The 57,545-nt window shown below is 36.3% G+C and overlaps 1 protein-coding gene across 1 annotated transcript; it reads right to left on the reverse strand.

Annotated features, from left to right (window-relative positions):
• Positions 1-16,802: 16,802 nt before the first annotated feature.
• Positions 16,803-41,620, reverse strand: LOC149085161 (beta-1,3-galactosyltransferase 5-like). The gene is made up of 2 exons (XM_089233927.1): positions 41,348-41,620; positions 16,803-18,654 (listed from the first exon to the last, which is right to left on the reverse strand). Exons 1-2 carry the CDS (start codon positions 41,359-41,361, stop codon positions 17,457-17,459), a joined length of 1,212 nt encoding a protein of 403 aa, XP_089090053.1. The 5' UTR covers positions 41,362-41,620; the 3' UTR covers positions 16,803-17,456.
• Positions 41,621-57,545: the final 15,925 nt, after the last annotated feature.

Here is a 57,545-nt window from a genome sequence, read left to right on the forward strand (position 1 = left end):
TCGTCAAGCCATTTGAAATTTCTAAGTCCACTGTTTCCTTTTCATAATTTTGTTGAATTTCATTGTAGCAAAATTGGCCTACCCCACCTTTAGCACGCCTGAAGACTGACTTCATCAACAGCATGATGGTGAAACGATAACCTGAATAGTGGAAACCAAAACGCCAATGGTTCTCATCCTTTTTTAGCCTATGGCCTTTGAACCATATTTTTTTTCATGGCCCCCCTCATCTTACCTAGGGCCCTTACCCTCATGAAGGAACGAGTTCCTTTCTACTTACTGAATTGAATTTAGTCAAAACTAAATTTATAATGAACAAGAATTTTTTTATAAATAAGATCGATCTCTGTTACCCCGTGCCAGCACGGATTCAAAAGTGGGGGGAATGCCATCCCTCTCAAGAGACGAATTATATGAGAGTAATAGGTCTGTGTGAAATACTAGACGATCTAATGAACCTACACAATAAATCGTTCCACCCGACACATCACTATGGGTCCGCACCTGCTCTGGGCTAGAGTTCAGTGAGTTTCCTTCTTTTTGGGGTTCTAATGCATGGCCGTCTCACCATCATGGGGCCCCGTGCAAAGTGATGTTCTTGTCAGGGGCGTAGCCAGAAATTTCGTTCGGGGGGGACCACTTTCATTTCGGGGAGGGGACCAAAGTGACAGAACAATGGATTTGGCCATCTTTTTCCCTTTTTTCGGTCATTTTCTCACATTTCGGGGGGGGGCAGACCCCCAAGTCCCCCCCCCCCCTGGCTACGCCCTTGGTTCTTGTGGACCTCATACTTAGCTGGAAGTAACCGCAACAGCTTACATATTTACACTCAAAAATCATAGTACCAGATGTAATCATGAAGAGCCCACATGGATACGAGGATCCCAAGTCATGCCCAGATGGGTTTAGCTTTGCTGGATTCTGAAAGTAGGCACATTTTTTACCAACATATTTCACTTCAAACTGCATTTCTTGATTTCTCTGTGGCCCTCTTCACCACTTGTCGTGAGCCCCCTTTCATCTGATTTTCACCCCTTAGAATATCCCAGGACCACAAGAGCCTCAGGTTGAGAACCACTGCTGTACGCCATGTGTCCTTAAACATTTCTTCGTTTAAGATCAGCTTGCGAAATTTCAATTCATGCACCATCATACGGATCAAAATCATATTTAACATTAATTTGAAGATTTAAAAATTTCCCCTGTAGCACGTGAAAGTATTTTTCATGTTCCCAATCAACCAATTTAAATAATGAAAAAAGACATTCTCGCTCAATAGGAATAGAATTCCTTGAATTCATTTTCATTTTATGTTTCGTAAAGTGGCCAACTCTTGGAATTTTTACTAAATGCTAAATTAACTTGGAATTATTACTGAACTTTGCATGTTATCTATAAAAACATATACAAATAAAGTGATAGAAACAATGTGCATCTTTTCAAATAAGTAAAAAATAAAATAAAAGTAAATTGCCTAGTTTAATCCAATTCTTAGTATTTAGAATCTTTAACCTTACTTTTTATTCTGAAAAACAATTAAAAAAGTGCCCTTAAAATGCCAAAAAATGCCCCAAAACTTGGGAAACAAATGTCATCAACATTTGGGACCTGCTGATGATGACTGGCGCTAAAATTCAGCTCACGACGCGGCTGTTTTATGTTATCGCATGCATCCATATAAATGAAAATGTTCGTTAGCGGAGGCAGAAAATCACGAAAAAAAATTTTTTAGCCAAAAAATTCGTAAGCCGAGGTAATACTGTATATAGGCATTTTTTACTCTCATAAAAGAAACCCTCCTTCCTAATTTTATAAACAAAAACTCAGAGGAAAAAACTTATAGCCGGATAAATATGTATTGTAATTTTTTTAAATCTCACATTCGCGTTTCGGTATTTATTATCAAGAACAGTATTTCACTTTTTTACCCGATAAAAATTTTCTTATTTTTTTAAATCTTCCGTAAAAATTTTCTTAGTTTTTGTGTTTTTCACAGATCAGATATAAAGGATTTTCTATTTCTAGTTGATTTTATTGAACAAAATCACAAAACTATATAATTTTCCCATTACAATTATTTTGCATCGTTTCTTTGCCATGAGTATGTAAATGTAAGTATAAAATACAAATACCTACATGTGTCCCAACAATAAATTGGTTAACAAGTTGGCTAGAGGTGAAAGAAAAATGAAAAAATGACAATAATAAATATGAATGTCATTTGAACCTACGATAATCAAGAGTGAACCGTATTTTACGAGACAGAAATATTAATTTTTAGGTTTTGTGGTTATTTTGTCGTTTTAGTAAAAATTCTGCTTGTATTAATTTTTTTTTTTTTTACCGACTTAGTTAACTTTTTTAAATAGCATTTTTAAAACCGTGAATTCGTCTTTTTACGCAAACTATACATCGAACTATTAAGTAATTATTTGTACTTATTTAATTAATTGATAATTAATAATTATACTTATGTAATTAATTAATAATTATATTTATGTAATTAATTAATAATTATATTTATGTAATTAATTAATAATTATACTTATGTAAATAATTAGTAATTGTACTTATTTGATTAGTAAATCTAAATATATAAAACTGATCTTCTGATGATTGTGTGTGTGATTTCTGTGTGATTGAATTGATTCAAATTGATTTCTGTGTGTGTGTGTGTCTAAAATTTTAGATCTATCGTCCAAATTTTGCGTATATACCAAACTGAACCCGACTTGAACGATAGGCTACCCTAAAAGTTCGTCAGAGCTAGGGAAATTCCCGAAATGGGCGAAAAATTGTGGATCAACAATGGTTCCTGTTCCTCAACAATCACTTTCGGAATGTTTACTTTGGTTGCCGTGGTTCTCTAGCAATGCGTTTCAGACATGCATATGCCTTTACAATGGTTTGTCAGTTCTTTAATGCTGCAAAGTATTATGTATAATAATTTATTCCTTTTTATAATGATTTGTCACTTTTTCAATCCTCCCAGTAATTGAAGAAAACCCGGGCAGCGCTGGGTATTATAGCTAGTAATTATATATTTACACGGCAACCCCGAATTTGAGATACATGAAAAGAAGAACCTCTCCCGTATCCGAACCTCTCATATCCGGAACAACAAAAAAAAATTTTACATGTACATATACACGTGCTGAATGAGAGATTGAATACGCGAAGTCAATCGCTATAGAAATAATACAAATAATTTGCTACCTATACTTGTTAGATGTATGTAAACAAGTATAAGTAAAATAAGCAAATTATATCGTTCTCACAACGCCAGCTTTACAGAGGTAAGTATAGATAAGCGTTAGTCATTTTGTTTTCAATTTCTGATTTGATGGCATTCAACATACAAGAATATTGTATGCTGAACTACCCTTAAAAACTTTTGAGAGGGATGAAGTTATTCTTCAAAATTGTTTTTCCGAATACACTGGCTCTAATAACTACCATAAAACTAAACGTTTGCGAGTAGGTTGAAATAGCCAAATTTTAGGCCAGAAGAAAAAAAAAAAATTTCGTGTTCCCAAAGGAAATTTCAACGGTTTTAGGGTAAATTGGAGCTGCTGATAGAAAACTGGGGTTGGTTTTGTGCCGAATCGGTTCTAGTTTTTGAGATAATGCATAATATCAATATTTCAATATAGTCTGCAGCCGCTAATTTATGCGTGGGAATTTTTCTTTCAACTTTTTATTTCCTATTTTATTCAACTTTCCTATTTTAATCAATACATCATTACCGGACATCAGTGATCTTTATGTATTGATATTAAGTTTATTAATGATTTACATTTCGCACAGTTTCAATGTGATTTGTATGCTGCTTGTGGCATGAGCGGATACAGAGCTCGTTGGTGGGAGAGGTAATTTTACAAAATAACAATAATAAATAAATAAAATGAGTTATACAACTGTGAATAGGGTGACCATACATCCTTCATTTTATCCAGTATTTTCCGGAATAGTCCCGATTTTTTCCGTTTTTCCTTGGATTGATTGAAAAAATTCAATATTATCATATAAAAGTTCCGAAAATTTCATGAATCATCGCATTTTGCTTGGGGAGGGGGGTGATCACACCAATATATATATCCCTCAAAAAATTTCACTTCCCTCAAAAAATTTGACTTGATAGTGAAGGTAAACAAATCACCACATTTTGGCAAAAAAGTGTTGATTTGGCTAAAAAAATTTTCGAACAGATCTCATTTGGCTAACATGGTACAAATCTGGTGATACATTTGTCAACATATAGAGCAGTGTTTCTTAACCTTTTTTTGCCCGTGGCCCCCTTTGAACCATATTTTTTTCTCGTGGCTCCCCTGTCTTACCCAGAGTTTTCAACTCTCATCTAGAGGCAAGACACTTTATACATATTGAAATGATTTTTTTCAGTGAATTTATACTGAACGAAAATTTTGCAAAGAAAATTGGCCTCCAGAACACTAGCTTAGAATTTATTGATCTCCCCGCTAGTCCGAGTTCGATCAGGACCATCTCAATATCATGCCCCCCCCCCCCCTCCTTAGGCAAAGTGATGCTATGGTGGTCCCATACTTTAGCTGGAAATAAACAGCCTACATATTTCCTCCATTTATTTTCAAAATTAATTGTACTATACAAAATATCATAAGGTGGGGTCACTTATGGGCATGAAGTCCCTCACAAGAGTGGGACTGACAGAGCTACAGCCCGGGACCTAATATGGTTTTCATAATTTTTTCTTTGTTTTTCATACAATAAATTTCATATAGGGAAGGGGGTCTGAAAAATTTACGTAGCTGGGGACTTGAGAAAAACCCCATCCTAGGGAACTTGTTGCAAAATGTAGGCAGTGAGTCCTGGGTGGGTCCATGCCCTGAAGAAGGCCCTGGTTTTATGGGTGGTTTTGTTGGATTCTCTCTCTCTCACTGTAAGTGTTAGTAATATAAAATCTTTATTTCTTCTCAGCTCTCCAAACCACCTGTCATGGCCCCTTTCTCCATTTTCTTCCGTGGCCCCCCTTGAAGTATCCCAGTACCACAAGGGGGCCATATGGCCCCCCGGTTGAGAACCACTGATATAGAGGACTAAGCTAACACGTAAGCTGTACGTAATAGCAAGGTTATAGTATCCCACTACATGGAGAGAAAAAGTGCCAATCGTGAAGGAAGAAGGATGAACTTAGCTTCTAATGGGATTGAACAAAATATCAGGGAAAGTGGTCAAACTCGGTGATGGCTGACTACAGTTGGGCAATTTTAAGATATGCTCCTTATGTCCAGTGCAAGCATAAAGCAAAACGAAGTATGTGTTAGGCCGGGATTACACTATAAAAGTTTGATAAAATACCTTTTACTGAACTTGAAAAAAAAAACCAATAAGAGCATCGGTTACATTCGGGAAAAGGGAACCGATAGGATTATTGGCTACATTTTTCAAGTTTTGTAAAATATTTTTATAAAATTTTTATAGGGTAATCCCGGCTAAGACGCAATTATAAATGCCAGCAAATCTTTACTTTTTTCAAATTTTCGATTTTTTTTTTTTCCTTTTTTGTGAAGAAATAATTCCCTTCGTTCAAAATTTTTTTAGATTATGCACGGTATATTCATCTCTACATACAAAATTTTTTGCAGAATTTTATATAATAAATCACACTTTTCCTCTGGAGGCACTTTCTCCTGTGGAAGCCATCTTAAAAAACCCCTGAAAGTTCACCTTTAAGTGCTGCCCTCATGGCCCACACATTCTAGAGCAGGGCCCCCATTCTAGGACCTTTGACGGGCCCCCCCCCCCAAGCCAGCCTTTTAACGGGTCCCCCTCTATAGTTAATTTATAGCGTGAGAAAACAAAAAATGATGACAACCGTCCCGGGCCGCAACTAGATATTTTGTCACCCGGGGCAAGGCGGCATTTTGGCGCCCCTTGTAAGGTAGAAGAAGCAGTTAAAGGGTGAATTCGGCTCTCCTTTCTGGTTCAGAGCCCGGGGCACCGGACCTGCCTGCTCCCCCCCTAGTTGCGGCCCTGGGAGCCCTGTCAGCCCCAACCATGTGGGAGCCATGGCTGCCCTCTGATGAAAGTCCCAAAGTTCATATTCATCATATTTCAACTCAAAATTCACACAACCCTTTAAGTCATGCTTAACTCCTGAGGTTAAAAAAATTTCTACAGTAAGAAAAAGCTACCACCACATTTGTGCATGCAGGGTCCGAAAGGGATAGGCAATTCCAAATACGATTTCAAAAAATATCATTCTAGAGGTATTTACCATTGTATCGCTGTGTAGCGAGGTCAATCCCGTAACTAAATTGAGGCAAACGGAGTGATACCCCCGGGTCCCCGACCCGAATTGGGAGGCCCCACAAAACAAAAAGTACACTTATTTTGCTTTATTTCTTGAAATTTTTGAGTTTCTTCTTTGAAATAATTTGCAAGATAGACTCGCTTCCAAAAAGAATCATTGAAAAAATTAGAGTTGGTGGGGGGAACCTTTCCTTTTCTGAGCATAGCCCTTTCCGGGGGAGGGCCCCCAAGAGAAAGTCTGCCCCGGTTCTCCGAGAAGGCATGCTACGGCTGAGCGATGTTTCATTGTAATAGTACAACAAACACAGGAGAAACTCATGTTTATTTAATTTATGTCTCATATTTTTACATCCAAAAAAACTGCAATAAAAATTTTTACTATAAAATTTGTATTTTCATTTATACAAACGTATTAATAACCATCCTTGATTGTCGCGGCAACATTCCAAGCGAGCAGTGACATGAGCGGTACGCCCTCTATAAGTAGAAATAAACACTAAACATCGATGATCAACTACAGTCGAGAAAACGAATTATTGATTTCAACCAAAACAATGAATTTTTCAATCATTTTCATTAATTAAAGAAAGGCAACGTTAATAAGTCATTATATGAACGAAAATAAATCTTGGGGAATATGTTTCCCAATTTTCTCGTCATTAATCAAGTACAGTACATGCTAATGTCTGTAAGCGTGTATGTTGTATTAAGAAAATAACACTATAACAAAAAAAAATAGTTGAAAATACTAAATAAATTAGAAACAAAAACTCGGTAAATATGATTATATTAATAGATGCGTTGTTTTCGAATAAAGTATGAATACGTATGTCCCCTCGTGCTTTTTGTGAAGTTTTTCTAACACTAGGGTATACACGATATTTCTGGACATGCTTTTATTTTATCTTTTTTCGCATTAGTCACGAATAGCGTAATTATATGCATGGTTGACACTGATTTAGGGAGCGCCATGAATTAATTATTCGAAACATAATGAAATTGAGTCACATGTTGCCCACGTAAAACGCAAAAACTCATCTACGTTCACTCATCATGAGCACGCAAAAGTGGGAATACCGCCATCTCTTTTATGTGGGATAACACGGAAACGTGTTTATTTTTATTCATTATCTTTGCGAACCCACTACCTGGGAAATTCAATATGCTGAAAGAAAAAATGGAATGATATATAATTTATTCAATAAATATAGTTCGAAATAAATAAAGCAACATTAATGTAGCTACCGAATATATTACCTAAATTGAATGTTGCCTTAATTAGCCTTAATTGCATAAGATTCATGAGCAGAGATACGAGAGGGGACGTGGGGGGCATTGTCCCCCAGCGTCAAAGGTGGAGTCGACTGATTTAATGTATATATGTATATATGAGTTGACATCATCATCGTGCCAGACTTCCAAGTCTATCTCCGCCTATGATAAGATTTATGATTCACAAATTCATGCAGAAAAAAAAAAACAACGTGAAAACCTCGCGTGATAAAAGTGAAGCTTTCATATGAAATTCGGAACGCAAGTAGTTGATACAATGGTGACGGGTTTTAAATCAATGCACTCACACACGTGTGCAACTTAATCATTTAATTATACAGCATTCTTATTTCACATTGATTATGTGTAGAGTCGGATAATGACACAATATGACCCATAAAGACTTTTTTATTCTGAAATCATGCGCGGCTCCCCACCGAAGTCTAACATAGAATCACTTCAAAGCCCCTTTGTCAGGAGCATAGGCGTACGCAGAATTTTCTCGAGGGGGATTTCAGATTTTTTTTTCCTTCTGAGTGGGGGTTTACTTTTTATCCTGCAAAATAACACTATATATAATCTTGGCTCGGGGGGGGGGGGGGTTAGAACCCCAAACCCCCCTTTGCGTACGCCAATGGTCAGGAGTGCCGCTCCGTGGTGCCCCTGACAAAGATTGGTGACACACAGTTTGAGAACCACTGGTGTAGAAGCTACACCCTTCAGAGTGAAATGCTTCCCACGATATCGGGTTCTGAAGTACTGAACTTAGGCTGAGATAGACGATAGTGATGATGTGAAGGCTGAGGTAAAGGCACGATGATATAATGTCAGTTCATACACAGGGTGGTCATAAAATGACTGCCGATATACGAGCCCCTTTCAACCGCAAAAATGAACGAATGCGAATGAAATTCGAGATAATAGGTGTATCAAAACATGCGCTCGAGAATGAAAAGAAAAACAAAACCCTAGCTCTGTCACGGTTACGGTCACAGTAACAAAATTTTGAAAAATTGAAACGGCAACGCTCACTTTTATGTATCGCTGAGTAATCGGCGCAGTGAAAAATAATGATTGGCGTTGGAATGGTACAGTACCTGCAGCATGATAAATGCTGGCGCAGGACGCAGACAAAGAAAAAAAAATTTCATCGAGAGTTTGTATATATTCTAGAGGCTCTATAATATACCTATTAGTGTGGTTGTTTCCTTTTTTTCGCCGCATTTTTTCTCGTTTGGTCTCTCTCTTCTGACAGGACGTGTGACGTGATTGAGGATTTAACCTCAGGTCAGAGACGTTGTGAATTCTGATTCACAAAATTTCCGCAAATCATAATTCACAACGTTTCTGACGTAACGTGATCACGTCAGTGTAATGTGTTTCGGCATTACAGTGTAATGAGGTTATAGCCTCTAGAACAGTGTTTCTCAACCGCCGGGCCACGACCCAGCACCGGGCTCTAACATTAGTCACACCGTGCCCCGTGAGTGATTCACAGTTTCATTTTCCCATTAATCTCGTTAGTTGTGTGTATGATCGGGCCTTTCACTTACACAAAAGAAATTTACCGGGCCGCGGGCTTCCAAAGGTTGAGAACCACTGCTCTAGAATAAAGCCTTATACAGTCGCCTTAATTAAGGTCACTTTTAGTGAACGACGTCATCGCCCAGTCTTCTGATTTAATGTCGGCTGTTGTCGCCCGCGTTGCTTGCCGTGTGTTGCCGTTTCCAGTAGAAGACCAGCTTAATTAGATCGGGAACAACCTTAGAGGAGAAATAAGAAATAACTTATATTTCTTCTCAATGGAAACAACAGATTAGAGCCGATCCGGAACAGCTATCTGATGTCCTGTTCTTATCTTCATTAAATATGGTCATGAGAGTTAATGGTGATCATGGTTTGTCTTTCCATGACGATAATGATAAAGTACGACTAAGTTAGAGCCGTTCCGATTAAAACATTTGATTCCTTCCTTTCACTACGAAAGTCTATGATTTTTTTATAATGGTATTTTTTCTGTCAAAATTTTCTACCCCCTCAAGATTGCCGCCAGGGGCAACTGCCACTTTGCCCTCTCCCCCGCAGTTTCGATCCTATGATAGATATCTTTTTTTTTGTTAAATATCCTCAACGTATAGCCTATATGTATATGAGAACAAATGTATACAAATTTATAAATCCTGATGTAGTATGAAGATATATTATGAAGAAAATTATCTGAAGCACATGCAATGCTTTATTTTTATTTTCCCCATCCAGAGGTCTATGTAGAAAGGGTCATAACCCCCCTCTTCCCCCAGGGAAAGAAAAATGTAAAAACATTGTGAAAAATATAGCATAGGCGGAGATAGACTTGAAAGTCTGGGGGCATGATGTCAATTCACATATGCGCAAATACATTAGAAAAGTCTGCTTTACCTTTGACACCCATATCTCCACCCATGAAATATAGTATGTTTAAAAAATAATTATTCTCTTCAATGTGTAATTCAACCTTTTTTTTAGTGATCTTAAAAATTGTATCCTAAAAAAGATTTTAATTGCTATTAGTATATTCTGAATATAGACTATTCTCTCTCTCTCTGAATTGAGATTGACAGCTTTTTTTCAGACCAAATATCAAGGAAACTGATATTTTCTGTATTTTGTGTCGAGATGAACTCAGAAAGAAAAGTCATCTGGTCTCCACCAGGACTCGAATCCAGGCCCTCTTGCAAACTTTGTAGCATGCTTGCCCAGTTTGCAAAAGGGACTGGGTTCGATTCCTGGCAGAGATCAGATGACTTTTCTTCCCGAGTTCACCTCAGCATAAAATCCAAAACAATTGAAATATCTGTTTCCTTCATATTCTCTGAATTAATATAGACTTTGGGTCCCAAAAACTATTAGGATTTGTCATGATCTAATTTCTCATATTTCCATGTTCAAAAATTGTTAATTCTATGTACGTATAATGACAATACTTATTCTATGAAAAAGGTTGTTGAAGTTATTGTGATATTAAAGAATAATGACGTTTTGTATGTGGAAGTGTGCAACTAATAGAGTTCAAGAATTTTCCTGATTTCCTTAAATATCATTTTTATCTTTGTTAATACTAAGGTATGCCCCCAAAGATAAGGTTAACAAGGTTTCAGCCCAAAGGCCAGAACGATTTGTATCATGTTTTTTTTCCACATAATTAATTTAATATATATATAGAAAGACCCGTAAAATATGGCCTAGGGACCCACTGAAGATCCCAGCCTAAGAGTCCTGTTGCAGGATGTAGGTGTCATGTACTGGGTGAATTTTTTCATCTAGGGCAGTACTTCTTAACTGCCGGGCTCTGATATCAGTCAAACCAGGCCATGAGTGATTCACAGTTTCATTTTTACTATTTATCTTTTATTTGCCGATTGCATGACCGGGCCTTCCACTTACAAAAAAAATCAACTGTGCCGCAGCAGGGCTGTCTCAAGACCATCATCGCCCCCCCCCCCTGCTGGGTGGGCCCATGCCATGCGTTAAGATGGCACTGGACAGCAGGCTTCTTAAGGTTGAGAACCACTGTTCTAGGGTGCTTGTAAACCTTTTTCCTTTGTTCAGAAATCTAATGTGGCGAGGAAAGAAGAAAAAAATCTGGCAATGTGTGAAGAAAAACACTATTTGCAGAAGTCATGCACGTGTGACTAGGAATACCAGATTTGAAAACTGAGAAAGGAGAATGCCTGCGCTCTCACTCGTAGTGATGTCACTTTTCTAATTTCACAACAGATGACACCACTATTCTAACCAATAAAACGGCACAACAATTTTTTCCCACTAAAACAGAACTGCTAAAAAACAAAACAGAAGTAAGTGAAAAGAGACGGATCAGTATAAAAAACCATTTTTGTTCTTTTTTTTCTGTTTTTATTGGGAAAAATCATTGTCGTGGCTGGGTTTTTCGTCAGTATAGTGGCGCCATCTGTTGTAAAAATTGGGAAAGTGACATGACTAGGGATGCGGGCACAGGCGTCCTTTCTCAGTTTTCCAATCTGGTAACCCTGCACACAACACTTCCAGCACAGCTCTGAAAGGCGGATTTAATGTTGGGTGCACACCCTGGGCCTCGACTTCTAAGGGCCTCACAAAACACCTTCTTTCTAATTTAAGGAGCATAATGTTTTCATCTGCTCCCAGGGTCTCTACCGACCTTAATCTGTCTATAAGTAAAATGGTAGTAACTTGCTCAGTGGTGATAGACCAGAGCTGTGCTTGGTTTAAAGGAAAAAGTATATTTTCATAGTAAGTATACAAAAAAAATTACTTACATAAAGGTCAAACATCATATAAAATTGTTGCAATACCAAAAAAATGAATTTTTCTAATATATGAGTGAATAAATGCTTTATGTGGGAAATTTAGTTTCTCAATTCTCAGTTGCTTATCCTCATGCTACAGAATATTGGAGGGGGGTCTCAAGCACTCACTGCTCCATCACCACTGGTCTGTTGATATATAATGAAAAAAAGAACTCTCCCAGAACGTGCATCAGAGCTGGGGGTTCAGTGGGTGCACAGTATTTTGTACCACCAGTCTAAGCACCCCCAGAATTCATTCAGAAATCAAAATTTGCCATATAAAGTTCAAGCCAAGCACTCACAGATGCATGGCACTTCTGGCGCCTCTGATGTGCAGGAACTGCAGACTACTTTGTGGAACAAAAACACTATTAAGGTCCAAAATTAAGGAAAGGCGCAGGGACCAACTGTCTCAGGCAGTAATCTGGAGGGGGTGACAAATTTTGTGAGAAACAGGAAATCCAGTTATAAAATTATCAAATTTTACAGTGTAAAGGGGGCTACAAAATCATTTTCTCCCCCCCCCCCCCAAGCCAAAGAAAATCCTTATTGCAATATTGCCCAGGAACTTTTGAATGTTTTTTTTTTTGGTTTTTTTTTAAAAGCCACCAGTACAATGCAGTCGAATTGCTGCATTACATGTTCTGATATCTATGTCAGAATAGGTAGCAGGACACGTTTGGTAGTAAAGTAAAGGTGATACAACTAACTTCTGAACATGGAAATGAAGTAAGTCTATGAACCCTCATGAGCCCAAGATTGTGTCAATTTGATTTGTGCAATAAATAAAGCTCAATAAAGTTGAGTTGCTACATACTTTTTTAATTGGGTTGCTGTATTTTTGAAATATATGACATCCATATTTTCATGGACATCTTTTTCTCAGCCACCCACCTCGTTGGGCATTTTGCCTGTTGTGGCGTTTTATTTGTATTTGTATAGAGTTATTGAAGTTTTCAAGGATTGCGGAATGTTTTTCTTTTTTAAAAAAAAAATTAAGTACAGTAAAACGTCCCATAATGGTAACCTCTGAACAACGGCCTAATTTTCTAGAAACAGAATTCATCCCATTTGATTAACATTAGGGTTAACCTCCGAACAATGATTTCTGAATAATGGCCACTTTTGAAAATTAAAGTGAAAAAAAAATTATGCATTTTATCACATAAGAAAAATAACCCTCAAGATCTGTTTTGAAAGAGTCTTTCTTTCCTTGAGCCCCTTTGAACATGAAAATAACTATGGGTTCTTTCCTACATCAGTGTTTTCAAAAATATGATCCACGTACATGGGGGTTCCTTAAGTAGGTGTTGTGTGACAGATGTGCTAGATCTAGTTCTAATCTGCTTGTGGGTACACAAACTTTCTTTGTGTTCCTTTCTTTCCTTTGTGTTCGTTGAAAAAACCGATTCCAGATGGATCCAGTGAAAACGCTCAAGAATCGTTCACAGCACCATACAAATTACTGAACAACAAGTTGCGAATGCTTTCATTGCATTATCCGTGCGCTAGTGTATACGTGCCTTTAAGGAAAAAACATACATATACAGTAGAACCTTGCTACAATGATACTTGATATAACAATAAATCTCTACAACAGTATTTTCTCACATCTTGTTTAGATTCACCTATAGTCGAATGTTAAACACCTCTCAACCTTTATCTATATCTTTTCTTGGGTCTGTATCATTATGTATATCAAGGTTTAATTGTATTTTATGTGAAACTTGAAACTCCAGATCATCCGATCAATCCCTTTAATCTGTATTATCAGAAATCTGTTCTTTCCTTGAAGCAAGTACTATATATATATGTTCTTTCCTCACATTTTGTTTACTCCCTCAATATTTTTTTACTGAATCCCTGCATGATAATAATTGTAGAAAGTATCCACAAAGCCAGAACTTCCACATCCTTTATCTATTCAGTGAAGATCATAGATAATTTGTCTTGTTTACCCTGTCAGCCTGGGAAAAAAATGTTTAAACTGTCTTATCAACTAGGAAGAACCCTATAGCATTGGCTTTTGTCATCTTTAGAAATGTTTCCAACCTGATAGGGTCACTCATGAATGCAAAATCTGATTGATCCAAAAAGGTACTCTTATGTATAAAGATTGTAAAGTTATACAAATGCTTATACAACGAGAACTATCAGCTCTTAATTTACTTGAAAAATAACACAAAAACTTGTTTTTTTTTTGTTTTTTTTTTCATTTCTTATCTATAACGAAGTGGCCATGGACAGGTTAGCCACTGACCACATTCAGAGGTGGCAGCAGAATTGGATGGTTTTTGTATTATGTCTATGGAACCTATTTCCTTTCCGAGAAAAACTGGCAACAAAGGAAAGTTTGCTGTGGAATAGAGGTGGTCGCTTATGAAATTTCACTGCATTTTGAAAGCTGTTTATATGTTAATTCCCCCTATAAAATATATTATACCATACATGGTGGTTGTCTTTTATATGAGCATTACTGTTTCAGGGATGTGAAAAAAATTGACATGTTCTCAATTATTTTTATGGGAAAACTTGATTGAATTTATAATATTTTCATGCTACAAATAACTTTCAGAAAAAAAGTTATTGCATAAGTTGAGGTACTGCTGCATTTCTTTCCTCAAAAATATTTATATTTTACACATGCACTGTCACACAAGGGGGAAAAATAGTACAAAGGAAGAGTCTTCTTGTTTTGATGTAATTGAGAGATTAGAAATATGCATAGTAGAAATATATTTTAGGAATTGTGATTGGTATTAATTCTTTATGCTCCACTTCCAAAAATCTGTAACAGTAAATTTATATAGAGATGCTGTTCAAAAATAACCATGATAATTTTTTTTCAATTTTTATCACTTTGATTTGAAGTGGATGAAATGATCTTAATGAAAGTTCGATAAACCACAATATATTTATTTATTTAATCCTCATAAATTAAAAACATTTTATCCTTTGAGATTTTGTTCCTGATTAAATTGTTTTATTTCAGTGTATATATTATCGTTGAATAGCTATGACTAGTCAGAGCTGCCCTGAGGGGTGTGTGACAGGTGTAGTTGCACAGGGTCCCACGTTTTGGGAGGCTCACACTTACAGTAGTAATAATTCCTTTCATAATTCTGGAGTTCTGCATTTTCATCTAGAAAGAAATAATGATGCTGGAATTTTTTGAACTTTCATCATTTATAAAATTTTGAGTTTTCATCAATTTCTGAAATTATTTCTTTCATTTATTCTGAATATCCATCAATTTCTGGAATTATTTCTTGCATTTATTCTGAATATTCATTAGTGCTGGAATTGTTCGTTGCACATATTCTGAATTTTCATCTTTTTAATTTTCAGAATTTTTGATTCCCCTCTCCCACAGAATATATAAAATTCTGGTCTAAGAAGCCACGAAATTATCAAGACGCCTCTGTGGCCCTGCTGTTATTTTTGTACTGGGCCCTGTGTCTGGTAAGAACAGCCCTGTGATTAGCATTTATTAGTATTAAAACCTGCAATTACTAATTACATATTGCTAAGCTTATTTATTCAAAATATATAATGAGTTTGGATGCACATTCATTTTTTTTATAGTTTTTTAAAATTATAATTTAATCAGTCAGCTGTCCAATTAATTTCTCCGTTTTCCCTTTTTTAAAAGTTTGAAGCTAATAAAATTAATTTTCCTGATTGCAAAATTTAGTACATTTAAACTGACTTCCTCGTGTTCTTAACTGTTTTTTTAAATCATCAACAACGAAAATTATGGTGATTGAAATAACTACTAATTGATTTTCAAAAATTGAAATAATTTGATTAAAAATCAGCGTGACAGCACATTCCATCATAACCACCTTACTGGTTAATGTCATATTCACTTTCATTGTTTTCTATTGATGTCAAAATTTTCAGCTTATCTTAATTACATCATTTCTTTATACAGACTGTGACATCTCTTGACTGCATAACGCCTGTGGCATTTCAGAATAGAATGTAATGTATAGATTCACACAGTGACTGCATTCCTATTAAAAAAATTCATGTGAATGTAACTAATTTTCTTTTCAAAAATGCCTCCAGATTCTTAATGTAAATACTTTCATTAATAATTAAATAACTTTTTAATTCTATTTCATTTTACAATTTTTAACATTTCTCATTTTTTATGGTTTTTCATGTGTTATATCAGAGACTATATGCTGCATAATTAAAACTCTATAAACAGCAAAAAGTTAGTCAAAACTTGGCTTAATATCTTTCTATCTCTATGGGGAATCAAACCATTGTCCCCTTGCAATTTGGGTTAGTATACTAGACCACTATGCTGCAGAAGCAAAACATTTTTCTTTTCAAAATATTAAAATAATATAAAATATTTTGTTATTATGTGACAAATTATAGCTTTTACAATCCATGCCATTGTGTTATGCTTCACATAACATTTGTTTATTAACATACATACTTTTAGTTCCTTGACATGATAAGAATAAATTTTATCTTAGCTTTATATGATCATTTGTTTTGGCGCAGCTTGACCAAATTGGTCCTTGCACCACAAAAGCCAAAATCAAATCAAGTTATTTAGTAAAGAGCAATAAATGTTAGAAAAATTTTTATGAGCAATAAATGTTCATGGAATCTGTAGTGCCTGTATTACAATCAATATCAAATCCAATTGATTGTAAACAATAAAGAATGTATAATGGACTGATGAGGATCTTTTTATCCAGAGACCCTCTCTCATGTTACATAGTGGCCTAGTGCACTCACCTGGATTGTGAAAAAGGATGGTGGTTTGATTCCCTGCAGCAGCAGTCAAATTGTATTTCCTGAATTCCTTTTGGCATTAGCCAGTTGCTTAAACTACTTGTATGAATAGTGAAGAGTGGCATATCGCTTCACTGTTCTGTTAATTGTAATTTTTTCAGTTTAAAGAAATATAGAACATTCACACACACACAAGGATTAACAACTTTGATAAATATAAAGGGTGTCCTGTAAGTGCTAATGCAGCTTTATCTCATCAACCATCCATCGTAGAAGTCTAGTTTCGATTTTGCAAAAATGGGAGAAAAGTTGGGAAAAGACAGCATAAATGAGGGAAAGGAAGGTTGTCCATTAGTTTTTCCGTTCTTTCCCTCATTTTCTCGAGTTTGAATATCTTAGCGAATATTACACTTAAAAGTATGGAATTTTTTCGGTTGGTCTCTGGAGACAGGGCCGCAGCAAGGGGGGCAGGCGGATCTGGTGCCCCGCGCGCTGAACCAGAAGGGGGTACTGAATTCACTTTTTCTGCTTCTTCTACATTACAAGGGGCGCCAAAATGCCGGCTTTCCCCAGGTGACAAAATATCTAGTTGCGGCCCTGTCTGGAGATACAGAGAAGCAACTTCCTAATTGAAAGTTAGAGGACACGGAGACTGTACAAAAATTTAGATTTATTTTGTCACACTGTACTTTCATGCTCAAAACTGGTACAGGGTGACAATAGGTGAAATGAAAAAAAGTCAGATTTATGGTAATATAAATATAGTATTTATTGTTTATGTGTATTTTTGAAGACCACCAATGGATATATTTATCTGCGACAAGTGAAGTTGCGTCTTTTAAGCCACATCCAGTGTCTATATATATCAGGTGGTGTATGTCCATGACTGCTCAATGTATTTTGATAGCTGCATGGCTGTAAGTCCCTTGCTGTATTGAACATTCCAGCTTCATTCACTCTTTTCACTCCACTTATTTCTGCTATAAAACCTGTTAAATAAACATCTTCTAAATGAAACATCTTTGTTCTTTTGCTTGCATTAAATAGTACTTTGACAGCATCACCAGTCATCAAATATGATGGTCCAAAAACAAAATCAGGATAGGTATCAAAAGGATAATTTTCATATGATGTATACCATTTATTCTTTCTATTTCTCACTGGGGGCCATTTGTGAGCAAGTTCTCCCAGTATTGTCATGGTCATGTTTCTTTGAATTGAAATGTTAATGAATTTTTCACTGTTTATAAACATATCGTCATCCACTTTTAATACGTATTTTGCTAGAGGGCAATATTGGCTGACCCATTTAAGCATTGATATACTTTTTATACTTAAATTAGCATACACATCCATGAAATTCCCCTGGATAATATCATGGAACTGCATATCCTCAGCCGCTACTCGTGTGCGGTACTTATCTTTGACAGGAATTCCTATGAAAAATACCAATTTTGCACCTTTTTTTCTGGCATGATCCCCCCATGTCTCTCTGATGGCAGTTCGATAGGCAGTATGTGAAGCTGTGCTTATAACAGAGATTAGCAAAGAAAATGGTTTTTCTTGACTAAAACAGATGTCTGGATGATTCAAAATGAATGATATTTTTAAATATTTTGTGACATTTTGTGACAGTATCCATCTTTCAAAAGTGTCATGAAAATTTTTTGGGATTATTGAAAGACTGCTGTTCTCATCAGTTGTGCTTTCATGAAATGAAATATTTTCTCTGTTTCTGAATGTCTCATTTTCTTCTGAAACTGGTTCTTCTTTCATAAGATACCGTATTTTTATGCTTGATGTCCATTGTGATATTATTTTAATAACTGAAAAGTGTTTGTTTCTGCTGTTGTGTGATGACCAAGGCTCCAAAATTACCCCTTGTATCAATAAAGCTTTCAGATAGAATAGGCTCAAAAATACTAGAAGCACTATTACCACACTTGTAAAGAAAAATCTCTTCAGACTTAGATGACACAATCTTCTCATATAAAGGTGACGCCAAACCCTATATAATAAAAATCAGTCAATTAATCACATTGTAATAGACATATTTGAATCATTCAAAAATATTATTTCAACTGAGGGCACCATAAAAATTGATTCACAATAACATAAATTCAAAGTCTGTGGTTTTCCATGACTATGATAGCCAGAAACAGCCAGAAGAAAAAGAAAAGAAGATTCTAAAAGTTTAAAAAATAATAACAGTAACTCTTGTTTGGCACAATATACGTGGGGCATGGGCATCTGAAGTGTTTTAGACTGCTGGTTGCAGAACTTGAAGAAAATCCTGATTTGTGAATCAATTCTGGGTGTGCTCGATCCTGTTCTATAAAATAAGCACCCACAGTATCCTAGGCTCTGATGCCACTGTGCAGAAGTTAAGAAACAAATATTGATATTCAATAACAAATCTTTTCAAAAAGGTTTCAATACAAAATGTTTCTCTCTCTTCCTTGAAACAGCCACAGGCTATGATCTAGTTGTGACTGGGAGGAGGGATGACATGTACCGAATACAAAGTAAATGCTTAAGGCATTAAAAAAATATTGTTTGCATATACAGTCAGACCCTGATATAACAAACTCTGATTTAACAAATTCCTTGAATAACTAGTTTTTTTAGAAGTTTCTATGTATATATTTATGTTGATACATATCTCAAACCTGATGCTACAATTTTCCTTGATTTAATGAATAAAAATGTTAGTTTTATATATATAGTTTGCTACATAAGGGTTAGACTATACGTTGGATATAAATTCTTGCGATTTCAATATATTTTAGTCTTCCTACTTTAATTAATACAAAATTTACTTACATCACTAATTGTAATTTGATTTCGTGTGTGCTCCGGATTGTAAATAACATGGGTTTTTTTTTTACACGGGATTTTATAAATACAAGTTTTTATGGAAATCCGCATAAGCCCAAAAAATCACCTCTCCCATGCTTGAATGTTAAAGCATTTCTGACGAGATTGTTCATACTGATCCATTCTTTTTTTTCCTAATTAGAATAGAAAAGAATTCTAAGTTCTTCACCAAATTACTTGCATTTTTTTTCTAGTATATAATTATTACTTAAGGTTCTTAAAACTTTTTGAAGTTTTTGAAACAAACAATATAGATTGATTTCAATATAGTATTGGTTTACAAAAATATTGCATTAACGCTTTATATACTGAGGGTACATTAAAGTACCACACTGTTTTTATTATGTATAGTAACTAACTGTTTGAAAAACATTTTTTTTGTCTTAAATTAGAACTAAAATGACCAACTAAATTATTCACATGGTAATTATTTGTTATTATTAAAATGATAATTATTATCATCATCATTTTTATTTATTATAGTTTTCTTATTTTTCCTAATGTGGTAGACAAAAGCAGGGCTCCAACTTGTTCTACTTTTTAGCAAAATGTCCTCCTTTTGTTCAACTTTCTAGTTTTTCTCCTACTTTTTTACCAAATCTTAGCAACAAAATTTGTGTAATGGTTTTTAATTGAGGAGAGAATCATCGATATATTGCCAAATAATACAAATGTAGTAGATTGCAGCTAATGATTCTATCAAAACATAAATTGTATCATTTTTCAGGTTATTTGGGGTTGTATGTCAACCATTTTGTTTATTATTCTTTCTTTTGCTTAGTTTTAGGATTCAAAAAGTAGAGTAGTCATTGAAAACTTCTATCTGGATGGAAAAAAAATATTTTCATTTACTATTTCATGGTCTTTTTTTTTTTTTTTTTTTTGGACTACTCATTGTGCAGTGACTAACAGTCATCATTCAAAATTATGGTGCACATTTTGTTTATATGTGAACAACAGCTTGCCTAACGAAGCAGTTGGATATTAGGCATATTCTAGGTTTTGTGATTCCGATGCTACCCAATAGCATTCAATTGTCTTCAGTGTTTTTAGGACATGCAGAGCCATAAACAATGTTTACAAAGCTCTGCAAATAGCTATAAATGAAAATGCTTCATTTGTTAAAATTGATGACATTGGCATTGAACAGTAAATTGTAAACAAATCCCTTTAACAGGAGTAGTGTTGCTGAGGGTATCGTCCGAAGGGATTGGAAACTTGCTAATGTTGTTCCAATATTTGAAAAGGGTAGTAGAGAAGCTGTATCCAATTATCGTCCAGTGAGTTTGACGAGCTCCCTCTCAAAAATTTTGGAAATTATTATCAAAAGGCAGTTTGTGAAGTGGATAGATGAGAATAATGTATTGTCGGATAATCAGCATGGGTTCAGGAAGGGGAAGTCATGTGTAACTAATCTCCTTTGCTTCTATGATCACATGACAAAGGCTTTGGGTAAGAGCAAAAATGTATATGTTGTTTACCTTGCTTTCCAGAAGGCATTCGATCGGGTCCAACATGGTAAACTCTTGAAGTGTTTACACGAGATTGGAATTGGGGGCAACTTGCTAAATTGGATAGAATCGTGGTTAAGAGATAGGTCGCAACGAGTTATGGTGAACGGGGAATTCTCTGGTTGGACAAGCGTCACAAGTGGAGTTCCTCAAGGAAGTGTTCTTGGCCCCATACTTTTTTCACTTTTTATCGATAAACTCGATCAGGGTATCGATGGGATAACTAGCAAATTCGCAGATGATGTGAAGCTAATGGGGGTAATCGGGAATCAAAGCGATAGGGAGTCGCTCCAGACCAACTTAAACAGGATTGCAGCATGGGCAAATGAATGGAGCATGACGTTTAGCGTTGATAAGTGCATGGTAGCTCATTTTGGTTCAAGCAACCCACAGTTCTCTTACGAGTTGAATGGTGTCACTATCCCGGATGAAACTAGGGTCACCGATTTGGGAATTCTCATTGACGAGCGGCTTAGGTTTTCTAAACATTGTTCAGCGGTGATCAAAAAAGCGAATAGAATGCTTGGTCTCATTTTCAAGAAGGTCTCTTTGCGTTCTCCTAAAGTCATTCTTCCGCTTTTTCGTGGTTTAGTTCGTCCTGGACTGGAGTATGCTGTAAGGTTTTGGAGACCATACCTACAGAGGGACATAGACTTGGTTGAAGGGGTGCAGAGAAGAGCTACACGTGTCCTTATTGGAACACGGGGCTTGAGTTATGAAGAGAGACTTCATTTTTTGAATATGTTTACATTGGATGAACGCAGATGTCGAGATATGATCGAAGTGTTCAAAATTTTCAATGAGACCATGAACTTTTAGTACACCGCCAATCGACTGCTTTTACAAGGGGACACCAGTATCGATTGGTAAGGGACAATGCAAGGTTATGGTGTCGCGGGGGGGGGGGAATTTTTCTCTAATAGGGTTGTCAATAAATGGAATAGCTTACCCCCGGAGGTAGTAAATTGTAACACAATTGACACGTTTAAAAAGAAGTATGATAAACATGTTGGGGTAAATCGAGAAGCTATTCATACTTAGAATAAGACAACCATAAGTATTCTTTATGGGCATTGTATAATATTTTATCATGTGTATATATTGTTTATAATGTTTCTAATTACATTTTTAATTGGGTTACTTTATTTTTGAAATATATGACATCCATATTTGTTATGGGCATCTTTTTCTCAGCCACCTCGCTGGGCATTTTGCCTGTTGTGGTGTTGTATTTGTATTTAAAAAAAGGATAGACGTAGCATTGGACCGTGTAATTTACACATTTTGCACCATGCTTTTTTTGGGAGTAGTCTCGAAGGAGCATAATTCTTAAAAAACCCAATTCATAACAGACATGTATTTCATCTTACATGTCTTTCTCATCCAAACATATCTTCATAATTTACTGTGCATGCAGAAATAAAGTTGACTGACTGGACTTTGGAAGACTCCAAAAAAAAGTAATATATTAGGAGAGACAGGATAGGGTTATCTGTGGTTGCTAGTACACTGTGTTGGCCAAAAGTTTTTTTTAGTTACCAAGTCATTTATGTCTTTTTTGCTTTGACTAGAGTCAATCTTATAGAATACTGAAATATTGCTATGATTTTTTTTTAAATTTTTTAAAAATAAAAAATTTTTGAGGAATTTTTTTTATGCTATGTTTATTTTGTCTGGGGGGTAACCGTCTTATTTTTTCTAATTTTCTGAGTGGGAGAACTGCAAAAGGTTAAATATAATACTGTGTAGTTATATAAAAATGTATTATATGTTAGCTCTTGTTAATTCTGATTGTGAATAATTCTTCAATGACAATGAGGAATAGAAATAGAATATCTATCAATTTAATGCGTCGCATGTGAATTGCTATTTTACTGTCTTTCATACAATATCATTCAAATTAGTTGGTTAGTTTGCACAGCCATTATAATGGCATTGTAAAAAATATTTAATCAGGGCCTATTCTGGACATTTTTCAAGTGTAAGCGATTGATATTTTGGTGAGAAAAATCATCCCTCCCCTTCAGTTAGCACCCTAAAAAATTGTTCCGTTCAGTTGGCACCTTTTGCGACCTTATGGTTTGCAGGATTCAAGATCCCGCTCTCGGTCAATAGTTTTTTCAAATATTTTAATCTTTTTCCTAATAAAAAAGTTTGAAATATACAGGGTGGGCCACAAAAGTCCATGGCATTTATAAACAATTACTGTGATATGAAATCAACAAATCGAGACAACAGGGGTTGCTCTAGGGCTGTACAAACCATATGAGGAGTGACAAATCAAAAATTAGAAAAAAGAATAATTTCAGTAAAAACATTTTATAAAAAAAAAGTTGTAAAATTCAAACTGAATGCATTAGATGGAATAATGGAATAATTTGCAGAGAAAACTTGTACTTTTTGATGCATACTCATGAAGTATTCACAAGGTCGTTGGCAGAAATTTATTTCGGAAGGGGACGACTAGTACACTGGGAGGGGGGAACAAAAGTGATAGAACAACAAATTTAATCATTGTTTTTCAGTCATTTTCTAACATTTCGGGGGTCAGCAAGACCCCCCTGGTCCCTCCTCCTCTCACTGCAGCCTTGCATAAACAAATTTCTTGAATCATTTTACTGATGCAGCTTAAACACAGAAAAAGTGTTTTGCATGGGTGAAAATTTCATTTCCAGCTACCCTAACTGCATAATACAGTACGCAAACAGCTGCTGTGGTGGTTGAGTGGTCATAGTGACAGACTTGCATTGCAAGGTCCTGGGTTTGAACCCCACTGGCACTACAGTGGTGGTCGGTTGAAGTTGGTTTTCTGTGGTTCCCAACTTTGAAGCGTGAATGTGAGCCGATCTCCACTTTAAAAAATCTCTCCACAGAGAGCAACAGGCCTACAAACAGTACAAATGTTCAATATTTCACTTCACTTCTGACACATGGATGGCAGCACTGTAAAAATCAGACATGACACTAGATACGTACGTAGACTGTTAGGTACACACACACTTCCAGCACAACTCACTAAGTAGTAAATTTTCTATGATTTAGACCTTAATTGTGCTTGGTTTGGATGAAAAAAGCACTCAAACAGTAGGCGGCAGTGTCAGCAATGGTGAGCTTTGATCTGAGTTAGAGCCCCTTCATATACATTTATATTCGTCCATGTATGGTCCCATTCAGTGCACACAAGCTCTAAGGAAAGATTGAGATTGTTGCCTTTGTAGTCTAGTGGTCTAGGGCACTCATCCGGCAAGTGAGAGGGCAATTAGTGATGACAACCTGGATAACAATGTCGAGAGGTCAACATTATAATGAAAATTTTTTTGTAAATTTAACTTTTGTAATGCAAAAATTTAATTTATATCAAAAATGAATTTTAAAAATATGATACTCATCAGACCTGATTTTCAAAAATGTTTGTTACTTGCATGGGTGAATTTTAATTTTAAACAAAGTAATCAATGTCGGTTAAAAATGGATTAAATCCAAACAAAAATTTGCCAGACTTGGATTTTCAATCACTTTTTTTTCAGTGTCTTGCAACGTGACAAAATATTGTTGATAAAGCAGGACAGAGTTCAGCATTTTGTAGCCCGATGCAAAAAACTTCTGTGATTTTTTGAAAAAATCTGAATGTTCGTGTATTAATAAAGGGATATGTGTGTGTGTGAGTCACATTATCTAGTGACAATCTATTATTTTTTACATCAATGCCTAATGAAATAAGTTGGGAGTTGTTGTATGAGGTGCATTATGAAAATGTGTCAAAATGAGATCTCTAAGAATGGTAATATAATGTACCACATCACCCTGGAATGTATGAAACTTGTAGGAACAGAGCATAACAGACTTCCAAATATTTCTCTGGTTTCACCAATTCCTCAGACTTGAATCCGATCGAGCACAATTAGACTCTAATTGATCATCACGTTCTCTCTATGGATTTTTCAGTCTGCATGATTCATAGATTTGCATGACTATTAAATCACAAGTTTCCAGCATGTTATTATTTCCCTTTTGAATAATATCTTGTTGCTGCCCGGGCTGAATATAACCATTTTTCTGAATATCAGCTCATGCGCGAAGATAGACTTAAAGGTCTGGGAAGGGGGGAGGAAAAACATCTATGATGACGAAAGTATATATATTACTGTCAAAGCCAGAAGTGCGGCCAATTCGCTAAGTGGACGGCCCCATCGCGAATCGGCCAAGAGTTTTTTTGGCCAGAGCTTGAATTACAGAAATGATTTAGACTGGTCGCCAATTTGGCGAAGTGACCAGAGATCCCTGGCCAAAGCTTGATGTGCTGATGTAAGACTACCTAGTAAGAGCTAAATCCATTTTTTTAAATCACAATCGTGTGATGCACATGTCTGTATACAGGCTGTCCGAAATTGTTTGCACAGCAGATATCTCTCTAACCATTGACTTTCGAAACATATTTTCAATTACAAAAAGTTTTTAATTGATATGCAGTTACTTAAAAGCTCAAAATTTTTGTTGCCCCATCTCTCCTGATGCCAAGAAAAAAAAATTCTATGTTTCTAAATGCAATATTCTCTGAGATATTTGAATTCGAAAAACAAAAAAATTTGATAGTGGGGTACAGCATTAAATGCAGGTAAACTGTTTTCTCACATTTAGAGTTTTTCCCAAATTTCCTCCATGTTTCTTATTGCATTTAGAAACATGGAATATTTTTTGTTGGCCTCAGAAGAGACAGGGCAACAACTTTCTGATTTGGTTTTTGAGCACACAGGAACTGTATAAAAAGTTAGTTTCTTCATTTTTTCATGTATACAACCCCTCAAACAAATTTTGAGGTTTTAAGTAACTGCACATCATTTGAAAACTTTTTGTAAGTGAAAGTATGTTTCGAAAGTCAATGGTTAGAGATATCCGCTGTGCAAACAATTTGGGACAGCCTGTATAGCAGCTGTATTGGATTAACTCCATGTGATGATAGAAAAAAAAAAGTGAAATTTGAGAGGAAAAAAACTATAAAAATAATTATATACGAACATTTACACTGGTGAAATAAATTAAGAGAATTTGCATATTTTATCGAATTTCATGAACTGAACTGAATATAAAACCACTGCTTCTAGACAAAAATGCAAATCTTGTACGTCAAATACGTAAGCGTACACGTGTGTGTAGGCGGAGCCAGTACAGAAACAGGCTTTATAAGCGCGCGTAAGTTAAGACTCATTTCGTTCGCTAGCATACCTCGGCGAATTTCTTGGTGTTATTTTGCAGCAATCGGTTAATTTCAAATTGTAACAGTAAAAATGAGTAACCACCAACGTTTAGATGATGGAATGAGGTGGCGAATCTCAAATCCAGATTTGTAGAGAGTTCAATTTAACGCCCAGCGTCGTGTGTAACTTATGGAAACAGTTCCAGGATACCGGATCCATCGAGAGAAAGCCTGGGCAAGGTCGTCCAAGAGCCACGACGGCCAGAGAAGATCACCATTTGTCGATTATAGCGAGGCGTAACAAGTGTGCTACAGCTTCTCAGCTCTCTCGTGACTTGTATGCATGGGCGGAGATACGGGAGGGCTAGGAGGGGCATTGCCCCCCCCCCCAGCGTCAAAGGTGGAGTCGACTGATCTAATGTATATATGAGCTGACATAATCATCATCGTGCCCCCCCCCCAGACTTCCAAGTCAATTCCCGCCTATGCTTGTATGCAGCCACAGGAACCCGTGTATCAAGGGTGACTGTTTCCAAAAGACTTCATGAGAGAGGGTTGTTTGCAAGAAGACCTGCTGTTTGCGTCCCGCTCACTTCTACGGACAGGAGAATCCGTTTATCATGGTGCATAGAGACTGGAGTATGGATCAATGGGCGACCGTTCTCTTCACTGATGAGTCCCGGTTCAGCCTAAGCACCTATTCTCGCCGTACGTTCATATGGAGAGAACCAGGGACCGCTACCTAACCTCCAATGTCCGCGAAATCGACCATTATGGCGGAGGTGGTTTAATGGTCTGGGCAAGCATCGCGTTGGATGGCCGCACACCTCTCCATGTCTTTGAAAGAGGCACTGTGACTGGTGTGAGGTATAAGGATGAGGTCTTGTAGCCCTATGTTCGCCTTTTCAGGGGTGCAGTTAGCCCTGAGTTCATTTTAATGGACGATAACGCGAGGCCACATAGAGCTCTTCTGCTCGACGATTTTCTAGAGAGTGAGGATATTCGCTGGATTGGCCAGCCAGATCTCCAGACCTTAACCCTATAGAGCATGTCTGGGGAGGGCAATTGCAACTCGCAACCCCCCTCCGGAACCATCCAGGGAATGAAAACAACGTTGCTGAACGAGTGGGACCAATTGCCACAGGAAATGGCAATGGAAAACCTCTACATTGAACGGTTGATGAGATAAAGGCTGAATTGTTTTTTCATGACACCCTGTATATTAGGTCAACCGCACAAAGCATTGATGTTAGTTGGAGCGAATACTAGTTTGTACTAGGCAATGCCCTTCTCCTCCCGTATATCGGCCTATGTACAAGCTGGTGACATTAGTGTGAATCGACTATGGTTTAGGCATTTTAAATGTTAGCCAATAAATGTCATAATTATTAATATATTTATAGGTTAGAATTTTTTTGTGTATCTCGGATCTTCAACGTTTCTCGATTCACGAGCACTGCCCATGCCCTGCATCATACGTAGAGCACCCCGTACGACAACTTTTACCGTCTTATGCCTGAGATCTATTCATATTGTAATTTTTGAATGCAATTTTTAGTGTTTAATTGAAGCGTTGAGCACGAAATTGCACACGAGCGCTTCAAGAAGCGCCATGGTGTTAGGGAGCAACAGGTTGAAGATGGATATTGTACCCGAATGATCGTACCCACATAGATCGTTTTATACTGGTGGTTCTCAAACTTTTGTCACTCCCTTCCTTGTCCTAATCGACATTTATTCCCGGCTCCGCAGAATTGTCTGATAAAAACCACCGAATAGGAATGTCTCAGTATATCCAGCTCGTCGCGATGCCTCAGACAAATAAGAGTCGACATCCTGTAGGCCTATATTTTTCTTAAGAGGCCCAAAAAATTCTTTGGTTTCCACTCCTTCCCCCCTCCGAGCCAGGTTAGGTTTCACACTTATAAATTACGACCCAGTTTTTCCCTCTGTGGTGATATAGGGTTACCAGATTCGGAAGCTCCGAAATGAGGTCGCACGTCCATGCCCGCTTGATAACGACTCACTTACCTCTGTTTACAACAGATGGCGCCACTATACTTAAAATTTTCTATATTCAAATAGAATTGTTATTTACATTTTTTGCAGCCTTTTGACCATCAGACCCACCTTATAATTGCATTAATGATATAATGTGTGTATTGATCTCTTATGTGCCTGAAAAATGTGAATGAATTTTCATGTTCTCCGCCTAATCAATCTTCAGTTTAAGCAAATGTTGAGATATATCATTAGTCATAAAAATAAGACATAAATATTCAAATTATTAGTTAATTAGCAAAATTTCACGCTATGTGAAAATAGTAACTACAGTTCAGCAAACTATGGCAAGGGTGGCCACTTCTCACTGTTCAAGGATCAGCTGCAGCATCGCGAGCGGAACCAAAGACAACACACCGGTGTAAGAGCCGCACCATTGAAATTACTCAGAAAACTCGCAGATTTGTTTCTGCCGCAAGTAATATGGTGAAAACGTGCTATTTAGTCATTGAAATTTTACTCTGGGTTCCACTTTTCATAAACTGATACATATTTGTTATTTTTTGGTTTCCAGCTAGTAGATGCAGTGCATCAAAAATTGTTGTTTCTTTTGCAAATCAGTCCATTCAATTACACAGTTTAAATTTTACAAACAAAAATTTTCACTTAATTATTCTACAATTACTTTATTCCCTTACTCCTGATTTAGGAATCAGTGGGGCCTCACGGAATCGAATACACGCTCAAAGAATTGATTCGCGTACTGGTAGACTTCGAAAGGAGTTTTATTATTGAGATGGAAAGCGTGCCAGAACTGTGAATAATAGTATTGACTATCATGAGTAAATCAGAGATGGTACCGAGATAAAATAGACTGGCTTCGCATGAACCACAGGCAGACTATGTAGACGCGAAAGGATGTGCACACGCACCATCACCACCTGTGCTCCTGTATGCCCATGAGATTATACGGAACCAGATGTGCGATACATGTATTCTTATTACTTGAGTTACTTTCTTAGAACAGAATATCGATATTGTGGTTTGAAAAGGGAGAATCAGCTTCAATGTAGAATGACACCAACCTGCCATGTTGAAATTTAAAGATGACTGCTTCACCGTTTTCGACACAAACAATTATCGTCTGGTCACCTTGACTCTAAGGTTTTTTGAATAGACGTCATAATCAGCATCACTTTGAGGGACAGGCACAGGATGATCCCCATAGAAATCAATGTTAAAATTGCCGATTTTAAAGCGTAGAAATGCGGAAATTTAGTGGAGTTTTCCGCCACATCTGTAATTTTATAAATTCAATTGAATTCTTGATTTTCGAAATATTGAGTTCGCTTAGAGATACGAAGTCTAGAAAACTGAAACTTTAATTACATTAAAGAAATTCCGCAGCTTTAATCAAGCATTTTTTGAAGCAAAAACAGACAGCAAACTGAGCAAACAGGAAATGTGAAATAATTTTCATAACTTGATTATTTGAAATTTATAAATTGTAAATATAAATATTTTATAAATTGAAATTTCATAACTTGAACATCAAAAAAAAATTTTGAATTTCTAGTGCCCATCAAGAAGAAGAAAAAACGATTCATTTCTACATTTCTTTAATTTAGATTGGTGTCTTTCATGAGTAGCGCGGGAAGGCGCCATATTGGTTACCTTGTATGTCCCTCAAGAAAGGGAAATATCACGTGATCCAAAAAGCCTCATTGATATTATAAAATGAATTTTCAAATGAAAGTAAAATTAATATTGTACATGTAAATTTCACACAGAAGTATGCGTGGAAATTTTAATTAAGTTGATATTTAAAAGAAAATAAATTATTCATTTGATTATATTTTATTAAGCGAAGTATGGATAAAAATGATGAAATATATTTATACCAAATACTTGTTATTATGTTCAGTTTGTGTGACAGGAACTAAAAATAAATACGGAGGTGTAATAGCCTGCATAAAAAATACTCGTTGCACAAAAACTCGATTTACATATGACTACAGCAGAAATAACTTGTGTATAGTATTGATTTATAGAGCACATGATTATCAACCAATGTAATTTGTAACTGAATTTAAATGAATTATCAACACCATAAAATATTAAAATGTCATTTGTACCGATGATTTCAATATTAATATCTTGAACAGGGCCGCAACTAGGGGGGGGGCAGGTGGGTCTCGTGCCCCGGGCGCTGGTGCTCAAATTTCATTCTGAAACCTCTCCTTCAACGTTACAAGGGGGCGTCAAAATGGGTGCTTGCCCTGGGTGACCAAGCATCTACTTGCGGCCCTGATCTTGAAGGTGAATTACGAAACGGACGAATTAACATTCATGTTGACGAAAAAGGGATTTTTGTCTTATATTGATACACCTACTCGATCAACATCGTGCATTGATATACAGGGTGTTGCCTTGAAATGGCGACAAACTCAAAGGGGTGATATTAGGCATCAAGAGGAACAAAAATTGCCATAGAACACGGTTCGCAAACCACGTTTAGTCGGTGAAAATCGCAAAAATACTTATGAAGGGTGCGACGTCGAGTGTAACTAAAAGGCCAATAATAAGTAAAAAAAACATTTATTTGACAGTATGATTACAACACAGCCTGTGGTGTACAAAATAAAGGACAATAATGAGTACAAAAAAGTAATTCAAGTACAAAAACCATTTAATTGACAGCATGATTACAATACAGCTTGTGCAGCACAATTTAATGTCAGAAAGTAGACGAAGAGAAATGATTACAGCAGTTGCTCGTCGTTGCCACCGCGAAGGTCATTGCACAGCCGACAGCGACGGAGTAACGATTGTTAGACGCGTTCAAAGATACCGGGTGTGCTGGCGATGTCTGCCCTTCATAAGTATTTTTTGTGATTTTAACTGACTAAACGGGGTTTGCGATATCATGTTCTATGTCAATTTTTGTTCCTTTTGATGTCTAATAGCACCCCTCTGAGTTTGTCACCACTTCAAGGCAACGCCCTGTATAAGAAATGCCAAATCAAACTGTCAGTACGAAACTGCAATCGCCAAACTTCAAATAACTGATTATTGGCCATCAAGTTCAAATGATTATAATGCTGAAAAAATCAAATAGAAAATCTGGAACTGTTGAACAGAACAGCATACATAGAATTAATTACATAAAGTTTGAGACCTGCATGAAAAATTATCGAGTAAATTGAAAATGTTTTATACGAAATATTTATGGATATCATCTACAAGCATCGTTGTTTTTGGATGAGAAGTGTTAAATATTAAAAAAAAACGGAAAGAAAAAGGAATGGGTAACGGATGAGTTAAAAAAAAAAACAACTTGATATTAAAGTGGAAATTATATAAAAAGTTCAAACGAAACGTGTATAATGAGGAGGCCAAGCTGAAGTACAGAAATTCTGAAAAGATGGCTGAAAAAAAAGATTAGGTGTACTAAAGAGGAATATTTTTACAATAAATTTAATGCTTATGGAAATAATACAAAAAAGCAATGGCAAATCATTAATAACCTAATAAATAAAAATCACAGAATAATAAAGATGCCCACGACGAGAGAAAGAATCTCGGCATTGTGTGTGTGGGTGTGTTAGAAAAAAATGAACGATTATTTTATCAATGAAGCCAAAAGTAATTCAGATGAGACAAATATTGATTAATAATCATAGCCCAATACATCTGTCATATAACCAAATTGACTCTCCAATAGAAGAAAAATATGTAAAATATATCATTATGAAATGAAATAATAAAGTGATTGGATTCGGTGGAATTAATGTCAGAACGTTGAAAATTGTTTGTAAACACCCCATCTGCGGTTTATATCACATATAATTAATACTTCAGTTACTGAAGGTACTTCCATATTGAAAAACTTAAGTAGTCCATTGTTAGAAACTGTTCATGAACCACTGTTCATGAAACTGGAAATATTAATAATTATCGCCCATTATCCATACTTCGAATTATGTCCAAAGTTATAGAACAAGTTATGAAAATGAAAATTATAAATTTCCTCTACTCCAATTCTTATTTTTCACAAAACCAATTTGGATTTCTTGAAAAAAATACAGAAATGGCAGTTCTAAAACTCACTGAATACAAGAATGTCAACAACAATAAAAAAACGTTGTTATTTTTTGGATTTACGTAAAGCTTTTGAAAGCGTTGACCATAAAATACGTCTTGACAAAATTTATGAGGTTGGTATAAGAAGAAAAATGCACGACTGGTTTAAAAGTTATTTAACAAACAGAAAACAGGCAATTAAAAATGAAACAGGATCTCTTAAAAAAAAGGAAATAGTAAGTTGTGTGCTCCACAAGGATCGGTACTCAGAGCGATATTCTTTTTGAGTTATGCAAATGATATGCAACATTTACAAATGAATGGAAATATAAGTTATGTGCAGATGATACAGTGCTTTTTATTTCGGATAATGATCATCTAAACCTCAAATATAAAGCTGAAAATGATATAACTTCATAATGGTTAAAATAAATTGACTCTTAATCTCTCTGAATAAAACTAAATTTACGCATTTCCAATTATATAATAACAGAAATATAGAACCAATAACAATACAATATTATGTAGGACATTGCTACGTAATAATTGTAACTGCACCGAAGTAACTGAATCCGAAGAAATAAATTATCTAGGAATCGTTTTCACACACAAATAAAAACCTCAAGTAATGGAAGTCTCAAGCTGCGATAATAAGTAATGAACTAAAATACAGGATGATCAGCGAATAAGCCCTTATTTCAAAATTAAATATCTCTACAACAAAGATCAATAGAATTATGCGGTAAACGGTACGTTTATTAGCAAAACTGTAAGGATGTTGTACAGAAATTTCTAAAATTTAGTTTTTTTTTAATTTTTTAAAATTTAAAAAAAAAAAAAAACTGGAGATTTTGGGGTTCCGAAAATCCTCGTTTGTGTGAAGAGAAACCCCTGCATTCGCCTAAAGTTACTGCAAAGTATGCGCCAGAGGCATTATCGGCCCCTTCTTCGTGCGAGAAACGATTACTACTGAACGTTACGTTATAATTTTGGAACAATTTGTCAGCACACATGGCGCATACCGCAGCCCATGCAGTAACTTTAGGCGAATGCAGTGGTTTCTCTTCACACAAATGAGGATTTTCGGAACCCCAAAATCTCCAGTTTTGTTTTGTTTTTTTAATTTTAAAAAATTAAAAAAAAAAAAGCTAAATTTTCGAAATTTCTGTACAACATTCTTACAGTTTTGCTAATAAACGTACCGTTTACCGCATAATTCTATTGATCTTTGTTGTAGAGATATTTAATTTTGAAATAAGGGCTTATTCGCTGATCACACTGTACATCAACACCAGGATTTATTGCTTGAAAAATATCATATCCCCTAAATTTTTTTCTTCGGGCGATTTATTTCGCATGGATTTTGTAAATCATACAATATGGTATATCGGAAGGGGGCGGTGATTATGACTCAAATATAAATATAATAAGTAACACTGAGAAAGTTTGAGAATATATCTGAGAAATTAATACAATTCAAGACTGTGTCGCAATGATAATAGATTTAACATAAATAGACTCTTATCTTTATAAAATGGGGTAAAAAGAAATGGGGTAAAAATGCTCATAACAAACTTTAAGAGCAATACGCGTGTACGATAAGGCAGTGTGATGAGAACATAGCTAATTACTATCGTCACTAGAAATAATAAATGTAAACAGTCTGTTAATCAGGTCTGCTGTGGAAAATTATGGCTTAAATAATGATGAGGAAATCAATTTGATACGCAATAATTTTACCTGGTCGCAGGCCGCACAAAATCACATCACGGTCAGCTGTTGACCACCCCTGAACTATGGCATTCTTAAAACGGATGCGGTTGTTTCCTTCTTCCAGAGCTGTTTTTCTGGATTGTCTTTTTTATACTATAATGGAATATAAATGAAGCTGTGGCTAGAATATAGCATCTGCCGTTATGGAGCTTTGAATGACTTTGTATTCTTCTAACTTCCTTTATCTGCCATGATTATGCCGGCATTACTCTATAAAAGTTTTATTAAAGTTATTTTATAAAACTTGAAAATGCAGCCAGTAAGCGTATCGGTTACATTCGAACACACAACAGTTTCTGGCATGCGCCAATGCGTTAAAAATTTCCCAAGAGGAATGTTTACGTAGTACCTGAACCAGTGCCGTCTTAACGCATGGGCCCACCCGGGCACGGCCCGGGGGCCTCAAGAGAAGAGGGGCCTCACAAAAATGAGATCCGGTTGAAATTTTCTAGGACTTACCAGGTAGGGCCTCCGAAAAACCACTTGGCCCGGGGGCCCCTAATACTCTTAAGACGGTCCTGACCTGAACGCATATGCACTGTTGGGCTCAAAAAGCATGTTTCTGAGAAAGTCAATTCTATGGGGGATAACTGGTAGTCAAAATTGTCTCTGTGGTGATAGGCCAGAGTTGTGCAAGTTTAGTGAATAAAATAGTAGGAGCTGCCATCTGCCTTTCAAGATTATAGGTTAAAAACTTAATCTCTTCAAATTTTTACATCTACTACTACTACTGAACCAGACATGCACCTCGTCCATATTCCTCTGCGGAACTTCTAACGAATTGGTACATGTTGTAATGTGTGTTTATGTGTAGTGAATCTGACGTGAAGTTTGTTTCTGTGTAATGCTTGACGTGTGTAGTGCTTCCATCTTCCATCAAGTTTTCTAACTATGAGTGAAGTGTAATGATTGTATTGTTGTAGGCCTATTGCTCTCTGTGGCAAGACTTTTTAACGGGGAGATTCATCGTTCACTGTTACCCAAACATAAAAACTGCTTAAAATCTTGAAATATTAATTTTTTTTAATGAAATTTAAACTGCAGATAGTACTGTATTACGAAGGTTTTTCAGAGCTGACTGATGCAAAGATGAATTTAGAAAAGAAAGAAAATTCAACCCCCCACAGGGAATCGAACCCCTTCTCGTTGCCGGGTCGTCGGCTGCTCGAGCACACACGGCAATTTAAGGCATGGGTCCGAGCACCCCTAGAATTGATGCAGAAATAAAAATTTCCTGCATAAAACTAAAAACGAGCACCCACAGGTTCGAAACATTTCCAACACCGTTGCTTGCAACTAAATGTTAAACTAATGAAAAATGAATGAAAAACTCCTAATTGAATGAACAGGTGGAGTTATAGCATACATTGGTAAAACTAGATATTGGAGTAGTTTATGAATAAAAAGCGAACCTCGTTTACAGGATAAAACTATCAGATTTTTATTACATTTTCCCTACCTTATTGCAAACAAACCCGCTTCACACCGAAATCATTTTCATTTCGACTACCACATGATGAAGTTCGCAAGAAAGGCTCACCATCGACGAATCGATTGGTAACGATGCAGTAATTAGATGAAGCTGGTAGTTATAGTGTTTAAATGGAAGATTTGATCAACGAGAGGGCAGGTCAACCATAAAAACGGAAAAAAAATAGTTATAGCAGCTGTTGGAGAATCAAACTCATCACTATCTCATCTTATACTGTAATTGTTCGAACCATTAGGATAAGGCTACAGCAGCGGAATGCACAATTACTGCTTCTATAGGGAAAGTTATCACTGGCAAGTACATACCGTCAAATTCAACATCAATGCATGGGAATTTATCATAGTAATTCATTTCTGATTGAAGACGAATTTCAAGCCTTAAATCCCGTTTCGAACCGGTGATCAGCGTAGGTGTATCTGGTAATGGTGCAGATTTCATATCCTACTTTTGCTGTCTTTCACAATAAGGTTCCAGTTTTTCTGGTCACACGATCCGATGACCGAGAGTTACGATTTGATTTGAAAGCAGAGTCTTCTTGTGGTATTCAATCGTCCAGTAGTACCCAAGCGCGGATCCAGAGGCGAGGGGCGAATAATATAAAGAGAATTTGTCTGTCCCGCAAAATACGGGATGATCCAATGCACCTACATAATAAGTCGCTTTTCTAACACATCATCCTGGATTCGCCTGCCTCGGCTTCATTAGCAGCTGAAGAAGATTCCTGCCTTCACTCCATTCACAGCTGAAGATCTCTGCTTCAGATTCTTTCGCACACACACACAGCTGAAGATTTCTGCCTCTTCTCATTCGCAGCTAAAATGCCTGCCCCCACTCTCTTCACAACTGAAGATGTCTGCTTCTGCTCCATTTGAATCTGAAAATACCTGCCTCCGTTTCATTCGCGGCTCAATGTACCTACCTCTGCTCCAATCGCAGCTGAAGATGTCAGCCTTGGTTCAGGCGTGAATCCGGGTGGGGGGGGGGGAAGCGACAGAAACTATCGTCTCTCCCAAGAGCTGAATAATGTGAGGAAATTTGTCTGCCCCCTTAACATACTTGACGATCCAACGAACTTACGCAATTCGCCCCTCCCAACACATCGTTCCGGATCCACTCCTTAGTACCCTAACAAATAAAATCAAATTCTATGACCCGTTTTGCAACTCATTCCCATTAGCCAGTTAAATCTTTCTCTTGCTATACACCTTTAGGATGTAATGTGAGAGCATATTCTCAGTGACTACCTTAGGATGTTGACTAACTAACCATTATAAGTATAACCCGGATTATATGCAAATGCATATGCACATATGCATTTTCATATTATGGTCTTTTTTTAGTATTAAATGCATATAAATGCATCAATCATTGAAGGTTTATTTCAACTCAATCATTTTTTTTTCATAATTTTTCAAATAAATACAAATACAACACCACAACAGGCAAAATGCCCAGCGAGGTGGCTGAGAAAAAGATGCCCATAACAAATATAGATGTCATATGTTTCAAAAATAAAGCAACCCAATTAAAAATGTAATTAGAAACATTACAAACAATATATACACATGATAAAATATTATACAATGTCCATAAAGAATACTTATGGTTGTCTTATTCTAAGTATGAATAGCTTCTCGATTTACCCCAACATGTTTTATTGCTCATGCAACATGTAAATATTGCTCATAATATTTCTATAACATCGGTTTTTATCCCAACAGGTGAGATTTAGTGAATAATTTGAGATGTTTGTAATACTGTATTTTTCAAATATCAACCCTTTTATTATAAGGCTATTTCTAGAGATATGTCAAAAGTGCTAAATTTTTTTTAGAAATAGTGTCAGAATTTTTTTTCTTTTGCTGATATTTCGTTGCTGAGCAGCTACAACAAACTAGAAATTAAAAGTATCTAAATAAAAAATATGTTGAAGTTATTTGCATGTGCAAGTATATACATAGGTGAGGATATTTTTTTTTGTGAATCACAATATGCTCCAAGAAATAGAAAATATGCATTTTAAAAACATTTGGTTTTTTTTTTTTTGCATGGTGATTTTTTAATGCATATTGTCTCATTTTCGTACATATTTCGGAATTTTTAACTTTTCAGAATTTTTTAATGCGTACTTTGGCATTCTCAAATGCATATTTTAATATTTTCAAGAACATATTTTAATATTTTCAAGAACATATTTTAATATTTTCAAGAACATATTTTAATATTTTCAAGAACATATTTTGGCAATTTCAAGTGTATATTTACATATTTCAGAACATATTTACATATTTCAGAACATATTTACATATTTCAGAACATATTTCGCCACTTTTTTAGTGCATATAATCCGGGATCAAATTATAAGCAATTAACCATTCTTATTTGCAAAAATTCCCTCAACGTTGTGACTAACAGCTTTTAGCCAAGCCTGAAATGAACAACTTAATTTTGACTTGCACGACATGGCAACAACTAAGAGCGAGCAAGGACTGATGCCCGGTTGCCCAAGGGTGACTTGAGCGAAGGTACAAGTGGTGCAGTGCATCCGGGCTGTAGGTTGTAAGGGGTGGCAGCTTAGGCTTTAGTCACACACTAAAATTTTTAATAATAAAAATTTACATGACATCAAGCTTTTGAGCCATAACTTGACGAAGATATCAAGAAAATTTGAGGGAACAGAAGTAGTAGTGTTTTGGGTCGTTCTGGCTGCGCCGCACCAAATACTGCCCCGTTTTGGCTGCACCCTCACAAAAATGGAACAGACATGGCCGGGAACCGTAATACTCGAAACAATAATGTACTCTGGGGGACAATCACAAGAAGCAAATGTGCATTTTGATGACCCCGACTTGAGTAATTTTTCTGGAATGGTCAAATGAAAGCAAATTAAAGTTCGGCTTGGAAATACATTTATTAATAAAAGTCACTTCGTATACTTCCTCTTTACAGGATAAGTGTAAGTAATGATCGCTCATCAATAAGAGCTGTAATATGGATTGAGTTATCCCGTAAAAAATAATACCCGACCAAAAACCAGGACGTATGGTCATGCAAATTTTGAGTGATGAACAACTGTGTTACTTTATACTAAAAAACATCAAGTGTATTCCATGTTCCCCCAGGCTGAAGCCGTGTCAGCCTTTCGCCAGGGTGCAGGGGTGGGGGGGGGGCATATGAGGCTTTTCATCCGGGGACAGGTAAGCTCGAGCCACCCCTGTGGTTGCCAGACCAGAAGGCACCGAATTTACTCTTTGTCTTCTTTTGAGCGCTCGTTCAACTTAAGGGGTCTCATGCCTTTTAACATCGAAGAAAACTATACTCTAGTAGAAATATTAGAAATTATTATATATAAAAATATTATTTAAACTTCGACTTATTTAAAATTTTTTACACATATTTTTGATTGTATATGCTATCCTATACCAGTAAAGCGTTTTACATATCTCTCATATACGTAATTTTTTGGCAAAGTAAAAAAAAATGCATAAAAATCAGCTTGCGCGCTTGATGAAATAGCATGACATCAATGCAAATGAATAAGAATTGATTCAAAAAATATATACAGGGTGTTCTGTAAGTGCTAGCATGGCATTTATCTCTTCAATCGTCCGTCGTAGAGATATGATTCCAGATTCCAATTTAAAAAAATGCTCATCACGCGTGCAAAAATTACCCTGTGCCAGTTTTAAGAGTGAAAATACAGTGTGTAACAAAATTAAAAAAAAATCTAAATTTTTATACAGTCCCCGTATGCTCTAACTTCCAATTAGAAAATTGTTGTTCTGTCTCTCCTGATGCAAACAAAAAAAATTTCATGTTTCTAAGTGCAATATTCACTAAGATATTCGAATTCGAAAAACGGAGGAAATTTGGGGAAGAACAGCATTAAATGCAGGTAAAACGGTTTTCCGAATTTAACGCTGTTCTTTCCCGAATTTCCTCCAATTTTTGAATTTGAATATCTCTGTGAATATTGCACTTAGAAACATGGAATATTTTTTGTTCTCATCAAGAGAGACAGGGCAACAACTTTCTAATTGGAAGTTAGAGCACACGGAGACCGTATAAAAATTCAGATTTTTTATTTTGTTACACACTGTATTTTCACTCTTAAAACTGGAACAGGATAATTTTTGAACGCCTGTTGAGCATTTTTTAAACTGGAATCATACCTCTACGAAGGACGGTTGATCAGATAAAGGCCGTACTAGCACTTACAGGACACCCCGTGTATATATGTATCGGAAACTGTTCAGGTAATGAAATGAAGCGAAAGATTTGATTGACTCAATCTTATTTGAAATTAAATTTTAAATTTAAAAAAATTGAAATTTAATTTAATTTTAAATTAAAATTTATATTAAGATAACTATTAGATTATATTAAAAAGATTTTAAAATTTCAGTTTTAAATAAAATTGATGCGTCAACGAAATTTCTATCTTTTGCTTCATTTCATGAACTGAACAGTTTCCTTTATTTTGAATCAATTTTTATTCAATTGCAGTACATTTTTATGTCATGCTATTTCATCACACACGCAAGCTGTTTTTAATGCGTTTTTTTTCAATGGAAAACTTGCAAAAAAGATTGCTCAAAACTATGTGCGAAAAATATTAAATAAATCAATGGTTATAATTAGTATTTTTAATGATATTTTAACTAGAGTATAGTTTTACACCATGTTACAAGGTATAAAATAGATGCTTCCACCTGCTGACCAAGTATCGAAACAGTGTTGCTCAATATAACTATATAGCTTTTCCCTCCCAATATATTAATTACATAATTTTTCTGACATTCTCATTGATACTTTTCTGCAAAATTACACTTACGCGCACCAGGGTTAGTCTCAATTTTACATAAATTCATATTCTTATTGGATTTTATTCTTCAAAGGGAGTGATACTTCATAGAGTGGCCTTGTTATCACGATAGTCACACACACACACAAAACATTTTTGCAACGTGAGTTATTTTCTCTTGGCTAATTACCAGTTACTGCAAATACTTGGTAATTTTCATATAAATTTAATTATGCATGCATGTGTGTGTGTGTTTCAAACATAACCCAAAAATAACTTGTAAATTAAAGGCGCCAATATTTTGCCGGATATTCAACAATGAAAATAAGTTACGTGCCTTGGGGCTTTAGTGTATAGAATTAAAGGTGACAATCATAAGTATAATTTTTCACAAAAAAAAGTTGTATTGTTTATATAATTTAAATATACTGCGTACTATATGTTTTTATTAAAACTGAAATAATTTGCATTTTGAAATCGTGCTTGCTTTCATAAGCCAGATTGTCGATTCGCAATGAGTTTTTTTCCGACCCTTTGAAGGGCCATTTTTTCTAGCAATAGAAAATTAAAATATTTTTCGAATTGAGAACGATTTAACAAAAGAAATTCATTTAGCTCATTATACAAATACAAATACAACGCCACAACAGACAAAATGCCCAACGAGGTGGCTGATAAAGATAGAATTGATTTTTTGAAAAATTAATTAAATAATTAATTATTATTTTTTAATTATTTAGATAAATTAATTTTTTGCTGCTCTAATGAGAAGTGGTAAAATAGGTTACCATGGACATTTAGAAATTGATGAATTTGGTAGGAAGTATACTTCCCACGGCCTTATAGAAAGGGTTAAATCATTTCAAAATCATGATTGCGTTTTGAAGTGTTATTCTACATTCCCTCATAGTTTTTAAAAAATTTAAAACAAATATTTTAAGAGAGAGAGAGGTTATAAATACATACTTTCGGAAAGTCATGGCTCCCTACGAAAGCACTACCAATCACAGGAAGTATCCCGAAAAGACGGCGTGATAAAAATACATAACTTCAAGACGTTTACAATGCAAATGTTCCGAAGAACTTGAAAACAATTAAAAGAAAAGGTATTGAAAGAAGAACATCAGAGGAAACCGCGTTATAACGAAACCGGAAAAATAACAGTTTTATGTCTATACATAGGAGTGGAGGAATTCTCACACTCGCGGCCAAGACCACCTCTGATGGCCATGCACACAATCTTGGTATTGTATGGCACTGAATCTTGTCTTCAGACACATTAGCTTTTTACTTTTTTCTTGCCTCGGCCGACTGACCTCTAATACTTTACGTCGCATGGCAACTAACCGCGAAAACACAATTATACTCATCAAACATTGCCTCATTCATTTGACAATGCGAGGTCGTTTCTTATGGCCATAAATTGGTTCCGAATCACAATAGGCACGCGTGAGTTTGGCAGCTGTTAATGGCTTTTACTCGCGATCCTTTACGGAACCTAACGAGCTGATTACCTTCCAATTTATGTCTATCGTATTTCATACATCCTTTTAGGTGTGAGAAATTGGCCTCATCATGTCAAATTGACATAACATTACCAATGGCATAATCCTATTTGTATTAAGCATCGCTTCTCCTATAATACCTCGCATTTTTTTTTATTTGTATATAAATGTACTGTATCAATAAATAATTAGAAAATTCCAATAGTGACATTTTCTCTCCATGTTTTATTTCCTATTGTTAGTTCATTTCAGTTGATAAACAAAATCAGTAAAATATAGTTATTCACGAGAATAGCTTCTACATGTTGTAGCAATGTAGGTCTTAATCATGATTCCTTGTTTTCAAACATTTAAAATAAATAACTAAAATACCTCATATATATTATAATCGTTTATTGATATTCTTGAAAATTTAATAAATACATTACTACCGTGAAACCTCGATATAACGATGCTCTGAGTACCAAGAAAAAATATCGTTGTAGAGAGGTTATCGTTATATCGAGAGGTACCATTTAGTCGCCACAAAATTTATGCTGTTGTTAGCATCTCTTTGGAATTCTTGTTGTCGCAACAAAAAATTCCGATTGATAAGTGGATTAATAAACTTCATAGTTGTTCCACATATTGTAAAGTAGCTTACCGCACAGCACTTTCGTGTGCTACACAAAAAAGTAGCTTCACGGCAACTTCATAAACACTTTCGGAGGGTAGATAGTGCAAAATACCGATTTTTTATTTTGTACTTTTTTTTTGAGATGAATATATTTATATTTATTTATTTTATTAGACAAAACATCACAAAAACATGCAAGACCGAAAGACAGAAAGAAAACTGCAAAAGACAAAAAAAGAAAACTACACACACACATACACAAAACAAAAACTATTTGACCCAAATACAAATACAACGCCACAACAGGTAAATGCCCAACGAAGTGGCTGAGGAGAGATATAACCCTTCCATGGATCATAAACCGTAACTCAAATGGGACAATTTTCTTGCCAACCTTCAAAGCGTGCAAAAACAATAATACTCAATAATAATTACACAATAAACGATAATACTCAAAATTCAAATTCACTCTTTTTTTAAGAATACTACTTAAATCTTTAAATGTTACCCCTCTCAGTTACTGAATTACAATGATTAGTTAATTATCAAATAAAATGAACTGTCCAATATTCGTTATTTCAAACACAATTTATTATAGCGTTTATATTATAGCAATTTATTATAGCTTAATATATTCAATGAAAGCTGTTGTCTATTAATATTAATACAATTAAACTTATTGCATAACCTTGGAGGAAAATAGCATGAAGATTTTTTATAAATTGTTTTTCTCTTGGTAATGGGGGGGGGGGGGGGTATATGATATAGATTCTCGGTTCGTATAGTACATCTTTGTGTAATTGCTCTGCTGGGATACTAGTCAGGATTTTTATACATGAACAGAAATGCTTTGTATAAATGAAGTTGGCGTACGTTAAAATGAATTGGTGATGCATTGCCTTGCAAGAAAATATTGTTAATGTGCAGAATATCTCATCGGAAAAATCACATAAACGATTTATGGATAGAATAGAATATTTGTATGTTCCTCACGAGACAGCTAATCCATATAATAATTGTGGGAAATACCCATTTTTACACTTCTTTCAAACTGTTATACGAAATAATAAATTTTAAGTTAAACATCAAACCCATAATTGCTCTTAGTTTATTGGTAATTAAATTAGTGTTATCTTTCCATTTCAAGTTGGACGAGATAATTAATACAAGATATTTATAATTTATTACTCTTTCTATATAAGCACAAATACAAATGGTACCAAGGTGAAAATCACCATATTCATGAAATTTAATTTCAGTTTTCTCTGTATTTAAATTAAAATGCATCCATTCGGTTTTACTTGCGTTAAGCTGTAGTCGAAGGCTTTTAATTATTTGATTTATGTTGTAAATGTCTTTTTCTAAATTTTTTATCCACTCTTCAATTGTGTCAGCAGTACAAATTAAGACAATCATCTGCGAATGACACCAAATAACCAGAAATATTAACATTATGGATTTAATTTATATAAATCAACAAAAGTATTGGTCCCAAAACCGATACCTGAGGTACACCTGTATTTATATTACTTTAAAATCACTTACAGTTATTAATTCGTACGGACTGTTCCCTATCTGCAACCAGTCAGGGGAAAGACCTCTTATTCCAATATTTTTTAGTTTTTCTAATAAAATATCTGAATGGACTGTATCAAATGCCTTGCTAATATCAATAAACACAACTACTACCTTTTATAATTATTTATATGATTTGATATTTAACCCATAAATATTTATTCGTAGTCATCTCAGTGCTTATTTTTTCTATGAAACCAAACTGACAATGCGAGTAATAATTAATATCTTTCAAATAAGAATTAAGTTGTTGTTTGATCCATTTCTCCATTAATTTCGAAATAACAGGTAATATTGAGATAGATCTGTAGTTCTTCACGTCCCTTTGGAACCCTTTTTTGTATATGGGTGCAACAATAGATTTTTTTCAGTTGAATATAAAATAAATTCCGGTACTTTAAAAATCAGGTAGAGATTTGTTAATCAAATGAAAAATATGGGTGGTGACGATAGATAATCTTGAGCATTCAAAAGAAAAAACACAGGTGAGGAATTTAAAAATATATTGAAGGTGATTTTGAGCGAAATATAAAACAAATAACGTTGTAATGGTTTCAAAATCCGTAAAAAAATATCGTTATACAGGGCTTTATCGTAGTAAATGATATCTCTGTATCGAGAGAATTTTAACATTATTACACTATAGACAATTCCAAACAAGATTTGAAAAAATATCGTTGTAGAAGGATTTATCGTTGTAGCGAAATTTCACTGTATTCTAAATATATATGGTTCCAAAGACGAAATTTACTGCAACACAAGTCCAGATTTAAACCATAATCAGTTTTAAACTGTTCTTATCAGTTTATTTGAGGTCATGTAATGACCACGGCGTAAAAGGATGAAAAATACATAGTTGTCCTAACAATCGAAATCTTTCCGCCGTTAACGTTGTATGCCACTATAAAACACGATATATAATAATATAGCTATATTACCTCTTCGCGCAGATCGATATGATTACTGATGCGAGTTCAATTATCTCTCAGAGCAACCAGTGCCGTCTTAAAGCATAGGCTCGCCTGGGCACGGCCCGGGGCCCTCAAGCGAAAAGGGGCCTCACAAAAATGAGATGTGGTTGAAATACTCGAGAATTTGTTTGGTAGGGCCTCATAAAAATCAATGGACCCGGGGGCCAATTAAGACGGCCCTAAGAGCAACGTATACTTCATTGATACTTAAAAACAATAGTAATGAGATAGTTCTGGAAGAATTTATAATGTGATTGTGTGAGGCTAGACAAATTATAAAACTCATTCACATCAGAACATTTTTCAACTATAGACATACATACTTTTTTATGATGCGTGATGTCTCGTCCAAGAGAGAGACAAAAAAAAACTATTTTAGAAAGATGTCAAAGAAATTATTTTTCGGCCATAAAAATAGATGCGGAAGAGTTAGTTCTCTGGCCATCTTCCAGGAGTCATTTCGGATCACTCAACGTAGAAAAAGAAATGTTGATCGAGATTGGCTTTAATTCAAATATGGTTGTTGAGAATTTCAGCACGTGTTTACAGGAAGAAAATGAATTATTTAAATACGTTGGACGTGTATATATAGCTACTAGACAAAATATTTTGAAATCTTAATATACAGGGTGTCCTGTAAGTCGTGATTCAGCCTTTATTTCATCAGCCGTTCGTCATAGAGGTATGGTTCCCATTTAAAAAATGCTGAAAATTTGCTCAGAAGTCACCCTGTATGAGTTTAGAAAGTCAAAATACAGTGTGTCACAAGATAAAAAAATCTAAATTTTCATACGGTCCCCATGTGTTTCAACTTCCGAATAGAAATTTGTTGCGCTGTCTCTTTTGAGTGTACCAAAAAAATCTCATGTTTTTAACTGCAATATTCTCTCAAATATTTGATTGATCGATTACAAAAATCGAAGAAAATGTGGGAAAGAACAGTATAATGAGCTTGTCCATTAGTTAATGCGGTTTTTTTTCAGTAGTCTGGGGGGGGGGGGCCACGATGATGATGATGATGATGTCAATTCATATATACATATATATATTAGATCATTCGAGTCCACCTTTGACGCTGGGGAGGGGGAGCAATGCCCCCCCCCGTATCTCCGCCCATGTTTTTTTTCCTCCCACTTTTTCTCAGATATTTTAATTCAAATATCTCAGCGAATATTGCACTTACAAACGTGAAATTTTTTTTTGTTGGCCTCGAGAGACAACACAACAACTTTTTTTAATGGAAGTTGGAGGACAGGGGGAACGTTTAATTATTCAGATTTTTTATTTTGTTACATACTGTATTTTCACTCTCCAAACTGATACAAGCTGATTTATAAACACATTTTGGACATTTTTCAAATTAAAATCATACCTCTGTGACGAACGGTTGATGAGATAAAGGACGAATTAGGACTTACAGGACACCCTATATAATCGTATGTCTGTAAAACTAGAGTAGTGTTTCCTCAAAGCGTGTGCCGCTGGGGCGTCACCAACAAGTGAGTCACGGCGAGCTGGAGATATTGATTTGTGTGCCCATTTATGCTTTGACGTGGTTTTTTTATATGGGAAAATATCTATCACAAACTATTTTGGCGGAGCCGCAGATGACCCATGAATTGGGCAAGGGATTCGTGAGTGCCAAAAGTTTGAGAACCACTACAGTAGAAGTTTGAATGATTTCACAGCAGCCATAGCCTATGCGTTCGCATCTCGACGAGATTTTGATATATATTTTCTCGCTGAAGATTGTCAGTGTTTATATGTTCCTAATACTAATTAATTTCGATGAAAACTTTTTGAAGAGGCCAACTAACTAAATCTTCTAGTTCAGTGTTTTTCACCCGCTGGTTCGTAGACCGGTGCCAGCCCGCGAGAAATTTCGGTCAATTCATACAGCCTGTACATAATTTTAGATTTGATAAATGTTATACTGTCTCTATATTTGTTTTTGCCGTCAGCAGGTCTGCGAATTATTTCTCTCATTTATTTTCCTCCAGTTCGTAAATTATTTCTTACATTTATTTATCTTTTGCCAGTCCACAAATTATTTCTGCAATTTCCGCCGGTACGGGAAATTGTCCAACTTTTTTCACCGGTCCGCAGTTGTAGAAAGATTAAAGAACACTATTCTGGTTGACATAGGAGATCCAGCATCCAACGGTAGATACTAGTCTGGGTGCGAGTTCCAGATGGAATGTGGATGTTTTTTTGTAATCGCTCTGAATTACCTTCAAACCCAAGCTGTCTGTCTAACCATTAATAATTGGATAATGTAAAACATCGCGGTGGGAAAAAATGAAGAGGAAAGTGTTAAAAACAGATTTAGTTGCATATTTACTGAGCTATTTAAGCGATCCAGCAAAAATTGTAGATACAAATACCTTATTTTCAGCTTTAGCGAACACACCATATACGATAATAATGAATATTTTAGTAAAATTTAACGTCTAATGAATATAAACTTGCATCACGATCAATTAGTGACATTATTAACAGTCCATTAGCGGTGGAGGGGGGGGGGGGGAGTAATTTATCGCCGAAATATTAACCGTGAGATTATATCGACCTCCTTATCTGTATTAACACAACGAGTGAATCAATAATTCATTAATTATGAGCTTACACAAACGTCGTTCTTAAGATTAGAGTAAACACGAAAACTTCACAGAGGACTTAACGTAAGAGAGATGCATTTTTAAAACACCGGAATAATCAATCTCTATATTGATCTCTCTCCACTATTTCATTACCTACGTTTCTAATTAAAACCCGAATGTAAAATCTCAATATAATTTCAATCAATTCGTTTTAAGAAATCACGAGGCATCAAAATTTAACTTTTTACGGCGAGTGTAAGAAAAGTATACAATATTAATATAAATTATTTAGTACCACCCTACGTGGCATTGAACAAGCAAATCGAGGTCAGGTACAACGAAGACGTAAGACCTCAGTTGTTTTAGAGACCACGCAACTTTAAATGCATTCTGTAATCCAGATAAAATCCGACAGGTAACATTTGATACTTTAAAAGCTTCCGCCGCCGTCATTAAAGGTCATATAATGCCATTGCTGTGTGTATGCATGTGTCAGCAGCTATTATTGATAAAACTTTGATAGTTTCTGTTCCATTCTGGAATGGAGCATTTCTCACGGATTGTTGCACCTTGATATGCACGTTCAGTTCATTAACTCTCTTCTCTTTCTTAACTTCCCGTTCAACGCAACAACAACAATTCAATGCGGCAATTTTGTAAGAAACAACAAGAAGAAAATTGTTACTTCACAAATGAGAACATGTTCTATCTCGAATATTTCTGATATCGTGAAACTCAGAATGAAGTCATTTCGAATCACGGGTCTAATTGAAGTCGGAGAAACGAAACTGGCATTAGTCTATTTAAACAGAGGTTAATGACTGATACTATTCAATTTTAGAAAAAATATTTCTTTAATTACATATGTAGTGCTGTCCACACGATGGCGCTGGCGTATCTTCCCAGCTTGTATAATTATTAGTCTATTTTCTGCTGGTGGCATCACAACAGAAATCGGGAGTCAAAGGCGTCTGGCTCGGTTTGTTGATGGTTGATGTTGTCTCACTCACCGACGCGCGTGTCTGCGTCTCATCATGCACGGGCCACATTTTCCTCTACCAGCATCCCCGTTTGTATTGTGTAAATATTATCATTTGTATTGTGTAAATATTATCATTTGTATTGTGTAAATATTATCCGTTGTAAATAAAGTGTAAATATATCAACTAAAGATTGGCGACATCGGACGTGAAGCAAAAGAAACCACCATGGCAGAGGTGAGTGCCGTAGTTATACCGCCATTCAACGTGCGTGATGTATCGTTATGGTTCGTGATGTGTGAAAGCACTTTCGAGTTAGCCGCTCCGAAACCGATAACAGAGTCAAAAACAAAATACAACTACATCGTTGCAAATCTTCCTCCAGATAACGCATCTCTCGTACGAGACATTCTCATGAACCCCTCCAACTTCGGAGCCATACGAAAAACTAAAGCACGAATTAGTCGCACGTTGCAGTGAATCCTCGTCTACACAGCTTAAGAAACTTCTCGCTTGTGAGCCATTAGGAGATCGGAAACCGTCTGACATTCTCCGTGAATTAAAACGAAGAGCGGAATCTCTCAGCGTTTCGGACGAACTATTGACAGAACTCTTCCTGCAACAACTACCCAAATCTACTCGATCTATACTCGCTGTCGTGAGCCCACTAACCCTTGACAAAACGGCTGAGCTGGCCGACAAGATCCAAGAAGCAAGCCCACCTCATGTAGACGCCGTGAACAAAAGTCAACAATCGGACACGATCGCACAACTCCAAGAAGAGATCGCCCAACTACGCCGCGAACTGAAAACAGTTTTGCGTGTGCGTTCCCGTAGTGTTTCGCGCTCGCGTTTCTCCCGTTCAAAGAGATCAACATCACCACCTACGTTGCCGGATAGGCAATTTTGTTGGTACCATAAGACATTTGGCAATCAAGCCAGAAGGTGCACTTCACCATGCAGGTTTACAAAAAACGACGAAGGCGGAGAGTAGTAGCGACATGCTCCCTGCCAACGACATCTCGTCGCTTATTCGTAGCCGATCGAAGCAGCAACATTTCATTCCTTGTAGACACTGGATCTGACGTTTCAATACTCCCAGCGTGCAGCACTGACAAACGTCAACCACTTCTCCAACTTTCCGCTGCAAATTCGTCTCCAATAAACGTCTATGGTGAGCGAACAGTCACTTTAGATTTTAAACTCAGCAGAGTCTTCCGGTGGACTTTCCTCTTGGCCGCGGTACCAAAACCTATTCTTGGAGCCGATTTCTTGTATAACTTCAATTTGCTTCCGGACTTACGACGACGATGCCTCCTCGACATGCAGACGAAACTTACTGCAAACTGTCAACTAAAGAAGTCAGAAGTGCACTCAATCAAACTTTTCGACGGTGACTCAACTTATCAAAGCCTGCTCAGCAAATCTTCGCTGAACTCCAAACCATGCTGTGAGCATATCATCGAGACAACAGGTAGGCCAATTTTTGCTAAAGCTCGCCGTCTCTCTCCAGAAAAGTTATCTTGCGCCAAAAAGCAATTTCTGGACATGCAAAAACAAGGATTATGTCGGCCATCAAACAGTGCATGGGCCAGTCCAATTCATATGGTCAAGAAACCTAATGGTGCGTGGCGTATCTGCGGTGATTACCGTCAGCTAAATAAGATCACCACACCAGACAGATATCCCATTCCTCATATCCATGACCTAACCCACATGCTTCATGGGACTGCAATATACTCGACCATCGACCTCGTCTCGGCGTATCAACAAATTCCAGTGGCAGAAGCTGACGTGCCCAAGACTGCCGTCATCACGCCTTTCGGGCTTTATGAATTTCCTTTCATGCCCTACGGACTTTGCAATGCCGCCCAGACATTTCAGAGGTACATCGACCAAGTGTTGGCTGGTCTCAGTTTTTCAGCGGGATACATAGATGACATCCTCATCGCATCAGCGAACTCTGAACAGCATAAACAGCACCTGGACATAGTTTTCAAACGACTGGCCGAACATGGTCTAAAGATCAACTCTCTGAAGTGCAAATTCTTCCAAGATGAAGTCACATTTCTCGGACACAGAATATCATCAAAAGGAATTTCTCCTCTTCATGATAAAGTGAAGGCGATAAAAGATTTCCCAAGACCGGCAACCATCCAAGAACTTCGACGTTTTCTAGGAATGTTGAATTTTTATCGGAGATTCCTTCCTGGGTTAGCAGAAACACAAGCTCCACTATGTTTATATCTTCAAGAAAAAGCCAAAAGCAACGCGAAGATTGAGTGGACGGAAACATCAAATCAAGCTTTCGTAGATTGCAAGAAAAAACTCATTTCTGCAACCCTTCTTGCTTTTCCACATCCATCGGCCGAACTCTCTATCATGGTAGATGCATCCAATACAGCAATCGGTGCTTGCCTACAACAGCTTGTCAACTCGCACTGGCAACCTCTCGCTTTCTACTCCAGGAAGCTTATCAAAGCTGAGATGAATTATAGCGCTTACGACAGAGAGCTATTAGCAGCATATGCGGCAGTGAAGCAGTTTCAACACATGATCGAAGGGAAACATTTCATCCTCTACACCGACCATAAACCCTTGACATTTGCATTTCGTCAAAAGCCTCACAAGACATCTCCCAGACAAACACGACATCTTGACTTCATCGGACAGCATACCACCGACATACGTCACGTATCAGGCGTACAGAACCTAGTCTCTGATGCTCTTTCTAGAATACAAGCCATTGCATGCCCTCCATCAATAGACTATTCCAAGATCGCAGCAGCTCAAGCGACCGACAGTGAACTTGACTCTCTCAAGCATTCCTCCTCTTTAAAACTCAACATCTGCAATTTAGTTGGTATAGACAAACCACTCTGGTGTGACACATCCTGCAATCGAGTACGCCCATATATACCGAATACTCTTCGAAGACACGTTTTCGATGTTCTTCACAATCTATGCCACCCAGGCATCAAAGCAACAACACGTCTTGTCTGCGATCGCTTTGTATGGCCTTCAATTCGGAAAGACTGCACCACCTGGACTCGATGTTGTGTGCCTTGCCAAAAGTCAAAGGTGCACAAACATACTGTTTCCGTTCCAGGAAAAATAGAAATGCCAGACGCTCGTTTCAAGCACGTTCACATCGATATCATTGGTCCACTTCCGTCATCCCAAGATTACACATATTGCCTCACCTGCATCGATCGATTCAGCCGTTGGATCGAAGTTTTACCGATGAAGGACATGACAGCAGCCACTGTTGCTTCAACATTCTATTCTGGTTGGATCAGTCGTTTCGGAACCCCAGAGAAAATAACAACAGACCAAGGTCGACAGTTCGAAAGCTTCATCTTTCACGAACTCACCAAACTCCTTGGCATTCAGCACATCAGGACGACACCTTACCATCCTCAAGCTAACGGGATGATAGAAAGAGTTCATCGACAACTGAAAGCAGCTCTGATAGCTAGGTCAAACATGAACTGGGTGAACACACTTCCAACAGTCCTGTTAGGGCTACGATCCTGCTACAAAGAAGACCTCAAAGCCACACCAGCACAACTCGTATACGGCACAGAGCTCAGATTGCCTGGCGATCTAATCACCAACAGTAGTAACAGCATACCGTGTCCCACAGAATTTGTCTCCATTCTAAGGGACCAGATGCAGCAGCTACAACCAACTCCTGCAACGGCGCATGGTGAAAAGAGACTGTACATACATTCGGAACTGAAGAACACCACCCACGTCTTCCTGCGGTCAGACACAGTAAAACGAGCTCTCGTCCCCACTTACAACGGACCGTACGAAGTGCTGAAACGTGGTGAGAAGACATTTTGCCTTCTCATAAAAGGAAAACCTTCCATGGTATCGGTCGACAGGTTAAAACCTGCCTTTCTGCTCACCGGCAGTGTGCCTCAGCCAACCAACAAAAACACAGATGTATCCGTGCCAAAAACTTGTTGCGTCGTTCCGAAAAGCATCCTAAAAAAGACAACGACCTGCAAAAATATTTGGAAAAACCGTCTACGTTCATCGAAGCACGTGACTTTTAAACTTTAATTCTTTCTCTTCTGTCCTCGTCCTTCGGACTGCGAGGGGGGTACTGTAGTGCTGTCCACACGATGGCGCTGGCGTATCTTCCCAGCTTGTATAATTATTAGTCTATTTTCTGCTGGTGGCATCACAACAGAAATCGGGAGTCAAAGGCGTCTGGCTCGGTTTGTTGATGGTTGATGTTGTCTCACTCACCGACGCGCGTGTCTGCGTCTCATCATGCACGGGCCACATTTTCCTCTACCAGCATCCCCGTTTGTATTGTGTAAATATTATCATTTGTATTGTGTAAATATTATCCGTTGTAAATAAAGTGTAAATATATCAACTAAACATACAATTTTTGTAGTATGTTTTTTTTGTAACAATCATTTTATTAATCTAACAACAGTTTTAATTTAGTCGTGAAGTGATCAGAGAGATGCGATTCAAAAAAAAAATTACCTAGAAATATAAGAAAAGAACATGAATTTAAAAATTCTATCAGAACAGTAGTGTTTTCAATCAACTCTTCCCGAGGCTACCTTGGTCAACCGGCACTGGAACTAAGCCCCTCCTTCGGTATGTTATAGATAGAGCCCGGAAGTTAAGGCAAAATTCCATAAATGCCTTTTTTTGCCTATTTACAAAAGTTTTTTGTTAAAATGCCTTTTTCGAACTTTTCGTGTCATAAATGCCTATTTTAACATAGTTTTAAGTTTATCAGTGAGTTTCAGAGACCATAATCTGCAAAACTTGAATATTTTGAACATTGAAAACAAAAGAATTGCTTTTGTTAAAATTTTTCAACTCTCAGTATTAATTATCCTCAAAAAGCCTCCCTTTCCAGTCCCATTTAAATGCAAATAAGTGATCTGAGAGATAGGGAACTTGGTGTTGCTATGAGTTCGTTAACTTTTTTTGACGGATGGTGTTAGACGTGGTGTTTCAGATGAACGCAGCCCATGTTATAAAAGCAGAGAAAATTTAGAAATTTGTTTCTCCATATGCTTCACATAACGTCTCGCTCAGGCACTGGACTGCATTGTAAATGTATAGCTGACCGATGACTGTCTCAAGAGGAATTCATTTCACGTCATGGCTCACACAAAGCGGGGTAGAAGCAGACAGGGTTCTGGGACCAATGTTGTTTTGATTTTATTTTTTTACTCCATAAATGCACTGCAAACAACCATGGCTTTTACATACATATTTAGTATTCGATTAAATTGACCACAATCACCCTCAGGAGTATTCGACAGATGTGGCCGCGCTTGAAGGAGTCCCGCATATTTGATAACATAAAAAAGTGACCATGACCATGACCATAATTGGTGGGCCGGGGTCCCAATCGCCGCTGTGATAGCGGCCCATACCCCCTTCATCTATTTTCGCCATCTGCTTTGCGATTTTGCGTGAAGCCATTTTGGCGTTTGTGCAGATTATTTTAAGTTTTTACTTTTCCTTTAAAAGCTAGCGCCCATAGGGCTTAGAAACAAATTTTTACTTTAATGGTCCGTTACGCTACTCTTTCTCGCTTGTTCTTTCGATCGTTACTTTACTTTGACAGTGCAGAACGCTTGACTAGTCCCTTATCATGATGTTATTTGCCACTTTGTAGTACCTGTCCGATTGCCTGGGTTTTATTTTCCGTGGGGTGGTGTGAGCCCAGTGAGTAAAGGGAAGGAGAGAACATAAAAAAGTAAATTTTTTTTACAGCAAAAGGAAGTAGCTTTGTTTCAACTATAGAAATGATAATGATTATTCCAAATAATACAACGAACCAACGGGAATTATTCAGAATTCCAAGAATCCCCACAGATCATTTTCTCTACGGGCTCCGCGTCTGGTAATGGTGGCCCTGTAATTGACCTAATCGTGATGGTCCAGTAATATTTTGTTTTGGGCTTGAAATTAATTTATCTTGGACAATAATGCAGTTATTATAAAGTATAATTAAAACAGCAGACGGATTAAATGCAACAAATTTTTCAGCTAGTTTTTGGACCCTTAATACCATAGTTTTTAGTAATATTTTCTTCCTTCCATTAAATTATAAATGTCTTTTTTTTTAGTGCTTATATTAAGCAGTTTTAGTACCTTTTTGCCTGCCTATTTCGACCATTTTTAGTGCATAAACTTTCGGGCTCTAGTTATAGCCATTCGCTATATTTTCATTCTAATTTCTGTTTGATTTTGAAAGGCATCTTGGGATCCCTAAGCAAATTTTTGAGCACACAAAAAAAAAAATCCAATGCTTCCTACATAACTAGACGGGATTAGTCTCTCTTATATGAAAAGAGGATGGAAAAAATCAACACGATCGGCACACTCCGTCAACATTGCAACGTGGTAGCTCGTGAACAGTAATTCTGATCAAAATGAAATAAGTATTGAATCGGCGTTTCTCGATCCGCGACGATGCCATAGGTGGTCCGCAAGCAGATTTGATAATTTAATTCTAAATGACTAAAAAATTATTAAATTGCTGTGTAATCGATATTAGTAATATCCATATTTTGGGTTCAAATAAAAATTATACCGGATTATATATCATCAGGAAAATGCGAGAAATTGCGATCATAAATACGAAATATCACTAATTATCGCCAAAAAAAAAATCGAATTTAGGACAAATTTGCTAAAATTGCTGAAGGATGGAGAAATAAAGGGAGGGCTGCGCTACAAATCGCAGTAAAAATGTATTTCACGGGAAAAAAAACAACATTCAAATGACTAGGTTGACAAGGATGGACAAATCTCAAAAATTTTACATGCCCAGTCACCTTGAAAATATGTGAGATGGATATTTATAGCCATAATCATCATTAAATAGTTTATAAGTTATAAAAACATTGTTTATCATGAGCGGAGATCCCGTATCATGTAATCCCGTATTACATGATACGGGAGGGCATGCACTCCCCCCCCCTCACCCCCAGCGTCATATGTGGAGCCTAGGGATCCGTGTATAGGCGTATGGAAGGATTGATATCATCATCATCATCATGTCCCTCCCCCAGACTTTCAAGTCTATCTCCGTCGCCTATACTATTTATTCACGATTTTATTAAATAGCTTATTATCGATTCAAATAAGCATTGTGAAAAATAAGACAAACGTGTAAAAAATCTTCGGTACAATCAAAAATTCAGGAATATACCGTAATACGGAACACAAGTGGTCCGGCAATTATTTCAAACATTTTACTGGTCCTTGAGTTCAGAAAGGTTGAGAACCGCTCTATTAAATCATAACTTTTTTGGTTTCTATCGGGAAAAATAAAAGCGAAATACATAGACATAACAATAAATAATTTGAAACGATTAAAGTGAAATTTGGCACCAAAAAATCAATTATGTTGAAATATTTTTCTAACAATCAAAATCGAAATAGATAAAATGGCTATCATTGAACGAATATAACGGTATGCCATTTCACCGCAGTTGTAGATTTCACCGCATGGCTCAATGTTTACAAACAAAAGATTAAAAAACTCGTAGTTGAGACTGAAAATTCATAATTTCTAAGTATTTCCCCAATGATCACAAGACGAAATAGATAACATGGGTACTATCGGATATAAAACTTGTTGAAACAAATTCAACAATATCTCATTCGCTGCATGTGCGGGTCCAGATCCTACAGACAAAGGACGAAAGTTCTAGTGGTTTGTGCCAATCGTTATAGCTTATGAACTGTGGGTTTTATCATCAAATAAGAACATACAGAAATGAAAAAAATAGATACTGTATATATAATAGAATATATATATGTTGTCGACACAAATTCACTGATTCCAAATTCACTATACTTAGCAAAGATTTACAAACTAGCTAGAGCTTTACAAACAAAGGGTAAAAGGAGAACCCGGTTGAGGCTAAAAATTAATTCATAGTGTCGAAGCATTTCTTTAACAAACGCAAACAGATATAGATGATTGTAGATAGATTATAACCAATTGTATTTCTTGCATTTATTGTATTAAAATTGGGTTCCGATTATTAAAATTATACGCAGTTAATTGAAATTACTGTATTTTTTCTTTGTTTGGGCTTTCTGCATTAATACACTGCCAATCAAGTGCTTTGGCAAAGAGCACCAGTATTAAATGGTAGGAGACAACTCCAGGTTGTGGTGCCGCAGGGAGTTATTTTTCAACAGAATTGTGAATAAATGGAACAGCTTATCCCGGGGAGTCGTGAATTCTACCACAATTGACACGTTCAAAAAGAAACACGATGCTTATAACGGGATGAATCGAGAAGCTATTCATACTTAGATAAGGCAAAGAATTTTTTATGGGAAATGTATTGTATTTCATCATAGTTGTTCGTGATAATTGTTCTTATTTTGGGTTATTTTATTTTAGCAATATTCGACATCCATTTTTTTAAGGACACACACCCTTTTTTTAGTCACCTCATTGCGCATTTTACCTGTTGTGGCTTTTGTATCTGTATTTACATGACGCATTCGAAAACTTGCGGCCACGATAGAGGTTACCCCAGTTTTGCCATTTGTAATTGGTATTGAAACTTCTAATTATATCTTCCCTTAATACGATAATTATTTCATCTCTGACACTCTGTCAAATAGTTAATTGGCATCCAGACACGGCCCGAAAGAAAGATAAAATATAATCACGATCGACGTCAAGGGCAAATGTCAAGAAAAAAAAGGTTCGGGTATCAGTTGGCTTCGAAAAATAAATGTCGGGCGCGAGATCGCAAATCACGAGAGATTGATCAGGGAAGGAAGTGAATCACGATGCCCAGTCGAGTGATATTAACGCTGCTATTACACCCTGTCACCATCACCAGGCGTGTTTTGTAGTCCAACAAGTTTCGTAAATGACGGAAAAGGTTTTTTT

Source organism: Pholcus phalangioides, unplaced genomic scaffold, assembly GCF_987345545.1.
Source record: "Pholcus phalangioides strain wild (caught in Gottingen) unplaced genomic scaffold, Ppha-v1.0 ptg000007l_1, whole genome shotgun sequence".
Classification (NCBI taxonomy): Eukaryota; Metazoa; Arthropoda; class Arachnida; order Araneae; family Pholcidae; genus Pholcus; species Pholcus phalangioides.